Source organism: Ostrinia nubilalis, chromosome 9 (genome assembly GCF_963855985.1).
Source record: "Ostrinia nubilalis chromosome 9, ilOstNubi1.1, whole genome shotgun sequence".
NCBI lineage: Eukaryota > Metazoa > Arthropoda > Insecta > Lepidoptera > Crambidae > Ostrinia > Ostrinia nubilalis.
Genome location: NC_087096.1, coordinates 15571889 through 15643689, shown reverse-complemented (window position 1 = coordinate 15643689; position 71801 = coordinate 15571889). Strand labels below are relative to the sequence as shown.

Sequence of the window (71801 nt, the reverse complement as noted above, 5' to 3'; positions counted from 1 at the left end):
AAAAATAGCATTGTCACTAAATATTGTGAAGTGGTTTATGAGAAATGTTAAGCATCGAATTGAGAGAGCACCGAATTGAGAAATGAATCTCCAAATATAAAAATCGCTCCGCAAACTTAGAATTGATGACATTATGAAGAAATACCTAATGTATTTCAATAATCAATATAATAAATACTTAAAACGTTTTGATATCTGATTGCTGGTCTATTAGTTAGATTGTTCATTTTAGGTTTATGTGTCTGAAATACCAATGGAATAAAACAAAAATCCTAATCAATATGTTTAATTTTTTAATAAGGAACTAGGTATAATAAATTCTTAATTTTTATATATTATTTTAATTTTATTTAAATAAAACAAATAAATACATAACACAGGGTCTCTTTGTTTATTTATTCTTAACCTTAAACATAAAACAAATATTGCAAAACCCAAGAGCTAGATTGACCTGACACTATACCGAAGATATTATATCGGACGTCAGTTTGTACACGATTAAAATGGCACTCAAATAGCTGAAATACAACAAGGCACCAGGTGTTACGGCATTATAGCTGAGCTTCGCCGGTACTAAAGGCTCTACAGAAGCAGTTCAATTCTGTCATTCTCGAAGAAAAAACGCCTCCGGCATGGCACAGAAATGTGGTGATAGCATTATAGACTCATCTCACTTATGAGGCGTGTTTACAAGCTGTTTTCGAGAGTCCTTACGAATCATCTCGCTCGCAGATTAGACGACTTCCAGTCTCCCGAACAAGCTTGTTTCCGAAAAGGCTTTAGTATTATGGTACACACACAGGTACGCTACGGCAGATTATACAGAAGACCAAGGAGTCGCGATATCGGGGATGATATCGGAGTCATGGCCTCCGTAGAGCCTTTCAACAAGTGGTTCTCAAAATGAACATGGACAAGACAAAAATCATGTCAAATGTCCGTGTTGCACCCACTCCTCTGAAGGTTGGAGACTACACTCGAAGTTGTTGACAATTGTGTATACCTGGGACAACAAACTTGACCTTCATTGGTTGGGTTTTTGTGGCGGTCAAGCTGTAGATCCTGGCTACACAGGAGTTGCAGTGGTGGGAACGAGAGGTGGGAATAGTCCCGTTATACCTGGGACAAGAGTCCAGATAGGTCCAACTTTGAGAAAGAGGTCTATCGCTGAATTCAACTCAGCTAAGCATCGATCGGGAAGCTTCGCTATTACGTCTGAAATACCGCAGCGTCTTAAGACAAAAGTCTTCTACCAGTGTGTGTTGCCAGTGATTGGTGTATGGATGTGAAACTTGGTCGCTTACTATGAGCCTAATAAGAATCAGAAATGTGAATATCGGCAAGAGAACCAAAGTGACCGGCATAGCCCGTAAAATTGCATAAATCAAGTAGCAGTGGGCGGGGCTCATAGCTCGTACAGATAATGTCTGTTGGGACTGAAAAGTTGTCGAGTGGAAACCACGGACCAGTGAGCAGGCCCCCATTAGGTAGACCGACGATCTGGTGAAGGTCGAGGGAAGAACCTGAAAGAATTATTTTAATAAGATAGCAATAGCAGTGTATTTTTTTTAATGAAACCTCAAAAAAATAGTTTTATTGTCTTCTGTCCAATGACTGGTACGTTCCAATGATTGGTAGTTCACCCTTTTATTATGCTCTATTGATTTCATTATTATTTTAAGTTACACAAACAATTTATAGCACAATAAAAGTATCTATTTTCATTTAATATCAATTCGGTGTACGTGTTTTCTCAATTCGATGCCCCATATTCCGCGGAATTGAGATCCACGGAATTGAGGAAAAATCACATTTCATCAAATTACTCGAAAATATTATAAATTACAACGATTTCTACCAAACGTAATGGCAGATATCAGTTAAATACTTAATTAATTCAGCAGTAATCTCATTAAATACTTCATGAACATTATTAATGTCGCACACCGGTTTGAGAAATGACCAGTGACCAAACATTCTGAGTGATTTCAAACCTCTGAAAAATGCTCCTCAAAGCGACCGATCCCTCTTTTATACTACTCGACCACTCGAGTGCAACTGCTAGTTTATGGGAATCAAGCGTGGGTGTTCGTATTGTGCGTTGTTAGTGATATAGGAGCACAAAAGTAAAAATCACGGAATTGAGGCACACACGTCGGACAAAATTTAAATGTGTTACTGTATTAAAACTCAAGGACTTGCAATAAAGAAACTCATTTATATAGCTTTATTAACATCCCTTGTTCTGTGAATGTGGGTTTCATAATGGGGAAGTTATTATTTCAAAAGTTATGAAGCAAAAACGAGTATATTCTGGAAACCGGACACTCCATTTTAGGCCAAATTTCGCCCGTTTTTGAACTTTCAGATTTTTTCAAGGCGAGATGTAAAACCTGGCGGTCTTCTAAATATGCTCTCCATCAAGTCAAGAGTCCTATAAATACGTGTGATTTTTTTCAAGTCCGTACTTCAATTTTAAAGGTACTTTTTTCGCCCCAGTAGGTCGATCGGTCGTCCCCGTAGAAATGCCCCTATAATTAAGTTTGCATTTAACAAGTGTCATTTTTTATAGTTACATTTGTGAAGGAAGCCTCAATGTAACCTTGTTGGTGTTCAAATAAATAAATAAATCTTAGTGTTTATTGTTGAGCTCTAAAGTTTGGGATACACAGTCTAAATTTAATTAATGGTTAATAGAATAACACATGTCTTGATGATACGAGTAATTTCAGCCGAATGTACTTTGCACTGAATAAAATAATTTCCCATTTGAAACTTATACCAAAATAATACGATCAATTTGTCAATTTTACAATCTTTCAAGAAGAAAGCGTATTTACATCTTAAAGGCCGGCAACGCACCTGTAACACCCCCGGACCTAATGGATGGCGGTAATTTTACCGTCAGGTGATCCGTCTGTTCGTTTGCCTCCTGTCCCATAAATAAAACATTAATTAATAGCAAATAGGTTTAATTTTGGCAATGGGCAGGGCATATAGTACGCAGAACTGACGGCCGATGGTAGGAGTGGAGGCCACATACCGGAAAGCGCAGCGTAGGACGTCCACCCACAAGGTGGACCGACGACCACATAAAGGTAGTGAGAAGGCGCTGGATGCAGGCCGCCACCAACCGGCCATTGTGGAAATCATTGGTGAAGGTCTATGTTCAGCAGTGGATGTCCTATGGCTGAAATGATGATGATGATAGTGATGAGGTTTAATTTTTCCGTGGAATTGTCTTAAGTAAAGTATTAAGCTTAGTTCCAAGTACTTGTATTAAGCAATCCCAAACCAAATCCGTCCCTCAACTGTCTTTCAATCTGTTTTCGATCAAATATTTGTTTTATGCTACAGTCCTAAAAACAATATGAAAATGTAAAAACATCGAAAACCGTAGAACCAAAAACATTGAAATTTGACAGTTGATGGACGGATTTGGAATAAGATTGATAGCAACCCGGCGATATAATGTAACCCTGAATCCAATTAAATTCACAAAGCAGGATTGGTAGACGTTTCTGCTAAGGAGCTTATGTGGTCTAAGCCTAACTTACGTAAGCGTAGTAACAGGTGGTAAGATAGCTAAGCTCAATTTAATTATCTTAAAGGGCTATTTGTAACTTTTGGTTAGTGTGGATTGACTGAAATAACTTTTGATTTCCTCGTAGGCAGACGTCCGTGACCGACGACGGCGATGCGTACGAATATTTTGTGTAAGTAGGTAATAACAAATTACTAATAATATTTTTTTAAAAGATCGTAATTTCAGTATGACTTTTTCTTTATATTGAAAGTATTTCATTCAAACATCGGTAAGGTTTTGACTGTCAATGACGATACAAAACTATAAAAACGTCTCTCATAGACTCAGCTTAAGTCCTCGCCCAGCAGTGGGACATTCCGCGCCGTATTTCACAAGCCCATGTCAGTCGCATATTGCACGTCCACCGACGCGACGTTTGACGCTATATTGCAACAAAAACAAGCTGACGTAAGCTGCAACTACACCCGAGCGAACTATGCTGTGGCTGATGTATGAAATGATGGATGAGGTACCTACCATTCACGGTCTTTGAGTAACCTTAGGGCGTTTTCTGACTTGACACGCGTATTGAGTCTGAGCCGCGCCAATCAGAAACGCTCCACTGAAATACAGGGTGTCACAAAAACAATGGATAACCCTGTAACCATCGATAGGCCTCGCCATGGTCTCCCTAACGTCCAATTTTGACCTCAGTAAAAATATCACCGTTTTCAAGATTTTTAAGTTTTTGTGCATTTTTAGAAAAGTGCCACCTGCGATTACTTTTTCTCATGCCATTTCTACAAATGAGGATACTTTTCAATCTAGTTTTTTTCCTTAACACAAGGGATAGTTGGGCTATTCAAAGAAAAGATTAAAGGCAAAGTATAGGCGCTCGGTATGCTTTTGGTACCGCGTATGCCGAGCGTGTTGATGTCGTGCCGCTGCCGCGCCGACAAGTCAAGAAAACGGCCTTAGTCTACGGGAATATTCCCACCTCTCGTTCCCACCGCTGCAACTCCTGTGTAGCCAGGATCTACAGCTTGACCGCCAAAAAAAACCCAACCAGTGAAGGTCAAGTTTGTCCCGGGGAAAGTTAAACTGTCATTAGACCCGCAACAGCATGGGAGGAGTTTGTAATTTTGAAGTCCTCCTTCTACATTAATCTGTTGTCTGTCCACTTGGTTGAAAGGATGGAAGGTGCTGGATGCAGGCCAGTTCCAACTTCCAACCGGTCAATTTTAAAATCATTAGGGTAGGCTTATGTTTAGCAGTGGACTGAAATCATGATGGTGATGATAGAGAAGGTAGCGAGGGCATTTAATTATTACTGAGCTTTGTATGAAAAGACCCATACATCCTTGAATATTACCATGAAGAAAGTAAATGCGATAAAAATCAGAATGGTAACAGCACATCAGACGATACATTTTTGTTACAAAATAGCCTTTAATATAACGAGATAAGATGCCAGTGTTTAGTTTTGACATTGGTACGTCCTTCCAAATGGATTCTGTTACCTAAATGATAATGAAGGGCAAACCAGGATAGTGGTGAAAGCTCTGAATATCCATTACCCTCAGACTAATTAATTATTATAATCATTCTTGGAATTCAATCTCTACAAATATCGAACGCTAGATTAACTTTATCTGTTATAGGTTCACGCCTAAATTCCTTGAATAGAGACAGATCTGATCTTCTCTCATTGATTCATGATGGAGATAAAAAAATCACATTGATAATTTTGGTGTAAAATAAAGTATTTTTAATCATTGCTGAAGGTAGAATAGTACACAAAAAGCTGCAAAATCAAAACATAGCTGTTTACCTTCTCATAAACATGTTTTGGTTTTGACCAAGCTAGAAAAACCTTCCTGTTCTTCGCAAAAAAGTGGATCAGATAAAAATATCCTCCATATTTCGTAGATAAACCCAGACGGTCACCTTACCACTCCATAACACCTGATATAACGGCGCGAGTGTCGCATCAACATGACAAAAGACAAAGGCCCATTAAGGGAACACAAGTTTATCTCTTATGTCGCGGAAAAATTACCGCAATAACACTTAAAGGGGGCGAGTAAGGGTGACGCTACACAGCGGCGTCTACGAGGCCTTTTGTAGAACTTAACTGTGATGTAACCTTATCAAAAAGATAATTTGATAAGAAGTGAGACGTAAGAGAGAGATGATTCTGAAAGATGTCTGCTGAAGATTTGGGTACGTTTGGTATGGAGCAATTGTTAATGACATTCTTTACAAAATTAACGCCCGTATTCACAAACGATGTTTGCAAGTGAAGCAGCAAATCGAACGCACAGCTTTGAATAGAGCTCTGTGATTGGTTCGTGTGTCTCCCTGTGCGTCTACGCGCACTGTGAAACCTCATAGTAATGTTTGTGAATACGGGAGTATAATCATTCCCTAAAAAGAATAAAGCTATTACGTTAATGACAAGAAATGCAAGAAGAAAAAATAATTATTTTCTGATTTATATTAGGTATTACGTGCTAAAAAAAATGCTGTAATTTGCAACAGTTAATGGTTTAAATAAAGAGGGACGGAAAAAAGGTCGATCTTTATTATTCCATTGTAAAATTCGTCTCTATATTTAGGTGGTTAGAGAATCAGAAGCCACCATTTAGAAATAAAGCGAAAAAAAAGCTGGACTATTCGTTCGCGTGTGCTGCACTGTAGTTGAGCCTTTACTCGTTTTTGTTTACGATAATTCGCTTCTGGAGCCGGCTCAAAGGGAATTTTAAGCCGCATTCGTTAGTCCCTTTCGCAGAGTTCGGCGGCTGATTGCGTCGGTCAAACGTTCGGCGATTGTCGCGTTGTCTCCTAATCAAAGTGCGGACGGCACAAAATAAATATTGGGCCTCTTAGGTAGTTTAAATAGGGATGAAATTGCTACAAAAATGACTGGTCTACTGTCTACTGTACGTGAAATTGTGGCAGAATGAAGACATGCTTTTGTTGCCGCAAAAAGAAGAATATAGGTGTAATTAAATACTTTTGATGTGATTAATGATGATTAAAAGTCACATATTTTTCAATGAAGATGACGTGTGCTTGCAAGGTACCTATGCTATGTCATAGTTAAATACCTACACAGAAACCAGTAATGTCATGATGACTCGTCGTCAGCTGCCGCTGTGAGGAGTCGGCTAGGAACTTTCACATTTAAATAGCGTAACGATTCAGCACACCTTGTTATCTCACTATACCTATACAGGGTGTTAGGTAAATGGGTATATGAGCCGACACAGCCCATGTTAACATGGGCATATAAATGGTATGGTGAAGTCAGAAATTTGATATCATCATTTTTTATTTTTTATTTTCATACAAAATAAATTTTATAAAGTCCGATTTGTATGAAAATTAAAATAGTTAAAATGAAGATATCAATTTTCTGACTTCACCATACCATTTATATGACCATGTTAACATGGGCTAGTGTCGGCTCATATACCCATTTACCTAACACCCTGTATAATGGACAATTTAAAGAATAGCGTAACGATTCAGCACACCTTGTGATCTCACTGTACATATATTATGTAATGGACAATTTGTTAAAGCCTTGTAGAGTTGAACATCACATCCTTTTCCATTAGCACATCCACGTCGGCGGCCATATTTCAAATTTCGCTCCCGCTAGTGCCTATCTAACCCATTAATTATGGCCGACCGATATGCCGCAATTACACAGGCTTTACACTTAGCTATGCGCTTTGTAATGATCATTTTTGTTGGGATATTGTGATGGAAACAGTATTTGAATTTGCGATAATATCATCAACATCATCATTTTAGTCATAGGACGTCCACTGCTGATCATAGGCCTCCCCTAATGATTTCTACAATGGCCAGTTGGTAGCGGGCCGCTACTAGCGGCCTGCATCCAGCTCCTTCCTGCTACCTTTATGAGGTCGTTGGTCCACCTTGTGGTCCTACGCTGCGCTTTCCGGTACGTGGCCTTCACTCCGTAACCTTGCAGCCCCACCGGCCGTCAGTTCTGCGTATACTTTGATAAACGTCAAAAATCTGTCAAACTCCATACAAAAAGCACCGGTCATCGTTATAGTTACGGTCAAAGTTAGGTGGTGCAACTCTGCCTAAGTATATGTCTGATAATATGACTCAGTTCATTTAGTCTCTACTACAGGAACACTCCAATTTGCGAGTTACAAATGGAAGATTTTACATTCTCTACGCTGGCCGTCTGGCCAGCCAGCTGGCCAGTCTGGGTTGGAAATTGATGTTTATTACAAAGATTATTATTCATTTTGTATCATTTTATGTATATTATATGTTTGCTTGGATAATGCAAAATGCACTTTTTCACATATCAGGTAATTGTAGGTGGACATCTTCTCGAGAACTTTTCTGCTCCAATGGCCTTTTAAAACTTACATTCCTCAAAACAAAAAGTCTCAGAAGAAACCGGTTGGATTACGGGGAAAGCTTCCGAAAATTTCAGAGCATAGGCCACGTATCGTTTGAACCTACGTTTTTTACTCGCGTATCGCTCGGCGGCGCTAGACTTGATGAATTGGATGCTCCGAAACGAATTCGTGACCGAAAACGAATCCATTCGGTGTGTAAACAGAGCGCCTCGGGGCAGCGAAAAAAAATCGGTCAAGTGTGAGTCGATCGAACATAAATGAAGGGTTCCATACCTAAATCACCATCATTATTATCAGGTCATAGTCTCCTCTGCAGGAACACGGTTTAATTTAACAAAAGTAAATTGACTGGAAGACGTAGCGTGGGCAGGCCTCCTACTAGGTGGACCGACGATCTGGTAAAGTTCGCGGGAAGAGCCTGGATGTGGGCAGCGCAGGACCGTTCATTGTGGAAAACCTTGGGGGAGGCCTTTGTCCAGCAGTGGACGTCATTTGGCTGAAACGAAAATGGACGAATTGACCTACACTCTCCATGCTGATCAGAAAGGTTGAGGGGAATCCCTACCAATGATCACTTATTATTTTGTGAACCTGTTTATGCAATATTTTTCTTAAGATACATCCCGCCGGAAAGCAGAGGTATAATCCCAACTATAATATTATAAATGCGAAAGTAACTCTGTCTGTCTGTCTGTCTGTCTGTCTGTCTGTCTGTTACGCTTTCCCGCTTAAACCTCGCAACCGATTTTGATGAAATTTGGCATAGAGATAGTTTGAGTCCCGGGAAAGAACATAGGATAGTTTTTATCCCGGTTTTTGAAACAGGGACGCGCGCGATAAAGTTTTTCTGTGACAGACAAAATTCCACGCGGGCGAAGCCGCGGGCGGAAAGCTAGTTATTAATAAACTACTTTTATGTACGGAACCCTATAAAGAGAAAAATTATCGTTTCGCCGATCCCCGAAATGTCGAACAGACGTTTTGTTTGTAACTGTTGCGGGAAACTGCAATTCCTCTGATCAGAATACAGGAATTAAAATATGATAAAAAGAATAAGACAAGAAAATACTACATTTTTCTTTGCCTAGTATTCATTGTAACAACTATTAATGAGTGTGAACACCATGGTGGCAGACTATCATCATCATTTCAGCCACAGGACGTCCACTGCTGAACATAGGCCTCCCCCAATGACTTGCACATCGCACAGTTGGTAGCGGCCCGCATCCAGCGCCTTCCTGCTACCTTTATCAGGTCATCGGTCCACCTTGTGGCAGACTATAAGAGCAGGTAAAGTCATCTAGATAACATGATGGACGAGTATCATCCATCTGAAGTATGAAACCACTACATTTCGAACAAAAAGGCGGATTGAAAACTGCAAATGAGATTTTCTGGGAAAAAATAGTTTTCTAATTGAAGTTTCCCATCTGGCAATTGAATCCAGGCCTCCAGAGCCAGAGACTAGGGAGGCTTTAATATAAACATAATAATGAATAAATAATACGAATACAAGATACACAACAACTTTATGTTCAATTTTTCATTTCTCATTTTAGATAGAGTTTAGATAAGATTATATCTTCGCAATAACTTCTCTGCCCCCTTTACAGAAAAAGAAAATATCTGATTCAGCACGAATATGTTAAATAATTTTCACTAGCTTTTTCCCTTGACTTCGCCTTCATGAATTTCTTTCAGTCACATTAAACATGTCCTCATCTTCCAAAAAAAAAACATACGAAATGAGAACCTACTCCTTTTTTGAAGTCGGTTAAAAATCTCACAATGAAATATCTGATAATCTATCTACAATAAATTTCATCTAAATCGTATCAGTGTCCACACTAGGTGGACCGACGATCTGGTGAAGATCACGGGAGGTGCCTGGATGCGGGCAGCGCTGGACCGGTCGTTATGGAAATCCTTGGGGGAGGCCTTTGTCCAGCAGTGGGCTTCATGTGGCTGAAACGACGGCGTATCAGTGATATAATTTCAAAAAAGGGAATAAGTCAGACAGACTTCCTTCCACATTCACAATATTAGTACAGATTCTTCAAAACTTCCCCAAAATATAAACCTTATTTGCTCCTAATAAAGTGCCTCCATTGAACGCACATGAAATTCCTACCCCTTTGTCTGGGAGGTTTAAAAACGTTCTTCCCCATACAGTAACGGCAGCAGACTATCACGTAATAGGTGTACTAAAACAAGAACAAACAAGCTCATATTTACGTCGTCCACAATGGAAATAGATGCAGAAGTCTTTCGCCCGCATACACAAACATTACTATGAGGTCTCACAGTGCGCGTGGACACAGGGTGACACACGAACCAATCACAGAGCTCTCTCTATTTAACGCTTTGCGTTCGATATGCTGCTTCCCTTAAGCAAGCATCGTTTGTGAATATGGGCGTTTGTTAATTTTCTGAGGAGTTGATATCAGCCGTTTTTGGTTCATTAAGACTCAACTGAAGTCAGAATCCTCAGATTGCGACTTCAATCGTTACAACCCACACAATAGATTAAAAAAAAAATGGTTTAGAAGAATATAAATAAATTCATTCATAATAGTGGATATGATACTAATTTTCATTGTACGGAACTTACTGTGTAGATATTAATGATTTTCCTTATAATTATAAGCTGCTGTCTTTCTTGAACACTCCCGGATCTTAAAGGCGAGAGTGAATAGGCACTTACAGGGCAGATAAGTAACCTCCAAGACTGCATCTCACTTAACACCAGGTGCAATTGCGGTCAAATACTTGCCTCGTCTTGCATAAAAAATATATTTTTCAACTAGGAATCAAACTCGCAAAGTTAAGTCATCTCATAGCAATAAAGAATTGAATTGAATTACATCAATAGTGTTAGCAACCTAGAATACATCGAATTAGTATCGTTATGGAATTAAGAAAAAAAAACTGTTTAAACGACTCTACCGACCATTTTATACCTCTGTATTGTACCTACAACTTCACTTGGCTAAAAAGTAAGAAAACTCGAAATAGCCACAATAAAACTACACGAGGATCGTAATAAAAGGAATTGTGGACATAATACTATGATTTACAAGCTTTCCCCGGACAATTCCCGATTTGGCGCGATAAATGAAGAATTATCCCGGTTCCCGCCGGGATTATCATAAAAAAACAGTTAGGGTGTGTTATGAGGACATTTGTGAACATACATTCGGTTACGCATAACTTTTGGTTTGAGTTGAAGTTTCATCGATTGGGACAACAGTGGTCAGGGTTGCCGCACGTTTGTGATTTAGTATGTTTGATTCGAAGAAGCATATTTCAGAAAATTATGTAATGTTCGTTTTAAATAAAAATATTGAAGAGGTATCTGGTTTGTGTGTCAGTAACAGCTTTTAACTTCAGTTTTTTGATTCCTACGAGTACATTTACTTACTATTAGAGGCTGGTAGATCTATTCTCATAAATAAAATACTGGATACTTAACTTCCACAGTTGTATTGCCTCATTTTCAATACAATTCATACTTAGCTTAAATGCCCGCGCGCGTTCGTCTATTCTGACTTGTCTAGGCTGACATTGACATTACTTACGTCAATGTCACCCTAACAGCAGCTCATTGACTATATTGACTTTAACGATACTGATAACGTTAGATTTATTTTTCACAATTAAACAATAGGTACCTATCTGATTTATGTGACAGTAACAGCTTTCTGCTACAGTTTTTTTAACCTTCGAGTACATGTACCTCTACGTTTTGTTTTAAGGACCACAAAGAAATCTTGTAAAAAAGAAAACTGTAACAGAATATGTAATAAGTCTTAGACCACTTGGGGTCGTGCGTGACACCCAATTTCATGAAAGTCAAGTTTTAGGTATTTTTTTCATCCCAGAATAATACAGCTATGATAATATAAAGCAGAATTGACGCCGATGGGGCAGCAAGGTTCTGGAATGGAGGCCGCGTACCGGAAAACGCGGCGTTGGACGTCCAACCACAAGGTGAACCGACGACCTGATAAAGGTAGCAGGAAGGCGCTGGATGCAGGCCGCTACCAACCGTGCGATATGGAAGTCATTGGGGGAGGCCTATGTTCAGCAGTGGACGTCCTATAGCTGAAATGATGATGATGAATATACATATAAGAAAAATAATACAAATATTCTTAGATTAATAAAACCTAGATAGATAGTCAGTGCACGAAAGGTGAGGCAGATTTTAGTAAGCCAGAATGGCTTACTCGTAAACGTCACATGAACTGTCAAAGTGAAAAATTGGTAAACACGTCCGACGACTTTTAATTAATTAAGACGGTTTGTGCTGTGAAAGGGTGTCTAAATACATCAGAAAAACTAAAGAAAGTGACCAGTGTTACATTTCATAAGTAAGTACTACGATTCGACGCGTATTTTGCTTGAATTTGGCTTTCAAAAATTAAATACGGGAATGATACCAGTAACAAGAAAGGAGAACAACCACTTTCTATGAAGCGTTGGGCCCAGTACTAAGTTATTTGTACAGCTACAAATTTTATGTCGTTTTTATGCCTTCATAAACTAGTTTATTATTGTGTTTATTTGAGGTTGCTAACTAATGTCATTCTCGAGAAAACTAAATTAGAAAAAACTAGAAAAAATGTTACTTTTATACAAAATCCAGTCGTCAGTTACCCAAATCGCAAGCAGAATCCGTTAGAAATAGCATAAAATGTTATTAATCGATAGTTTTATTTCTTCTTCTTCTTTTAATTCGTTTTAATTCAATTCAACAAGCATTCGCAACAGTCTCATCCTTTAGATCCTTTAGACATACTCTATAATCTGTGGTCTCATCTGTGATTCGCAAGTGACATTGCTGCATTGACAGATGACAAAACGAATTATTTTCATTCAATAATTCATTCAATCATTTTAGTTTTGTCATCTGTCAGTACAAACCTTCTTAAAGATCAAATACACTGAATTGTCCCACCCGTGACATTGACAGGGGGCGCCACCGTCAATACCGGATCGCTGGTTCCGATTTTTGCCATGTTAGAAACTATATAGTTGAACGATGGTGGCGCCCCCCTGTCAATGAGTTTGGTGGGACACTATAGTGTATTGAGTCTTTAATCGATTGACTTTTAACGTACCATTTTACGTTATCTTAGATTAAATCATTAATTCGTTTTTATTATTGTATACGACTTACGACATCAGTTAAAATTATCATTTTTACCGTAAAATACTCCCTAATGTATGCGTAATATAATATCAAAAACCTACCAATGTACAACTCTGTACAAACTTGGGCCCAAAATGGTTGTTCTCCTTTATTTCCCAATTGTTCGCCGTACAAATACACTTCCTTTTTTATGAAATCGAGACTTTTCAGTCGATTTATCTTATTGTAATTATGTAGGTACTTTGAATTCAATAAATAAGTAAGTACATGATGCGTTTTGTTTTTGTTAGTTATAAAATAATTAAAAACGTATTAAAAATTTCCCTACTTTCGGGAAAATCGCCTTCACTGTCTACACTCCCCAACAAAATTGACACTAATGACATAAGATTTTTGCCTCACTCTTGACGAAGCGTTTGTATGAAGACTATCCATCTAGGTTTTATTAATCTAAGCAAATATTAAATTGTACTTTATAAAAGCTCTTTGAAGAAAGCTTTGCGTTTCTTCTGTAAGAAACTGTTGCGCAAAAACGACGATATGAAATTAATTTCATAGCTTACACTAATTGAAACTCTTGAGAAAATATGAAAGTGTTTACTTTGCGTAGTATTTAAGAGTCAAAAAATTTTACGTGATAAAAAACAAAGATTGATTTTTCAATATTCATTCCAGAGCTTAGAAATTAATATTTGCATAGACAGACTTTGATTTTGAGGGTCTGTTTTTCTATACTTTACATTCATACATAAAATTTACTAATTTCCATACTTACTTCTCTTTTTATTCGTTTAAATAATTTTTCACATCGTAATTTCTGCGATCTAAAGTATACATTCCTTTGTAAGAAGATTCTTAATCAAGATATTGTTTATGAAAATTGCGGAAATGCTATCAATAGGCACTTATCTAACATATAAGATTGCTTATTCCGATGTTTTTCAGTTACCCACGCCTTAAAAAGAAAATTATTTCCTATTTAGTATAAACCGTTTTATTAAAACATTCCCAGACAATGCTTACAAGATAATTTACTCACCACTTTACATACACATTCGGCACTGAAACGTAAAATTATGCAATTCTCGCGCGCCCATATTTCCTCCCCATAAAAATCTAAATAGGGTGGCAAACATCGCAGAGAAAATGCCATAAAGCACGAACAATACGCCGCACACATGTTTGCGTACACACACTTACGCAAATGAGCATCTCAAACTGCTACGAGTCTATTACACGAGGAATTCGCGAAGAAAAAAAAGTCAGACAACAGAAATGACATTTATCTAATTACGGGATCGAGATAAGGATGTGGGGGGAGGGGAGGGGATTCTGAAGCTGTGCTACCGCAGTCGGCTGGAGGCTGCTGCGCCGATCGGTTGGTCGAAACGCTCCGACCGCACTCGCCCGCGCAACTCGAAACTTTTGATGTGTGTGCAGTGTGCTGTGCAATGATAAGTGATTGTGTGACTAATACTTAGTTGCGGCAAAATGACCGTGCTACTCGTGTTCGGACTTTTTGTTGGTGAGTCTTTTTAATTTTAGATTATGTGAAATTTTAGAATCTTGCAAAAAAGTGCATTTTATGGCGCTAAGGATTGTAGCAGTGCTACGAAGTTTTGATACTACGGTTTTCTAAAATAATTTTTGAACAATTTCGGCCATTCAATCTGGTGATACGTCAATGGTAGTGCTACTAGCTGTTTTGTAGCAAGAGTACTTATAGAGATGACTACGAAATTATATTGCGTTAAACTAAATTGTATTATAACTATGAAAGCATTAGTTAGTACGTTTTGAATTATGGAGAAATCGTGTGATTAGTAGAAAAAAATCGGGTTAGAATTTTATAACACAGTGGGAGAATGAAAAGGAGTTTTATGGAATAATTGAAAATAAATAATCTTTTTCTTTAATTTATTTTATATCTTCGGTTAATTGTTTAATTTAGAATTGATGCACAATAGAAAATTCGTCACATCCAAATTATCTTTATTTATTGATTGCATTTAATGCACCACATAACAACTAACTACGTAATAAAGGATACGTTTATTCCATGCTAATTTTAGATTGAAAATATAAACATAAATTATTTGGAATAGTAATGAAAATTAGCTAAATAGATTTTCAGGTTTTCAGAGCGCCTAATATCACCATCCTTTTGAAGCATCTTTCAATTGCTGATCATAGATCCTCAGATCAACGGTTGTTTTCTGCTAACTGCTACCAACCACCGACCTCGTTGTTTCATCTTGCTAGAGAGCGTTTTAGATAGGTAGTTTAGAATAGTATCCTTTTATTTAGCATACACAAATAATAATTGTCTATTAACCCAAACATTTAAATGCAATAGTTGTGCAATTCTATTCCCTTCCATTTTATTCATTATGATAGAGTCATGCCACGACGCCAATTTTCAGCAGGTTGGCTTTAGACCAGAGCAATAGTTAGACAAATTTATTTGTTATCTACTGAGCTTGTGAAGACGCTGCTTGACTTTGTATTGTGTAGGTTTCAGTGCCGTAGAGTGTCTTTGGGTCCCGTATCAAAATTTGTTGGGGTCCCTTTTATCTCAGAAATGATATCTTTAAAAAGGCAATTTGAAATTGGTATTGGACGGGACCCTCTTTAACCTCAGTTCTAAAAAACCTAGGGCCCCTAGACAAGCTTACTCTGTCTAATGGGTCATCCGGCCAGGGGCATAACGCGGGGGCCCTGTATCATTTATACGGCTGATACGGCAGCTACGCCTCTGGTAGGGTTTATCATTATAAGCCATATGCATACTTCAAAGACGAATTAGCCTCAAACTAGTCATCATCATCATCATCATTAGCCATAGGACGTCCACTGCTGAACATAGGCCTCCCCAAATGCTTAAACTAGTTCATTCGTTCGTTTCAGCCGAAAGACGTCCACTGCTGGACAAAGGCCTTCCCCAATCTTAAACTAGTACTTAAAGATAATTATAATTAGATGAAGATACCTACCATGTTGTTCTCAAATTAGAATCGCATAAGATTTTCTAGTATTAAGGTCGTTATATTTTCCAGATAAATGGACTCTACTATATTTAATCTTCGGGTAATTCCATGTGGATTTAGATAAAAGTAGCCTAACGAACTGGGTAATTTGCTGTTACGTTTTAATTAAAAGTTTCATCAAAATCCGTTCAGTGCAGAAGTAACCAACTTCCATATCTTCACAAACTTTCGAGTCCCATAAACTACATATAATATTTATTGCTATTGAATTATAGAACAATAGCGAACGAAGAAGATATTTTTATGTAAAAGAAACTGGGACTCACTTCGACACAATACCGGCGAAATCACGAAACTAAAACAAAACAATTTCCTTAACTTTCGAAGGAAACAAAACTTTGCACTATTGAAAGAGAATAACTTTTTGCTTTCATCTTATTGTTAGTTTTATACGTCAATATGTACATTGCACTGCCATTGCCAACTAGTGTGTCTGTTTTTCTTTTCATGGTAGAAATTGTTTTAATTAAAATGGTAACTAATTTTAATTTTTCTCAAAATATAGGGCACGGATTACTTAATATGGCAACAATTACGTAATACATAATTAAACATTAATTACAACAGCGAATAAAATTAATACATACAACTTTCAAAAAATTGCTTATTGGATTAGAAGAAAATTTCCTGGAAGTCAACTTACGGTTTAAGGTTTCTTAATTGACGGATCTAATTAGGATTCTTATGCCCGTTTTCACCATCAATCCCTAATTTTTAAGTGACCCCTATGGCAACACATAGCAGGCATTTTGTTTTCATAGGGGTCACTTACAAATTAGGAATTGATGGTGAAAACGGGCATTAGAACCTCATTGACAAAGGACAAATGTTTAAACATGTTGGAGGAATGTCAGGTGTTGTGCAACGTTGCTTGACTTCTTGTGGTGTAATCACCTGGCTTTAATAATAGTTTATAGTGCAGAGGTCACTAGATAGACAACCTTTGTTAACCAGCCTTTAACCGTGGTTTTGCTTGCGTAGATTTCGGTCTATCATGGTTTTGGTGTCTTATTCAATAAGTAAAAGTTTTTTTTAAAGAATATTAGCAATTTGTAAATACGAACTACCAATCATCCCGTGAACCTCTCGTGGTAAGCTAAATTAGGTAAACAAGTTTAATTGGTGAGTGAGTTCACCGCAATAACTTGAAGTACATTTACGCTGACGATGTTACTAGGAAAAGCCTTTAGGCGTAAACAATTTAACAAAATTGCCAATAATTTTTGTCAAAAACTCCAAGCGAATTCCCTTCTGTATACCAACAGAAACTTGAGTAAATGAACTGGAACACAGCAGGAGTGACAAAGAACGAGGAAAAAACCCGTCAATTGATTAACAAGTGGGCCACGGTGAGGTCACTCCCTCCCCAATTATTGTTCTTTTTATACCCGCGATTACTGCCCAATCCAATAATCGGCTGCTTCAGCAGATGGGCCCCGAAATTTTCAGATCGTTTGTTGTTTTGCCCCAATTCCTCCCTAAAACTTGGGTAAACGCGTTGTCTTTTTATTGCATGACTAATAATTTTTCGCCGAACCACTGGCTTGCAAGAGCCTTGGGATTAGGTGTAATCGGATGCCGAAAAACCGTCTTTTATTTATGAGAACAATTATTCATACTTTTTATCTGAGGATTTTTTTGACATCTTTGGAATTCCTATACTTTGAAGTTCAGTTTCAGTTTTAAGAGCTTCAAAATTTTCTTGTAATACTTACTTGAAAATGTATCTTGCCAATCAAACGTATTATCTATTAATTGTGAAAATAATTATAAAACAAATGACAGATGGCATCTTGCTTCACAATTTGACCAGATCTAAAGAATAGAGGACAGAACTAGTACATAAAGGTATCTGAATCAATTTCTTTCCATTCAATGTCGCGTTGAGACCCGGTGTTTCTCTATTTATATTTTCTTCCGTCTGTAAAAGCTAGTTTTACTACGGTACGCTTAGGTAACTAATAATGCCTTGTAGCTTATTTTAAATCAATACAATTCTGACATCTGAAGTCAATAAGTCGCTGCCTAATGCCCGTTTTTACCATCAATCCCTATTTTTTAAGTGACCCCTATGGTAACACATAACAGGATTTTTGTTTACATAGGGGTCACATAAAATTAGGAATTGATGGTGAAAACGGGCACTAGTCTTTTAGACTAGGAATTAGGCGTTGTATTGATTTCAAAAATACAAGTACGTAGTTATTCTAAATCATCAAAGTTTTCTTTAATCCTTTTTTACTACATACAGTTTCCAACGCCATATTTCGCGTTATCAAACGACAATAACTTACGCCCCTCACACCATAAATTATTACAGCTATTATAAAGGACTGACCCTCGTGCAGTATGGCTACATTGCTGGCCGTGTAATTATATTGCGTACTTTTAGTTATGTTTTCCAGTGTACATTTATGTGAGAATTTATCGTTTGTTCAGTAAGAAAAGTACATTTTGGTATCGCAGCTTCACTATCACGATCTACATTTTATAAAACAAAGTCGGTTTAATTATAATTGTGTACTTTTAACTATGTTCTACACAACAGTGTACATTTATGTGAGAATTTATGGTTTGTTCAGTGAGAAAAGTACATTTTGCTATCGCAGCTTCACTATCACGATCACTACATTTAATAAACCAAAGTCGGTTTCATGTGTCTGTCCCTATGTATACTTATCTTTTACGCAACGGATTTTGATGCGGCTTTTTAATTAATAGATAGAGTGATTCAAGAGAAAGGTTTAAATGTATAAAATATGTATATTAAAGAAAAGAAAAACCGAAAAATTCCAATGCAACCGTGTGAAGCCGAAGTGTAAAATTAATCCAGTTTGTCAACAAATATAATGTACTATCGGCAACAGTGTTAACTGCCCATTGCCGGTCATGTCGTCTCGTTCTATCCCAAAAAAATACCATTTAATGAGAGCGAGAGCAAAAACGGTGTACCTTAGTTTGTTTTTTTACACTTTCGCGATAAATAAAATTTTAATTTAGTCAGTAAAAATGTCTTAAAAAACCCTTTTGAGAAAGCTTGGGGAGTAAAATAGTAGATAACTTTTCACCTGTTTGAATATTTATCGTGTGTTTATTTATCGACAATCTATGGTAAAAAAATACCTGCTTTGCTTATTTGTTACGTTGTCATTTTGTTGGATATTTAGTTATTAACAATATAGCACATAAACAAGTTTATAATGCTGGTCGGTTGGTTCTGCGTACAAAAGCCGGCTATTGTACAATGTCCCTTTTATACACTTTCAAGCAAAAGCCTATTTGAATTTGTATTTGTTCGTATGAAACGGCCCCCGGCTGTAGGCGACGGGATGAAAAGTTTCTCCAGTATCCAAAATCATTCAAAACTGACAACTTTAAAATGTCTACAACTAGTTGTTACCGCGACTTCGTACGCGTGAAAATAGTTGGAATAATATTTCCCGTTTTTGCAACATTTTTCTTACTGCTCCGATTCTATTGGCTGTAGAGTGATGTTATATAGCCTAAAGCCTTCGATAAATGGGCTATCCAACACAAAAATAATTGTTCATTGGACCAGTAGTTCCAGAGATAAGCGCGTTTAACCAAACAAACAAACTCTTCAGCTTTGTAATATTATAAATAATAGAACAATAATGTAGGTAAGTAGGATAGATAAATAGTAGTAGTACAGTTTTCGCTTGTTTGTGTAACAGTTTCTGAAAATGGTGATAAATAATTATGTTTATTTCTTTTTTGTTTAGACTACTGTTGATTAATTACTTACACATTCACACCAAAACAAATGCATAATTTTTTTGATAAGACAGTGCAAGGATCGAACCCGCAACCTCTATAACAATAACAGAGTCGTCTGGATAAGACTTGTTTACGTTGCGATATAATAAATAACCTAGGTCAGTTAAATTATACCTACCACAGAATAACTTACACACTCATAAGCGTCCGGTTTTTTTTTTTAAATAAAAAAAGTAATTCGTGTTGCACAAATTACTAATAGTTTCGTTAACCCCTCGTGGTAAATTTGACACCCATAAATACTTGTGTGACGAGTGGGTTGACCACAATAATTCAACAATACTTAGTTTTAATCTTGGTTGAATAAAGGATTTATTATTTATTATTAATAGTCCCATTGCGGCGGGGTCTAAACTAGCGTTCCTCTGATCTCGAGTCGGCCAGTCCGACACCTCTATTGTTGGACTGTTTATTTATTTAAAACTTTAATGCTAAATAAACTTGTACACGTACATAAGGCGAAATTAATGCACTAAAGCACTGTTGTCACCTTTCATTGATTATTTTTAAATAATAGTGTCCATTCACCGTAAAGGGTGCGCGCATGATTCTGTTTTGACATCTAAATGAAGGATTGACAGCTGTCATTCTAAAGCTAACAACCATGCGACGCTAATTACAATAATGTGGATTGGTTAATTAACGTAAAGCAATATGAATTATGCATTTAGTTGTACTAATAGCATTGTTAATTGCAGAAACAACATTTAACGCAAATTGTGAGTTTTTTTTAATTACAAACGAGAAAGCTCTTTATTTACATCTCATTTGATAGAAATTGATGATAATGTCGAAGGTGAAAACGATTTTCACCCGGAATCCGTAACCACAGAGGATAGTATACTTTTTTCACCAAAACATAGTGTTAAAATTAAGTAATATAAGCAATAGGACGTGCATTTCATTTAAGATTGAGTAGAAGAACGTGAGTTTCAAATTCTTATTGGTAGTTCTTAGGCATGACAATCAGCTGAATTGATAAATATCTGTGATATAATTATTTTAGGTACTTACCTCGTCTACCTCGAAATGAAACTGATACCCAACTTTTAATTTTAGAGCACATCTTCGGCTTCCATCAGATCATGTTCGCATTATCTCTTTTACAACCAATTTTCCGCAATTTAATATGCAACGCAAAGTATGCACCGCTCTACCTCTTGCATAATACCACATAAAAGGGGTAGCTGGTTCCTTTGTACCCATGATAAGGTTCCATTCTTTACACAGGTTTCGTAAGAACGTTACGGAACCTCGTAACTACATCCGATGTTCCTACGGATCATACTACGAGTATGTTCCTTTTACCAACCGATCTTTTTCTATCGCGGTTGCAACAACTGGAACCGCAACCTGTCCAGTAAAAAGATCGGAGAAAAAGGCATATTCTAGTACTTTACGCTTGTACTATCATAGATCAGGATTTATACTCCTTGATTAATCAATTAGCTCTGAACACAAAGCGTAGACTGCTCAGTCAATTTTTTTTATTAATGAGGGATATCGTATAGGAATAAAAATATTACAGGGTAGAGACCCCATTTGTGGTCATTTAAGGTTCAAAAATACTGTAAATTAAAAATTTTCTTTATAAATTAGACTTTCAGTTGTTACACATAACCAAATTACACGTGAGTCTAGGTGAAAATAGTAGGTATACTTAGCAAGATATAAATACAAATTGACCAGCCAACCAACTGTTTGGACATGGATTACCAATAAAATATATTTTTACGTAGGCATAGCTATTAGTTGTATTGTAAAGTCGAGGCTTCGCAAAAAATCGGTCAAATGTAAATAAATAGAATTGGTATTTTGTGTTCGATATAAATTAAAATTTTTTCGCGGAAACCAATTTTACTTTTAACTTTGATTTCGGAGCTAACAGGAACTTACAGCGCTGAGCTCATTTCAGTAAGTAACAAGTCGGTAAAATAATTGTTTTTGCAACAGTATTTCAGATTAATTCATGTTTCTGTACATGACCCAATTTTCTTTACACATGATAAAAAATAATGTTTAAAAACCCGAAAAGTCGTGAATATTCCGGAGTAAAACAACATTGAATTCTAAGAAATATGATGTGAATTTACCGCTTAAGGCTTTTTCGGTCAAGAGAAATTAAGCAAAAATTCTACGAATTGCTGGCTCAAATAATTTTTTAAACTTTTTTTCTTCCTAAATAATAAATAATTTGCTTACCTGTCCTGTCAAGTGCTCTTAATTCGTCGGTTCTATAAATAAGAAGCCTATTTGGTTATTTGATTGAAGTTTAATGTTTTAACCAAACACAGATTTTATTATTTGTTAAAAAGTAGCAAAAATAACATGTTTAAATAACCTTATCATAAAGGTTTTGTTAATCTGATGTTGATCCCTCACAAACCTTAAAATACGTAAATAATATATTCTTGGTCATATTTATTTCGAAATATAAAATAAAATATTGAAGAACATAATACTCAGGTTTCTTTCAACTTTTGTATAGGCAGGTCCGAGTAAATAAACAAGGTAAATAAAAGATAAGGTCTTTATAAGGAAACGTCAAAAGAGTTAATCGGTCAACCGATCGGTGGGTAAAAGGATTTATTTATTTGACCCTATTCGGCTTTGATTAACATCTTACCAACTAGTGATATAACTATAGAAAGTACGGGAACTTCAAGACATGATAGTATAAATTCAAGAAAAAAAAAGATAAAACATATTATTAGTTTTTGGTAAACATAAGATGGTCTAAGTCCTATCATATAATATACTAAGCAAAGTTTGGTATTTCAGGCTGTTAATCAGTATGGACGTATCAAACTGAGCACATTTGATCGGCCAATTCTTCATACAATTTAGAATCGGGCCCAACTATCGGCCGACTAAAAGCCTGTAGTCTGCAATGATACCATAAACTATTTATTTGAAAAACTCATTTTCAAACTCGGTAATCATTTATAAAAATACTGTAAACACTTCTTCTTCTTATAAATCGTCAGACTTAACAAACCGTCGTAGGGATATAGAGAGATGCCAAAAAATGCGCTGAGTTCGAAACTCAGCGTCGCATTAGAAATTCACGCTCACAAAGTAATCAAAATATGTGCTCATTATCCACAGCGGTATCAGTACTCCACGTTCGAATAATCTTTAGTACTACACAAGCAATGTAAACTGTTTACATTATGACGTCGCTGCTGTCATCATTGCTATCACGAGCAATGCGTTCTGTTTTTGGGCATATTGCTGCGACACCGGCCACGCCCCCTTTTCACATCTCCCTTTAGTTTCTGTGATCTGTGGGAACATACCTAGCTCTAAGATACAACCAGGCCTGTTCATCTCCGCGAGTTTACATCGAAAACAAAACAAGCAAGATGGCACCCTACAGGATTACTATTTGACAAGGCCTCACATACGAGCGAGCATTTACTCACACACGCGTATTCTTGTGTATGATGGAAAAAAATAAAGAAAATGGTGTACTAAATACTGTGCAGTATTTAACTGCCTAAATAATAATAAAATGACAGAATGTACTTTTTTAAGTTGCCTGAAGACACTGAGAGGTAAATTAAGTGGTTAATATTTCCTCCGCCATTTTCTGCAGTTTGGCACCTCACGTCATACATCATTTTACCGAAGTCAGCCCTATGGCTTCGGCGCAGTACCGATCACTGACGTTTGTCAGCAAAATGATGCTTGACTCTTGAGACAAGCTAAATTACACCATATTGTTAATGTCATTGAGCATACATTTTTTAAATACCTTCGCGAAGTAAACCTTCTGTACGTAGTACTTATTATTATTCTGTGATACAACTAACCAGTACCAAAACGATATCATATTGATGAAAACATTTCCATCTCGCTACAAAAAACACAGGAAAACGTTAGTCCAATAGACGCAGTGCTTAGTCATCAAATTAGCAATCCGGCTACTCCTTTTTGCACCATTAATAAGGATCGGGCGTAATTTACCGTGTCGTGATTACCGTTATCGTATCGTTGCGTTGGCGTAACGTTTCCGTTACAGTGGAGGTACAGTCAGTAGCTTAAGTCTGGGTTGCTCTATCGTACTTTAGATTCAACAAACGTCAAAAATCTATCCAACTCCATACAAAAAGCACCGGTTTCATTATAGTTACGGTTAAAGTTAGGTGGTGCAAGTCAGCCTAATTGTTTTTCAAAACAACTATGTGTTTTCATATTGTGTTTTATATTGTAAACTCCCTCGAACAATTAATTTGGTTTGAGTTGTATCGAAATTAGAGTCAGCCAGTTTATTAAATGTTATTAAACGCTACGGCTGAATTTAATTCAGGCCGCTATACTAGTTAAACGCTGTTTGATAAAGAGGCTAGGCTGTTAATTGAACGGTTAGTTGGCTGCGACATATCCATAAGGTTACTGCTGTTCACATATTATTATGTTATCATAAGTAACGTGATTCTGGAATCTGTGTGACTTTGCCCTCGAAAAATAATAATGCTTATTTAATTAAAGATGTCAGTGACTTTAGTTCGTTTACGGATCTCCTCATTTCTGATTCGATCTCGTAAAGAAACACCGAGCATAGCCCTCTCCATAGCACGCTGTGCAAGTTTGAGCTTTTGTATAAGGCCTATAGTGAGAGGCCACGACGGATTAGCAAGCTGAAGTGGCAGTGGGCAGGGCACATAGTACGCAGAACTGACGGCCGATGGGGCAGCAAGGTTCTGGAATGGAAGCCGCGTACCGGAAAACGCAGCGTGGGACGTCCACCCACAAGGTGGACCGACGACCTGATAAAGGTAGCAGGAAGGCGCTGGATGCAGGTCGCTACCAACCGTGCGATGTGGAAGTCATTGGGGTAGGCCTATGTTCAGCAGTGGACGTCCTGTGGCTGAAATGATGAATCAAAGATTACCACTTTAGTACACGTTTTTTCCTACTGAACCATATCCCGTTACATCTGTTATCGTTGCTTGGGCTTTAACGGTGTAGAACGGTCGTTTAGTTACCGGATTCACGGTTCACACTCCGTTGAAAACTTCAGGTTACAGTCGCTAGGTGTCGCCGTTTGATAAAGGACCCGGAATCTGCGCAGTTTGGATGTAGAGCATAGTTTGAAAGCTTGTGCGTGCTAAAGATAAACCACGTTGCGCAAAATAGTATGCCAAGATTATTTTTTGTACTACTTCATCAAGGTTGATGAGGACGTTTATCAGTAATTATAATGTATATTCCCGAAAGAACGCTATAGCTTCTCTGCTCATATTGGTTAACACAATACTGTCGTGATATCCAGCTACAGCCAGCTGATTTCTTGGTCGGTCCGTAGAGAAAATGGTCAGGAAAGTTCTTGAGTGGCGACCACGAGCCGGAAGACGTAGCGTGGGCAGGCCTCCCACTAGGTGGACCGACGATCTGGTGAGGGTCGCGTGAGGTGCCTGGATGCGAGCGGCGCAGGACCGGTCTTTGTGGAAATCCTTGGGGGAGGCCTTTGTCCAGCAGTGGACGTCTTTCGGCTGAAACAAACGAACGAATGAACCGTAGAGAAAATGGTCAAACTACATAAATTACCCTTAGCGATGTCTGGTAAGTTGTTAAGTATCCACTTTAACTTTTATCTATGGCTATAAACTTGCATTTTTATTGTAATCCATTAGTACAGAATTTACCCCTTATTATCCCATAATACTTTCATACGTGATGTGTTCCACAGGATGGAGTTCATAGACATTTCGCCCTAAAAGTCTACCTTCCATTCAGAAATAAATAAAAATAATTGTACGACGATCTTATAGCATTAATATTTTGTCTACCAAATCTCTTTATCAATGGAATATTTCTCTCATTCTATTAAGGCTTATTTGGCACAATAAATGGGGCGACGTCAGATGACGGGGCAAACTCGACTACCGCTCTCATCGTTACGAATTGTATTGATTTGAGCTTAATTTGTGATAGATAAAGCTCAATAATTCTTTTTTATCTTTCACTAGCTTTCCGCCCGTGCTTCGCCCGCGTGGAATTTTGTCTGTCACAGTAAAACTTTATAGCGCGCGTCCCTGTTTCAAAAACTGGGATAAAAACTATCCTATGTCATTTCCCGGGAGTCAAACTATCTCTATGCTAAATTTCATCAAAATCTGTTCAGCGGTTTAGGCGTGAAAGCAAGACAGACAGACAGAGTTACTTTCGCATTTATAAAATTAGTATAGAAGTATAGATAGTATAGATTGATTGATCTTTTGTTTCACATATAGCCGCTTCACCCGCGTGAAATTTAGTTTTTCACAGATCGTCATAATGCCTATCTGTTATTTTGGGTTATAAACAATAATACTGTAAAGTTTCATCAAAATCCATTTAGTAGTTTTTGCGTGAAAGAGTAACAAACATCCACACAAACTTTCGCATTTAAGTATAATATTAGTAAAATTCAGCGTCAAATAGTCCGTGAAACGCAAAGTGGGCAAAAAGTTGTAAACAAAATTATTCCAATGTAACAAAGATGTATTGCGAACTTTTTTGCTACTTTGGGTATACATAAGGCGAACTTAATGCCATAAGACATTCTCGACCAGTTTACTATCGACTATTGAAACGAAAACTGCCCTATTATCTCCAACGGAACTTAGTAAACCAAGAATTAAGTATAAAATGTTTTAAAAACTGGGAACGTACACTAAGGGATGTCAGTACCTATACTCGTAAATATAAAAGTGTACAACTTTCAACATAACGATGCCCTTTCAAATATGTATTAAGACCTCTCTTGTCGCATCGTAATAAATATAACAATCTTATACTATATTGTGTCCTATCTAGGAATCCAACTGGCAAAATCTTGGATCTAATATTTAAGTTTGTTTTTTGTTGTTAAGTTTTCCTTCGTTCTAATAAAAGCCCCTTTTGTTAATGCACACTATGACGATTTTGTCATAAGCTTGTAATTGTCTTGATGCTCTTTTTTGTATGATTTTGATGCACCATACAAAAAAAACATATCTTTCTATCGATATTGTTTACAACTCTACTCACCCTCAAAGGTCCTTTTCAGTCGCTCTGAAATACCCTCTTTTTAGTTATTACGGTTTCTCGATTATATTAAGCTACTTTATTTTATTTCAGGCCCCTCTATATAATTATTTTCGTTGACATAATGTTACTTAAAAAGATATTTGAGAGAGCTCAGAGCGTAGGTGGGCTAAGATGATTATTGTCTAGAAAAATGAAATGGAAAATTCAAATTAATATGTTGTAATAAGTAAGAGAAGGATAATGAGGTATACCAAGACATTATTACACTGAAACATTGTTACTTTATTGACACAGGCATATTCTCTTTCACTTTGTATTTTACGTACCTACATTAATTCGAAGTTAAAAAAATATTTACCATGGGTGAGTTAATACATACTTACATTGTTTAAAAAGATTCACATCTGCACCAAAACATAAAACTACATACTAGCATCATTTTAAGCATAACTAGTGGTTGCTTTTGGCACACACGAGACTACTTATATGTTTAAAAAATGAGGCCAAATGAAGGCATAAAAATTTAAATGAACACAATTGCAAACTTCACGCCGTTACGAATTCCACAAAATGGAATAAAGATTCCATTCCATTGCAACTCAGAACTTCGGAACTATGTCACGTACGAGTACTGCACTAGTTAAAACTAGTTATAACTTGTTCGGAAATGTCACATCCCATTCAGAACAAGCAAGTCTTAATAAAGAACCTTGTAAAACTCGCGCGCCGGTTAAAGGCAAACATGCATCTGGAAAATTAATTCCACAAGTTCCAGAACTTGGAATCTGGAGCCCATGTTCTGGATTCCAAATCTTGTGTCTGGAATGCACGGCGCATGCCTTCAGTTTTTGCGGCGAAACTTTTTTAATGCATTCTAAGTTGTTATGAGATCTGAATTTATTTGTTAGTTGGGTGAAAAGTTTGTTTTGTATTTATAACGTTAATTCAATTGGACTTTGAATAATTCTCCTCATTACCCTTTTCTAAGGGGCTTGTGGACGACAATCCTGTTCTTCAACATTACATTTTTCTGCTACCGTCGTCGGTTGTACTAACGATCATGACGTTATTATTTTTACTTAGCAAGAACCTGAAATAAAGTCAGTCGATCATAGCTCAGTTTTTGCATTTTTTGATCCACAACAAAGAAGCTCTTGGCCTGCAACTCACCTGATGGAAAGTTATGATCAGGCCGAGGATGGAAGCGAGCTTCCTTAACCTCGGAGGAATTGGCTACCTTACCTCCAACAGCCGAAACGCAATACTGTAAACATTGTTGTTATGCACATTAAGAGTAGGCGCACACCGTTGATTTTTAGTTGGCCGATAGTTGTGCCCGATTTTAAATTATATGAAGAATCGGCCACATCGAATCGGCGTAGTGTGCGCACTCCCATACATGCCCATACTGATCAACTGCCCGACTAAACTATCGGCTGACGAAAAATCAACGGTGTGCGCCTACTCTTAAATAGGATTTTTTGTTCGTAATGACATACCAAATTCCATACAAGCGAAGCCCCTAGCAAAAGCGTGTATGCCATAACTAACTCCGTCCTAAATCAACCGCATTCGCTATTCCACGTTTTATACAATAAGCGAGAAAATTATGGAAATAAAAAATACGTCAAGGCGAAACAAAAAGAAATGTTTCGGAGTATTCTTTGACTTATTTCACGTAATGTAAATGCGAACGTTTGATCTTGTACAAACAGTATTACAATGGCGATAACTAAGTACAGTAACTAGCAGAAAACCTAAGAATGTCAGGTCTAAAAGAATCATGATTTAGGCTTCAGTTGACTGAAAGAAAACAAAGTTTATGTAGGTATTTACATTTTTTACTAGCTTTCCGCCCGCGGCTTCGCCCGCGTGAAATTTTGTCTGTCACAGAAAAACAATATCGCGCGCGTATTTGCTCACCGTTTAGACCTACCCTGGACTACGACAAACATTTTAAAACCAAAATCAGCTCAATCGGCCCAGCCGTTCTCGAGTTTTAATCAGACTAACGAACATCAATTCATGTTTATTTATATAGATAGATAGATTTGGACCGGCGAGCTGGTGAAGGTCGCGGGAAATAGGTCGGTCCTGCATCCGGTTGTTATGGAAATCCTTAGGGGATGTCTTTGTCTAGCAGTGGACGTCATTTGACCTTCACTGGTTGAGTTTTTATTGACGGTCAAGCTGTAGATCCTGGCTACACAGGAGTTGCAGTGGTGGGAAAGAGAGGTGGGAATAGTCCCGTAGTGGACGTCATTTGGCTGAAACGGACTTGTCTTTATCCACAACGAGGAAGCTCTTGGATGAGATGCTAATCTCACTTGATAAAAAGTGTTGATCAGGCCGAAGGAATCCTCAACCACAAAGGCACTGGCTATCTTACCTCGTAACTGCCCGAAGATGGTTGTAACTATTCATCATTCATTCATCACTAGCCAATAGATTCACTGCTGCAACCAAAGCCTTCTCCAATGAAGCTGGTATTCAAACTTCTATCAGCAACATTACGTTGTGACATCAAGGTTTAATCAAAAATTTGAAAAGTTAGTAGCGTAATAATGATTTTGAATAAGTGTTACAGTAAGCGAAGATCGTGGAATCGAGACCCTCCTGAGGCAGTTTCATAATTAATCTTGTTTACATGTCGAACATCCTTTTACCGTGGTTCTGTATACGTTATGATTTGTCTCAAAATGTGTCGGGAACTGAGATATACTTACATGAAAATATGTTTCCCTCGGGGACTAACTATAACATGAGCAGTACCTAATTAGTAACTAGTTGAATATAAATCCTACCAGCTATTTGTGATGCCCTAATAACTAAATATTCCTAGGTAAACCAGTTAAATATAATATTCGAACCTTTATTTATACCTATACTAGCGGCCGCCCGCGACTTCGTACGCGTGGATCCCGTTTTACCACCTTAGGAGTGGAGTTTCGTAAAATCCGTTCTTAATTAATTTTACTCAAAATTTGAGACTCCTAGCACTTTCCTAGCACATTTCTGAGATTTCGTGATGAGTGAGTGAGTCAGTCAGTCAGTCAGTCAGTCAATCAGTGACCTTTTGCTTTTCTAAATATAGATAAGTAGATTATTTTAGGTGGTCTAAATACTATTGGGTCATCATCATTATCATTTCAGCCATAGGACGTCCACTGCTGAACATAGGCCTCCTTAAAAATGTCCACAAAATATTCAGCTTACATCTTTTATTTACAAGGATACTTATTAGTTAAATAAAGATTACCACTCGACATAATACAACCACTTTGCAAAACCTTCAATGTTTAATGGTCGAATCTAATAAATTACCTCAAAAATTCAAAGTGAAAAGGGATCTATCCCATACAATTCACAGGAAAAGGGTTTCGGAATTATTTATTGCGTTTCAACAGTCCACAAAAGGGCGACATCGACTTGTGATTTAAAACCTCTTGATTATTTTCCGGACAATGAGTCCAGGGATTTCGAAGACTAGACATTGCTTTTAGGGTTCCTTATTTCTTAAAACAATTCAAAACAAAACAAAAATTCTAAAAAAACTTTAGTGATTCGTTCTCAATAATTGAGACGGACAAACTGAGACTTAGGCCCGGTTTTCACCAAGACAGAGCGGAGCGGAGAAATCTATACTAATATTATAAAGCTGAAGAGTTTGTTTGTTTGTTTACTTGAACGCGTTAATCTCAGGAACTACCGGTCCGATTTGAAAAATTCTTTCAGTGTTAGATAGCCCATTTATTGAGGAAGGCTATAGGCTATATACCATCACGCTACGAGTAATAGGTGCAGAGTAAAAATTTACGTACGAACGTACAAAGTCACGGGCACAGCTAGTGTTTTGAATAAAAAATCAGATTTCATTCTGTCAATTTCATTTCACCTGGATGACATCTGATTGGTTGCTCAAAACATTTCTTCGCTCTTCTCCGCTCCGCTTCGCTTTGGTAGAAACCGGGTCTTACGTCTGTCTGCCAAGTCAAACCTGATTTGTCACATGTTATGGTATAAAGAAGTTTTATGAAAAGTCTTTGATCCTAGAAAATAACAATTCGTTTATAAGAGTGACGTTTTATTATTCGACTTGTAAGTCGATTCAATAATGTGTTTGATCTCAAACATACATAGATTCACGGTGACCCAGAATTATAAATGTAGGTAAGAACTACGCAAGTAAACAAGGTCGGCACAACAAAAGGGAAACCTGCAAAATGCAATAAAATACTTTGTTATATTTTTACTAAGTTATGTTTTATAGTTAAGAGAAATAGACTGTAAGATAAAAAGATTTTAGCTTACAATGTAAAATTCCCTTGATTCATAGATTTATGCCCGTTTTCACCATCAATCCTTAATTTTTAAGTGACCCCTATGGTAACACATAACAGTAATTTTGTTTTCATAGGGGTCACTTAAAAATTAGGGATTGATAGTGAAAACGGGCATTAGTCTCTGTAACTCAAATAGCTGAGGATAGCCACCTGGAAAGCGATTGTGAAACGAACCCACGATCTTTCGCTTGCCGGGTGACTGCAGCTCTTCGCGCCTTAGGCAGTTCGATTTTTTCAAGTTTTCAGAATTAATATACACAATTTTTCCAACAGTTTTTAAAGAATAATCAGTATGTGTTAATACAAGTAACTAATAGTCCAGATAACCCCTTGAGTTAAGCTAATTTATACTTGTCTAACGAGAGGGTTTCACACAATAATACAGCGGCGGGGTTTGAACCCGAGTTCCTTGGAACTTGATTCGGCCAGTCCGACCCCGACACTAATGCAGCTGAACTTTTTTCTGTGGACAGAAAATAAGATTCCAAAAGATGGTACGGAACCTCTGATTCTATTTAAAGTCCGGGAGGGAAATTGAAGGGACTAGAAAAGAAGTCTGATTGAAGCCAATGATTTGTGGAGCTTATAAGCTAAGGTAATCTAAGACGGTTTGGTAGTAAGTTTGGTAGGTTTCTTTCGTATCTCAGTGTTCGATATTTTCTCACATCATACTTTTAAAAAATATCATGTGGGATCATTTTGTTTTTTAACTTATTGTGCACACAGGTTTACTTATTATGCTATTTTGAAATTATTATTTATTAGGTATTTGAATTATAAATAACTTGAAAAAATCGAACTGCCTAAGGCGGGAAATGAAGCCACGACCTTCCGCTTGCCGGGCGACTCACACAGGTGAAATTTGTTCAAAAGTTGGCCAAAATTCCGTTAAGTGTGTTTATGCCTATATATTGCTGTAGTCTGTCTAAAATAATAGTTTAAAGGTGATTTAAAAAGAAAAACTAACAAATGTTTTCATTGATGTATTTAGTAATAATTTGTTAAAAATTTGATAAATTAAAAAAAATACAATTACGATGCAGAAGTTATTTTTGGTTCTTTTAAAAGTTTTATTACATCTTAAGGATAGGGAATACTAATGGAATGCTATTCTGGGAAGTGCCTGAAAACATATTAAGAGTATTTTTAAAATTCATAAAAATTGACAGTTTTGCAATATTTTGTTTAGGTGACGCAGTTTGACGCAGCTAATTTTGGTGTCATATGAAAGCCATAGATATGTTCTTTCGAAATATGTAAAAGAAACGGGTTGATCGCGCTTGATCATGAACTTTTTCACTGTTTAAAAAAATAAACTGTTAAAATATAGACTTCTATTCAAACCTATATATCTATAACATAGTAAGTAATGTAGACTGTTTAGTAATACAGAAATAATAAACTAACCTGGAAGTATAGAATCCATATGTTTTATACCAAATATCAACTAAATAAAAGTTAAACGTTGTTGTTAAACAAGAGCTAAAATTATAATAAATTACTCAACAAGAAAAACTGTTTAAATCAAATGTTGTGGGTATCTGGATAAAAAGTGTTAAACTTTTTAAATATCATTTATAGATGGCGCCATATGTCTTGTTCCTATATTAGGTTACTAATTTAGAATCGGAGTAACTTTGCTTTTTTTAATTTTGGCCACAAATTACGTAAATTTCACCTGTGTGCGACTGCTCTTCCAACTGAGTTACTTAGACACTGGATGAACCCGTCGAAAATTTCAAGTGTAATAAGTACGCTGTACGGCGTTTCAAATTAGTTTGAGATGCGACTCTTAACGCTAAAAATTGAATAATTTGTTTTGTTAAGCTATTACAATAAATAAAAAAAAAGTAATTACAAATTAAAATCCTAATGGTACCTATAATGTTGTCTTTCTTCGTGGCTTGCTTGTGTTTTTGATATTCCGAAGGCAAACATGTCTTGTTTATTTATTGCCCGCCTGTTAGTTTTCCTATAAATGTAAGTCTATACTTCTATTGATACATTTTATTTTTTTTCTTTTATGAAATCGTTGCGGGTTTCAATTCAAGTTCTTTGACTGAATTAATATCCGAAGATTCTTTGACTGGGTTTTATTAATGGCTGTATGTATATCTTGGCTAAGTATACGCCAATATTATTATTATTATGTTTATGTATCTAGGTGTATGTCTATTATATTAATATGTATTCTTATGTTATTTATTTTATCTCGTTCGTTCGTTCGTTCGTTTCAGCCGAAAGACGTCCACTGCTGGACAAAGGCCTCCCCCAAGGATTTCCACAAAGACCGGTCCTGCGCCGCTTGCATCCAGGTACTTCCCGCGACTTTCACCAGATCGTCGGTCCACCTAGTGGGAGGCCTGCCCACGCTACGTCTTCCAGCTCGTGGTCGCCACTCAAGAACTTTCCTGCCCCAGCGGCCATCAGCTCTACGAGCTATGTGCCCCGCGTGCCCCCGTGTTTGATTTTAGCGATTCTGCGGGCTATGTCAGTCACTCTGGTTCTCCTACGGATCTCCTCATTTCTGATTCGATCACGCAGGGAAACTCCGAGCATAGCACGCTCCATCGCTCTTTGGGTGACCTTGAGCCTTCTTATGAGGCCCATAGTAAGCGACCACGTCTCAGAGCCATACACCATCACTGGCAACACACACTGGTCAAATACTTTTGACTTGAGACACTGCGGTATTTCGGACGTGAGAATTTCGCGAAGCTTCCCGAACGCTGCCCAGCCGAGTTGGATTCGACGATTAACCTCTTTCTCGAAGTTGGACCTACCTAACTGGACTGCTTGTCCCAGGTATACATAATTGACAACAACTTCGAGTGTAGTGTCTCCAACTTTCAGAGGAGTGGGTACAACACGGACATTTATTTTATCTAATGCTATGTAAGTATATTAATTAAACGTCATATTTATTGCACCGCCTTAGTCTCTCTACTTGACTGGTTGACTGGCAGATAATGCCACCTGGCATTAAGTCCGCCACTGTACAGTTGTATGTGCAAAAGTGTAAATAAATAAAAAATAAATAAGTATGCAGGAGTTGCAGTAGTCGGAAGAGAGAGAAATATTACGAGTATTCAGTCTCCTTCATCTCTTGAAAGTTAAAGAATCTTTAAACCTTGCCATTGGCATATCGATTTTTTTTCCTGTGGCAACACTACCGCTAACAGCTGATTTGAACTTGTCCCAATTTATTTACTGATTTTTATTTAATTTAATATCATAAAAGGTCTCTAAACTCATCACTGTTACTGTTTTATGTATTTATAAGTGAAATAACGTTTAAATCTGTGTATTGCATTGTGTTTATGGTGCAAATTGTGCAAATACTTAGAACCGATTTGACAGTGCAATTACGAAAATATTACGTTGGATTTTGTTAACATTGTTCTATCTTTCGAAACAGGTACCTATTTGTTTTATATTTACAACAGTAGTGCATATTTTAGAAACGAAATACTATTATTGTGACCTTATACTGTCACCCGCGTAAGAGGTTATATTTACCTACATTTTTGTCAACCTCCAATTATTGATCAATTGATCCTTTGGCATTTACATTTTAATACTTTATTATTTACCAAAAGAAACAATGCTTACACGTAAAGCCTTTGCTCGCCGGGAGGAGTCCCAACTCCAACTGGCTTTGAGAGATTTGAAGGCAGCCAAAGACTTGATTGAGCAATTAAATAGGGAAAGAGAGGACAATGAGAGGGAGCTGATGGATGTGTGGGATAAAAACAAGCATTTAAAGAAAGAGATGGCTGAGCTGCACACCAACTATGAGACAATTGTAGAGGAACGGAATAGGCTACAATTAATCATTGACGGGTTTGGTGAGTGCAATGAAGAGTACGTACACAACCTCAGACGTATGACCATCATGAAACAAGACCTTTATGATGCTCACAGCCATATCGAATTAATGGAAGCTGAAAGAGAAGCCTGCACAGCCACCAAAACCCAAATCATGTTTGACGAGTTAGTCGGTAGTGCGCCCAGCCTGACCCAAACTGCATCTGACAAACAATTAATTACCATAGACCTAACTTGTGATAATACTTTAAACAATACTCCTGTATGTGGTAAGATTGTCAGATGCAGTAAAAATAAATTTAAAAAGTATGTAAAAATTAGTAATTATATTAAAAAAACAAATAAGTTGATTAAAAAACAAAAATGCTTATACAACAAAGTAAACTATAAATGAGAGACAGCGTCTAAAGAATGAGCTTGACATATGTTCCACAATGTTAGAGAATAGTGTACTGAAATATGAACATGATGTCGAAAACCTAGAATATAAATTATGTAATCTTAAGAAATCTTTGAACACAATGTCTGAACGGTATCAATGTACAAAAAAAGAGTGTGATGAACATTTCCAGGCTTTGAAAAAATTTATATCTAATTGCAACTGTCAAAATTCTATCCTATTGGATGAATCTTGTACAGATAGTTTTCAGTCTGGTTGTGAGTCACCACCTACTCTAAACACCCTAAACAAAGACTACTGTCCTAGGATATCACACACATTTACCAGCGGCTCCCCAACTAAAAATATTGAAAAAACCAACATAGTAATGTTCAGTGATGAGTTAGGCAAAAATATGGGCCAACTTATTAATAGTTACTTGGGACAAAGTGTAATCAACCATTGTTTACCGGGTGCTTCCTATTTACAAATTATGAGAAAAATAACAAATTATTCGTTCTCAATAAATTCCACATTAGTAATTTTAATAGGAAATAGGGGCAATGTAGGCAAAAAAGACCTACTAAATATTTTTGATAGCTTATGTTTACTTAATGTAGATAAAATAATTTTGTTCACATTCCCCTACAGTAGAAGCTTGCCACAGGAGGAAAATAATTTAAGATATAAATTGAATTTGACATTGAATACACTGACATATAATCAATGCAAATTCCATGTAATTGACATTAACAATTATTTAAAAAATAAATGTTTATTGACAATAGATAAATATAATTATCTAAATAAATATTGTAAAAGACGAATAGCGAATTCGCTATCATATTTTATTAAATATTTAGCCATTAATTTGGCTAGCCAAACTGCTTTTATTGAGCAGAACATGGATGTTCGACCCTTGGAATCTGTTCCAAATCATAATTTAAATTACATCGTAAGACAATAGAGGATAACTCTGGCATACAAAATTCGGGTACAAAGAAATTTAACGGTCTTAATTTAGTGCATCAAAATGTACAAGGCTTCTCCGGCAAAGACTTGGAAATTGAGTTATTTATCCAAGAATTGAATATTCATGTCTTATGTTTAACGGAACATTGGCTCAGGCAATATGAACTAATGCTGAGCATTAATAATTATAAGCTTATTAGTTCATTCACTAGAGAGTTAGCTATTCGTGGAGGGTCACTAATATTAATCAATGATAAATTAAAATGTAAAGAGCGTAAAGATATTGTATCTCTCTCTGTTGAGCGAACTATTGAGCTGTCATGTGCAGAACTGGACGACTATGTTATTGTATGTGTATATAGACCCCCATCTAGTAACTATGAATTATTTGAAACCACAATGGAAGAGGTACTTAGAAGAGTGTGTAACAGTTCAAAGAAAGTAGTTGTATGTGGAGACTTTAATATTAATATAATAGAAGATTCCTCTCTTTCAATACGGTTTTTAAATTTATTCAAATCTTTTAACTTGTTAAATCTTTTCTCTGAACCAACTAGGGTGACTCCAACATCAGCTACTTGCTTAGACAATATATTCTGTAACTGCTTAGTGCTAGAGAAATCAATAATAAATTTTGTTAATTCTGATCATTGCGGTCAAATAGTGTCATTTCAACACCATTTTGTGCCATCGAGCAAGGAAATAGAATATAGACCAGTCACTGCATCCCAGAAAGACAAATTTAAATCTCAAATATCAAATAAGGTCCCACTTTTGCATTATTTTAACTGTAGTATAAATATTTTATATGAGCAATTATTTGAATTAATTAAAAATGAGTTCAATAAAACTTTTCCTAAGAAAACAATTATTATTAAAAACAATAAAACTAAATTCAGTGACTGGGCTACAGTAGGTATTTATATTAGTAGGAAAAAAATGTTTGAATTATATGGTAGAAAAGCCTATAGTAGCGACCCGGACTTTATAGAATATGTAAAAAAATACTCAAAAGTTTTTAAACAAGTTTGTACCATGGCAAAATCTATTTACATACGTGACAAAATTAAAAACTCTGGCAACAAAATTAAAGCTACTTGGAATTGTATTAATAAAGAAACTTGTAGAATTATATCTCGGGATGACACATTCGCATTAAAAATTGATAATAAGTATATTAAATGCAATGATAAGGTAGCAAACGCATTCGAAGGTTACTTCTCAAATGTACCAATCATAACAACAAGCAATCTTAATTCATGTTCATATCAGGCAATGTCTCTTCTCGAGGGTTGTGTTGATGTTTGCAATAGCCCATTAAAATTTAGACAAATAGACCCCATAGTTATTATAAAAACTTTCAAAGAACTAAATATAAAAAAGACAGAGGATATATGGGGCATATCAACAGACATAATAAAACCCATCATTCCTCTTATAGCTCCCCATTTAGCTCATATCTTTAATGAATGTATTAACGAAGGTCAGTTCCCTACCCTGATGAAACATAGTAAAATCATACCATTATTTAAAGCAGGAGACAAAAGTGACCCATCCAACTTTAGACCTATATCGATACTACCTGCGCTCAGTAAAATATTTGAAAAAAATATTTTCAATCAACTACTGTCTCATTTTAACTTAAATAAACTGTTTCATGAAAAACAATATGGGTTCACAAAAGGGAAAAGTACGACCGATGCAGGGGTTGCTCTTATCAAACACATTTTCGATGCTTGGCAGGAGAAAAAGGATGCTATTGGTGTATTTTGTGACTTATCGAAGGCGTTTGACTGTGTTGATCATCAAACTCTGTTATTTAAGCTAGAACATTATGGCGTATCAGGCAAGGCCTTAAGCCTATTACACTCTTACCTCTCAGACAGATTACAAAAAGTAAATATTCACGGAACTAACTCTTCGGGCGCCCCCCTAAAAATGGGAGTGCCCCAAGGCTCAATACTGGGACCATTGCTCTTTCTGATTTATATAAATGATCTACCTTTTTATTCAAAGGACCTTTGTGAGATAGTATTATTTGCTGATGACACTTCTTTAATTTTTAAAACTGACAGGCGTCAGGAAATATTTGACGACGTGAATAATGCTCTTTCCAAAGTATTAGACTGGTTTACAACTAATAATTTGCTATTAAACGCAAAAAAAACTAAATGTTTAAAATTCACTATGCCTAATGTCAAACAAGTTAATACTAATATTACAGTAAATAATGAACGCATTGAACTGATAAACTCTACTGTCTTTCTAGGTATTACCCTAGACTGTAAATTACAATGGGGCCCCCATATTGCTGCCTTGGCGGGAAGACTTAGTTCAGCTGCCTTTGCGGTGAGAAAGATCAGAAACTTGACTGATGTTGAAACAGCAAGGCTTGTATATTTTAGTTATTTTCATAGTATTATGTCTTATGGTCTTTTACTGTGGGGCTCAGCAGCAGACATAGAATCAATTTTCATTTTACAGAAAAGAGCTGTTCGGGCAATATACGGTCTTAAACCACGTGACTCGCTTAGAGAAGTTTTTAAAGAAATCAATATATTGACTGTGGCTTCGCAATACATATTTGATAACATTATGTATGTCCGTAAACATATACATTTATTTACTAAGAAAAGTGACGTCCACTCATTTAACACGAGACATAAGAATAAACTTGCTGTTCCATCATTCAGGTTGCATAAGATAGGTAATTCATTCTTGGGGAAATGTATTACCATATTTAACAAAATACCACACAACCTTGTCGAATTGCCAATAAACAAATTTAAGATACATATAAAAAATACCCTTATGTCCAAAGGGTACTACAAGGTTCGAGACTATATTGATGACAAGGATGCGTGGTCAGTTCAGTCTGCACATATTTGATGTACTTAAATTTGACTATTCTTACCGTTAGATAATTCCTGGCAATAAGTGGTGACTGAGTTTGTTCCGGCGTTTCTTCTCAGCACTTGCCATATGTTTGTCTCGAAGCGCTGGTAGGGCCCAAAAGATAAGGAGACATGTAAAGTGCCCCATAAGGGCTACCTTTTCTTTTTTTATTATTTTCTATTGACGTTCATAAGTGCCACTTGTGGTCTAAACTGAATAAATATTTTTTGATTTTGATTTTGATTTTGATTTTGATTTATACTTGCGATAGTAAACAAAATCCAGACCACAAACCAGTGCTTTCCTTTTAAAATATTTATTTCATACTTTTAATGTAAAGCCGTGAGTTTGCCCACTTGATGCAAAGTTCCTGGGTTGAGAGGAACCTCGCTCTGTAGCGTAAATAAACATAAATAAATTGGATGTTGATGTTTATGTAGCGTGGGAGCGACGAAATGAATCGTTGCATTTAAGAGCTGTGGGTTTAGTTTAAGATGCACCATGTTTAAGGGTTAATAATTGTTTGTGATAACCTAGATATTTAATTTTTAGCGTTAAGAGTTGCATCTCAAACTAATTTGAAAATTATAAATACCTAACTTAAAAAATCAAACTGCCTAAACATGGGTTCGATTCCCGCCTTAGGCGGTTGGATTTTTTTGTCTTTTTTGGTCTTATAAGGCTTTTAAAAGCCTATCCTGTCCGCGCTTCCTGACTGCTTCCTAATAATAACTGGGTTACTGAGTTCATGACCGTATCTGTGAAATCTTAACTTGAAATTCATTGTAGCAAGCATGACGTGCAAATCAGTTATAATTCACGTCCCATAAACACCCTATCACTGCTTTCGAACAATAACAAGGGTTATTGCCGAGACCAAGCAGCTCAAGACCAAAAAGCTCAGTCACTTTTGTTAGCCTCTCTTTCAATATTTGTTCAGAAGCAAGGCCTCGTAATTTTATTTAACTTGAATTTTCTTGGCATATGAGAACTTTCTGATACCGTAATCACCCTAAAAGGCACGGCGATATATTTTCCTTCTTTTATGGAGAATAGCTTTCCGCCCGCGGCTTCGCCCGCGTGGAATTTTGTCTGTCACAGAAAAACTTTATCGCGCGCGTCCCTGTTTCAAAAACCGGGATAAAAACTATCCTATGTTCTTTCCCGGGACTCAAACTATCTCTATGCCAAATTTCATCAAAATCGGTTGCGAGGTTTAAGCGGGAAAGCGTAACAGACAGACAGACAGACAGAGTTACTTTCGCATTTATAATATTAGTTGGGATTAGTTGGGATTCTGTAGAAATTCATGCTATTCAAAAAGACACTTTTCTACACACTATTTTTATTAACCCTTCCTCGCCCGTTGGATCGTAAAGCTTAACTTTTTTACTCGTTGCAAAGTTTCTGCTTTTATCACTGCTCGTATGGGGGGTTGGAATAAAAATAAAAGAGGGGCTGAGTGTTCCATATAACCCGAAGGATGGGGCAGGTTTACTTTGCAGATAGTATTTGACAAAGATCAAGCTATATTATTAGAGCAAACGCCTTGAATTAGGAAGGTTTCAAGAAATATTAGTGGGTTGCAGACCAACCAAATTACCAAACTAATTTGAAAACGCTGGCCGTACAGCGTATTACACTTGAAAATTTCGACGGGTTCATCCAGTGTCTTTGTCTCTCAATTACCGCCTTAGGCAGTTCGATTTTTTCAAGTTATTTATAATTGATAAAGCATTCTCAAAGCCCCAAAGTTTTCATGTCTCTCCATATTTCATAACGACGAATGTGTGACGAATTTTGGCATAGAGATGGATTGAATTTCGGAGAAGTAAGAACCTTAAAAATAACTTGAGGGGAAGTTGTTTCCAGGAAATGTGCGATAAATAAATAGATAACCACGCGGGAAAAGCCGTAGGAGGAAACTGGTAGAATAAACATAAAAATATAGAAAACATTCGTTCGTTCGTTCGAAATATAGAAAACATTATGTTAAAATTATTGTGGCTATACAGGGTGTTAGGTAAATGGGTATATGAGCCGAAACTAGCCCATGTTAACATGGGCATATAAATGGTATGGTGAAGTCAGAAATTTGATATCATCATTTTAATTTTTTTAATTTTCATACAAAATAAATTTTATAAAATCCGATTTGTATAAAAAATAAAATAATTAAAATGAAGATATCAATTTTCTGACTTCACCATACCATTTACATAACCATGTTAACATGGGCTAGTGTCGACTCATATACCCATTTACCAAACACCCTGTATTGCACTCAACATGGAAAGCATTGGGGGAGGCCAATGTTCAGCAGTGGACGTCATATGACTGAGATGATGATAATGATTATTGCACTCAGTTTAAAACTTATATCGCTGCGAATATTTACAAGGGGCGACGGCGGCATCCATACTCAAGTTCCTTTTTCTCCTTGAGAGTTTTATTTTTACTGTATCGATTATTTGCTAAAATACGTCATATCACATGCTCGTTTTAATCAATCGGACCAACGCCTATCGGTTCATTAGTTTTAAATTACTATAAGTGTCCCCGCAGATAGACTTTTTATCATCCGGTAAGTTGGTTAGCTTCTAATTTGTATGAGGAATCGGTAATGTACTGTCATACATGTTCATAGCGATTAACAGCCCGACCAAAAATCGGCTGACAAAAAACCTGTAGATTTTGGTCTGCGGGCTCTAATGAAACGCGAAAGCTTAAAATCATTAACTGAAATACACTTTATAAATCCACTACGCGTGTTAAATAGTTCTTGTTCGAAAGCATTACAGTAATCTTCGCCAAAACGAAGCCGCATCGCAGCTAAAACTAAAACTAAGTTCGGAGCCACTGTTGTTCTTAGACGATCCCGGCGCTGGCGATGCTTGTGTTGGCACTATGAATTACTGTCAGTTATGGTACATGTATTCTGAAAATTTGTTCCAAACTAGTACTTATTACAACGGCTTAAGAAAGCAAGGTTTGGCTCCGGTGTGAGGGACTGTACTTTGTCGCTGATGGAAGTGGAAGGCTGAAACTTAAGCAGATTTGAACTTAGGTAACACCCACGTGCTTAAATTTGGTTCGTTTGTGCTGTAACAAAGATTAGATAGATACTTTTGACTGTAAATAAGTAAATAAGGCTAGAACGTAACCCTGTCCAGATAACTAGGTATCTTAATAAGACAATGAAGGGGAAAATTCATCACTTACAATGACTGCTAGGGCACATACTTAAGGTGAAAAAATTTTTACACAATTAATATCATTTTGTAGAAAAATATACCTAATTTTAAAAAAACGCGAATGCTACAAATCTTAGGCTGAATTGCACCATCTAACTTTATCGGTAACTATGACGATAACCGGCGCTTTTTGTATGGAGTTTGACAGATTTTGACGTTTGTCAAAGTTAAAGTAAGATGGTGATAGCAACCCAGCCATAGTATTGAATTGTTTCCGAGACACATCTACACCGTGTCCTTTATCAAATTGGTCAAAATCAAAATCAATTACTCAATCATTATAGAAAAAAAGTTTCAAATTACCTTCATGAAAACGCCCTATCAAAGGCGCTCTTTACGGCTCATAATCAAAATTTTAATACCATAAAATAGGCGCTAAAGTGCGGAAGGGCGTGATAAAGTGAATTTCCACAGCATGTCCTATTAAAAACCGTATTGGCACGTAACGTAAGGTAGTATTACAACAGTGTTGTAAAGCAGTAAGTCCTCTTCTTTTACAATGCAGTTGCAAAAGACTTAAGAAATACTTGAACCATCTAGGAACATGTAATGTACTTCTACTTTTTAGCAACTAAAAGCTTTTGTTATAACTAAAACTTATTACAAAATTTTATTAGTGTTTAAGTTTTATGAGTCTTCGTACCTACAAATTAACACTAAGCATCGTTCGTTCGTTCGTTCGTTTCAGTCAAATGACGTCCACTGCTGGACAAAGGCCTCCCCCAAGGTTTTCCACAATGAACGGTCCTGCGCTGCCCGCATCCAGGCTCTTCCCGAGACCTTTACCAGATCGTCGGTCCACCTAGTAGGAGGCCTGCCCACGCTACGTCTTCCAGCTCGTGGTCGCCACTCAAGAACTTTCCTTCCCCAGAGGCCATCAGCTCTTCGAGCTATGTGCCCCGCCCACTGCCACTTGATTTTAGCGATTCTGCGGGCTATGTCAGTCACTCTGGTTCTCCTACGGATCTCCTCATTTCTGATTCGATCACGCAGGGAAACTCCGAGCATAGCACGCTCCATCGCTCTTTGGGTGACCTTGAGCCTTCTTATGAGGCCCATAGTAAGCGAACTACTACTAAGCATACTAAGCATCACTCTGTATTATGTGATTCACATTATTTGACTTTACACAAAATGAATTTTGATTCAAGAATAAACGCAGATACTAAAAGGACATAACGCTACCACTATTTTCTGAAATAAATATAAAATTAATAAATTTAATGGGTCTAGTGCTTAACTCAGTCAGTGCCTGAGATACGGGAGCGGCACGAGGAGGGTGACATTGACATTATTATGACGTGACGTAAATACATAGAAAAAACTTACTGTTACCTTATTCAACTGTGTTACTTCGGACAAAATGCTCGTAAACCGCTTTGGCTGTAAAAAGAAATTCCCTTTTAGAAGTTCAAACTTTAATCTATAACAGTATATTAAAGTGAAAAACGACGGACAAAAGTTAGCTCCTTGTGTGACGCTACGTTTAAAACGTATTTGAGTAGCGATGAAAGGAATTTTTTGACTTTACTTCGTGCAATTATTCTTTTCATTTTATTTTTGTATAGCGGAGCCTTTTGCTCGATTTCAGAGGAAAAGATGCTGTTTTTAATTAGTTTAATGTAGGTTTAAATGTAAGTATTTTTGTTTTCATAACATTGAAATATGTCCTTGTGAATTTTGCGTAGGGGGTATACGTATTTCATTAACTTTGAGTAATAATGTAAGTAATTATTTTATATTAAACAGTTTCATTACTTTCTTGTTAAACTTTACATTGTACTTTTGAAACAAACGGGTTATTGTCAATTTGCCTCAAAGTAATTTCATCATTTTAAAATTCGTTGTGAAAAATATATAAATATGATTTTGTTACGATTGAGCTCACCACAGCAAGCGGCGGGGTTCAAAACCATAGAACACGCAGTAAAAACAATCCCTGTGGATTTTACAAAAACGAGCAAACAATACAGTATTATGCTCACCTGTTTTTGCCCACTTCCCAAATATAAATTACCGCGAGTTCGCAAATTGTTGTGCAACATTTCGCCCGTCACAACAGTTGCTAACGGTAACAATATGCAATCCGTAACTGCATATTAATGGCAACTATAAACTAGTTCGTTTTTGCGCGAAGTTCTGATTAAAAAGTTGCCAAACACCGAGTTTGGGTTGAATCGAATTGGTTTGGAACAGTGGGGAAATTTTAAATTATAAATAGTAAGTCAGAAAAATATTGCTAGCCGTGTGGTTCCGGCAGAGTAGAAAAAGGACCATTCTCCCTGTGGATGTCATAAGAGCTCGTCTATGGGAGAAATGAGGAGGTAGAAATATGCGAGCATATCAGGCTTCTCCAATACGTTTGGCAAGCACAGGATGTTTAGGCCAAATTCTCTGGTGAATTAAACAGTAAATGTTCTGTAACTGAGACTAAACTGATAAGTTATAGTGGTGAGGTAGATACCGTGAGAATAGGATAAACTAATACTTTAGTTTTATTCTTATTAGTTACATACTATACAACGACACATTTGTGTGCTTACCATGAGTTTTCATTAGGTGTGCTCGCTAGTTATTGCGTAAAAATGACATTAAAAATGTATAATAATATGGCAGATTGTACAGCGCTTTTAGAACTACTTACTTTCAAGAACGAAGGTTTTACTTCGTACATTTTTTTACGCACTCGCTAACGAGCACACCTAACGTAAACTCATGGTGAGCACACTGAATAGCATATGCGCATTAATTAGGGCACCATTTCCTCGCAGTCTAAATCGCAGGATAAAACTATAGTCTCCTAAAACCATCCCTTTGTCCACAGTGATAGCAACAGCCCACAACATTACGTCACTGGACGTTCCTCGATACGGCGATCCTCAGAAGGAGGCGCGCCTCGTCTGCCACTACGTGAGCGAGAGAGACGACCCCGCGCTGCACTCCGTCAAGTGGTACCGCGGGAACCATGAGATATTCCGGTTCACGCCTGAGCAGACGGTGAATGGTTCATTATTCTATCCCATTGCAGCCAAAAGACGTCTACTACTGGACAAAAGCTTCCCCAAGGATCCGGTCCTGTGCTTTGCGATACCTTCACCAGATCGTTGGTCTACCTAGTGGAAGGCCTGCCTACTCCACATCACCACTCGAGAACTTTTCTGCCCCAGCGGTCATCAGCTCTCCGAGCTACGTGCCCCGGCTACTGCCACTAAGTTTGGCAATTTTGGGGGCTATGTCAGCCACTTTGGTTTTCCTGTGGATTTTCTCATTTCTGATTCGATCACGCAGGGAAACTCCGAACATAGCACGCTCCATTACCCTTTGGGTGACCTTGAGCCTTCTTATGCGACCCATAGTATGTTTGTGAACTTTTTTCTTCCCTCTAGTTAGATTTGTAGAAGGAGTAGACTCCTTGGCAGTCCATTTAAATAAACGAGTACTCTTATTAAGCCAGCAAACTCTCTTAACAGTGGTTTATATTTTAAGTTACTCAGGTATACTTATTAACCCAATTTTTTTTCCCATAGCCCCCGACCCGTACCTTTAACACGACCCTGGGCGAGGTAACCAAGGGCTCCTGCAACCTGCACAGCTGCGCCATCACCGTGGTCCTGCCGAAGACGTACAACACGAGGATATCCTTCACCTGCGAGGTCTCCACGGAGGGCCCGAGGTTCGCTGTCGTGAAGCAGACGAAGAATCTGACTGTGGCTGGTGAGTTGATGGTCCTTTTGATCTTGATTTTGAGAAATATTGGTTTTGACTATTTATTTTTAAGGAACTGGTTTATAAGCGGCGTACAATGACAGTCAAGCTAAGGACGGTGCTATGTAATGTAGTTGTGATAGGTGGACAGTTGTTGTTTGAATCATAATCTTCTGATATCTAACGCGCCGTTCGTCTATTTCTAGCAGGCGTGCTTTGCTCTCAATTTATGAATACATTTCTTGCCTTGTGTTTTTTCTTGTTATTTTTTCCACCAAGGTCGAGCTGAGCAAGGCTAGAGAAACAATAGTGAAGTTTACTTCATAATCAGCTTAGTTGTTTTCATAGCCTAGATTTCTTAGATTATTAGAGTTAAAGATCCTTTTTTGTTAAACATTTTGTGCTTCTACAATGTTAGTTTTTTCGAAACAGTGATCCTCAAAGAAGATCCAGTCATATCAGGCGTGCCGAGCAGCGTACAGTTTGGTGAAGACGTTATTATGAACTGTACCACAGTCCCGGCCATGCCGCCTGCGAACATCGTGTGGTACATCGATGGGAAGCAAGAGAAGGTGAGAATTTTCTATGGCTTTCCCTACTAATATAGATATGCAACTGTATAGGCTATACACCGGCAAAAAGAGTATAGGACGTCCACCTAAAAGGTGGATATATGACTTCATAAAAGTTCTTACTTTTACGCTACCAACCAGGCTGATCTGGAAATCATTGGAGGAGGTTTATTTTTAGCAGTGGACATGATGAAATGATGATAATGATAATCATAATTATAATGGGTGTGTCACTGCATCCACAAGTGTGCTATAGTAGCTAAGCGAACAAATAGAAGCAGTCACAAGTTAGGGTTGACATTTGAACCCATTTTTCTGTTGCTGAAATAGTTAGATACTCCACCCTCAGTGCGTAAATACATCAGTAGCAAAAAAAAAAGAGCCAAGTTGTTACAGTTTACATACGAATACAAAAGTCACACGCCGTAAAGCGGCTGTAAATGAAAATATTCCTTTTCACGCATCGCTTTGACAAACATTTGTGGGACTACACAAACATTGGTGAATGCTTAACAGGGTTCACATCGAAATACTTGTAGATGAAATTTGAACTTCTAACGAAATGTTTGTCCCCATCTTGATATGCAGGCCTTGGCCAGCGGAAAAATGCTCTGTGTGTGATTTAGAATAAGGAAGTGTTGGTGATCGTTATATTATTCATGTGGTGAGGGGTCCAGGGACATTTTATGAGGGTTATTTATGCATCTTGAGTTAGTAGCTACGTTTGTGTGTGAAGTGAGGATTAGATTGTATTATGGCGTGGTTTTCGCCACATACAGTCGTAATTTTATTAATCATCAGTGACATAAAAGTAGGATATAATCATTATTATGAGCTCGACCCTTTTTAATTTACCTTAAGCAACTAGAGGCCAAATTTTACAGATCTCCCTAATGTACGATGAAAAGAGATTCTGCTATGAGACGAAGCGACAGATTAATTAATAATTTATTAAGTACATTAACAGCAATGTGTGTCTAAATATATCCACAAATAATAGTGAGCGTGAAGTACCTACTATACACATTTGTGATATAGATGTAAAATGTAACTTCGCACAAATGAGTGCGTTAAGAATATCAATACTCAAACCCTAGCGTTCCCACAGGTGGAGCCATGGTCGATTAACTACACCCGCGTGTCAGCGCCGGATGAGTGGGGTCTCCGGAGCACCTGGCGGTACCTCCGCCTCAGAGTGAACACCACCAGGGGCTCCGTGGCGATCCGATGCGACGCCATGCAGCCAACATGGCCCCCCTATATAAGGTCCACCAACGCTAGCCTGGTGGTGGCTAGATCACCCCATCTGTCTATGTTCACTGCTTCTGGTGAGTGACAAATTATCTTCAGATTCCTCGCAGACTACAGTTTAGTCGGCAGATGGTTTGGACAGTTTCCAATTTGTTATGACGAAACGGTCATGTTCATATTGATTATCCGACTAAACTATTGGCCGACAAAAAGCCTGTAGTCGGTGGGGTGCGTAATTTATGATTTTTGTTGCTTTTTATTTTGTTTTTGTTAACACATTGGTTTATTCAATAGAGAGGATGAGGATTAGGAATCCTGACCAGGCCTCGAAGCAGATTGAGGTATCACAGCATCAAGAAGGCACTCTAAAGGGAGCCATAAACATAACTGAAGGCCGTTAGCATCGTGCTATCCCGACCTTAAATTTTCCGGTTTCTGGTAAGCAAAAGCCTAGTTGTAAGGGTGAAATAGAGGGTGAACCGACTCATAAAGATAGCAGGAAGGTGCCTGGATGGACCAACCGGGCGATGTGGAAATCATTGGGGGAGGCAGTGGACGTCCTGTGGCTGAAATGATGATGATGATGAGGAGGTGAAACTTGTTTTCTCTCAAATTAAAGTGAATCCACCAAGAGGATCCGTGAACGAACATTTTGGTTGGTGGATAAACTGGTATAGGTATTCGCTCTGCTCGTATTTCATACTTTTTTGCATGAGCTTATACGATTTTTCTCATGGTAATACGATACTGTAGGTATCATACTTTACGCTCAAAGTCTTGAGTAAATAAACTAAAAAAAATTCTTTGTTGCAGGTTCGTGTCCAACCATCACGGAGTCAGTTATGGTAATAGCGGCGTGCTTGTCGTCAGTACATATATTTTCTAAATACAGTGCCTTGAGTGAAGTCTAATCGGTACAGCCGATGAAAGTAGAGCATAGTTAGGTAATAATTGTCACCCTTGATGCTAGCTCACCATGGTTAAGTTTATTATCCCCACTAATCCACCGTTGGATTTCCCTTAACTCCTTTTACAGTTCTATAACCCCCTAAGCAATATTCCCCGACTCTTGTAAAGATTGTCTTCTCGTCCATGTCAGAGATCTCAACATTATTTCTCTTTGTAATTTAAGGAGGTTCGCAGAATTGCTGACTTCTATTGACGTTGCTTTTTAATATTCCAGTAATGGCAAGAACCTATTTACAAGTCATTATTCTTATTTAAACAATACTATATTAACAAGGATGAGGTCTAGGGAAACGAATTTTTTTCCTAATAAATTCTATTTTCAACTTCCAGTTTTTTTACCCTTTATCCTACAGCCAGAGATCTCCTCTTAAATTAATTTAGCATTCCATTAGGTACGCCAAAACTCAAACAGACTGTTAAATAAAGCTCGTCAATCCAAATAAACTGATTATGTTAATAACTAAGTGCTCTACATAATGTAAAATGCCAAGAAAAATATTCCGCGCGACGCGAAACGGTAACAAAAATATAACATTCGTATTCGTGCCTAAGTTTCATCGTACATTTTCCGTATAAAATTTTGTCTTTACAGAAACTCTGGAAGGTAAACAAAAGATGAAGGTTGATTTATTACCAGGCTCGTTCGAGCCAGAAGTAGGGTAATCAGTGCACGTTGTCGATGGTTTTGGTATCGATAATGTTGCTACGATAGACGAAAATTTAAATATGAGGAAACTTATAGCTCTATTAATAATTACTTGAAAACCCATAATGTATCTTGTGAATTTGGTGTTACTTAACAATACGGATATAAAAGATCATTTAAACAAAAGCTCTCTACACTTAGTTTTTCTGTTAACACACACAAATTTTTACTAAATGTGTTTCATCGTAACGTCGAGTAAAAATCTTTCTACGAATTACTAAGCGAGTATGTAACTGTACATCCATTAATGCTATTAATGCTATTACGCACTCAGCGCAAATTGACGATAAAGCCCAATCATATTGACAAGGGTTCGCAGGCAATTTGCTTTAAGGCATTGCTAAACAGAATGAGTTCCTAGCTACGTACAAAGCGCTATATCGCTGAGTGGTGTTGTACAGCGATGGTACAGCACATTGTGAAACATAGCGCGGACCCTTGACGTTTGGCGAAGCCTGGTTTCTGTAACTATACGGTTATGGTTTGATCTGCCCAGAAAATGCGCGGTTATCGTGAGTGTCTAAACCAGGCTTTAAAGAGCTTCCTCGTTGTGGATAAAAAAAAACTGTCCACAAAAATATCAAAGATTTTTTCTTGTTTAGAACTTATCTTTTGTCTCAGTTCAATCGGTTACCAATCAACCTGGTTAAGGTTTTATTTCTATCGATATTTCACAGGTCCATCACTAATACTATTCACGTATGTCCCCCTATCGAATGAAACAAATAAGATATTGTTACACGCGCGTCAGAGTGCACAGCCTCGGCACTATGTCAGGGGAATCCATTAACATGAAGATATCAATTTTACGATCAAATTCTATTTTCGATGCTTTACAGCTGCCGTTTTATTACGTGAAAAATAACGACCTTCGGAGATGAAATAATAAAATGTAATAACACTTTCATAGCTGTTATGTCGGGGGCGTATGTTGTACATAAAATGAACTAGTTCCTACCCCTAAATTTTAACCACGCAGCACGCACATTTCTAATATAGAAGCGAAAGGTCACTGATTGACTGACTGCCTCACTCACTCATCACGAAATCTCAGAAACTACAAGTGCTAGGAATATCAAATTTTGCATGGGGGTTCCTTTTAGAACTTAGGTGCTAACAAAGACGGGATTTTGCAAAATTCAACCCCTAAGGGGGTAAAACGGGGTCCACGCGTACGAAGTCGCGGGCGGTCGCTAGTATTTTATTTCTATAACTAGTGGCCACCCGCGACTTCGTACACGTAGATCCCGTTTTACCCCCTTGGGGGTGGAGTTTCGTAAAATCCTTTCTTAGCGGATGCCTACGTCATAACATCTACCTGCATGCCAAATTTCAGCCCGATCCGTCCAGTGCAGTGGTTTGGGCTGTGCGTTGATAGATCACTATGTTGTCAGTCAGTCAGTCACTTTTGTGTTATTATATGTATTTAGATTCCACTCTCCTTCTCAGACCAGCCTGTATTAATAACTTGTCTAAAAGTGGTGATAGATAGAGCTTTTGGGATGTGTAATAGGTTCTGAAAAGGGTTTAAATTTACAATAATAATTCGAATTTGAATTTAAAGTATGACGTGGTGTTCCTCACTACAAGTTCGCGAGCACGTCTGTATATTTACATACAAAGTTAGTATTGACATAGCAAGTTAGAACATTACTCAATCCACGTATTACGAGTTCCAAGACTTTTGTGTCTTTTGGAGCCATAATACACATAATGAGTTTACAAATTTCAGCAAAGAGAACTTCGCTACTGAATTATATTCGTTTTCGTTAGGGCGCGTCTACTTCACATTAAATATTTACGTTTTTTTTTTTCAGAAAGTAGCTCAGTTGGTAGTTAGATCACGTCAATTGCTGGATTATTTATTTATTTAAACTTTTTGCATATAATCACTGTACAGTGCCGGACTTAATGCCGGTTGGCATTTTCTACCAGTCAACCACAGGTCAAGCCGAGAAAGAAAGGCGGTGCAAATTATAACAGTATTGTGGTGAACGTACTCCTAAATCAAGTAATATTTGTACCTGGACCCCTCCAGTTAGCCTAACAAGTCACCTAGTTCGTTCCTTCGTTTCAGCCAAATGACGTACACTGCTGGACAAAGGCCTCCCTTAATAATCTATTAAAATTTAGACCGACGACCTCAAAAAGTAGCAGAAGTCGCTGAATGCAGACCGCTACCAACCGGGCAATATGGAAATCATTGGAGGAGGACTATGTTCAGCAGTGTACGTCCTGTAGCTGAAATGATGAATATGAATCTATCAAAAAACAATATAAAGGTCAATCCACAAATATAAGCGCACCCTTACAATAAGTTTCAATATCATTACATTTGAAACATGGCGACCAGCTGAGTACAGATTAAATATTTGTGTTCAGAAGTTGCTTATATTATTAGAGTAAGCTTTAGGTCTCTAGAGTTTTCTTTACAAACTGATTTAGGAAATTTCGAAGTTTATTTCAATGGTCTGAGAATTAACAGTTATTTTGTGCTGTTTATATTTTTACAAAATGTAGCTTTGATGATGTAAATGTCGCAGACGGATTGTATAATCCGCCGTTTTACATTACAGCTAGCCAATTTAAAAAACAGCGCCGTTATAAAAAACAGCACCGTCTTGTAGTACGGCGGCCGGACTGTCATTGCGATACGTTCTTCAATAAGGCGGCTTGGTGCTCTGCCAGTGGAAGCTAAATAAATTCCCTACTGATTATGATGATATTCTCTCCACTTATCACATCGCTATAATATGTATAAAGTTTACATAACTTAGAACTTGGTGATTGTAGAATTTGCCACATGGATGCATTCTGCGGTCTGCGATCAGGGAAAAGTGAACGCAGCGCACATCATGTATAAACAACATTGTTAATCTCTAAATCATTTTGTATCCATGTGATCTAACAGTGCGGGCATGAGCAAAGAACGCAAACTGACTGGTGCGGGCTGTGTTGATTCTTGCAATAATGTATACATACCACTGGCCCATTTATTGTCCCGAAGCAGTGGTAGGGTTAATACTGGGACGTGTAAAAGTGATCCCATCAAAAACAATACTTCTCAAAAAAACCAAGTCTCGCAACTCAGTTGTTCTACGGTAAATACATTGGTTCACTGTTAACAACTTATTGTTAAATGCAAACAAAACTAAGTGCATTAAATTTAACTTACCTAATGTGAGGCAGGTTTCCACGCAATTAATGGTGAAGAATGAACCATTAAATAGCATAAATTCCACAACATTCCTGGGAATCACTTTAGATGCTAAACTTCAATGGGGTCCTCATATTGAAACTTTGTCAAAAAGGCTCAGTTCGGCTGCTTTTGCAGTGAGAAAGATAAGGCAATTAACTGACATTGAAACGGCAAGGCTAGTATATTTTAGCTATTTTCATAGTATAATGTCATACGGCATATTGTTGTGGGGCTCAGCCGCGGACATTGAAACTGTGTTTGTTCTGCAGAAGAGAGCAGTGCGGGCCATTTATAACCTTGGACCCCGATTTTCCTTGAAAGATTTTTTTAAGGAAATAAACATACTGACAGTAGCTTCACAGTTCATTTATGAAAACCTTTTATATGTCCGCAAAAATATAGAGCAATTCACGAAAAAGAGCGATTTGCATAACTTTAATACAAGAAACAAAAATAAACTTGCCGTTCCAAATTTCAGATTGCATAAGATTGGTAATTCATTTATGGGAAAATGTATTAAATTCTTTAATAAATTACCACAAACTGTTGTAGAACTACCCATTCATAAATTCAAAGCACATATTAAAAGTACCTTAATGAAAAAGGGCTACTATAAAGTCGATGATTATTTAAAAGATAAAAATGTTTGGGATACGTTACTGCCTAGCTCGCATAAATATTTATAACTTTGTACATTTTAAAGCATGTAAACCTTTGAAAAAGAGGCTGACAATGGTGACTGAGTTTCTTGCGCTGCTTCTTCTCAGCACTGGCCCATTTATTGTCCTGAAGCAGTGGTAGGGTTAATACTGGGACGTGTAAAAGTGCTTTTTTTAAGCCTATTTACAGAAATAAATGAGTTTTAATGAGTTTTTAAAAAGTTGTGAGATCCATGTAATACCAAGTCCAGGCCAGGAAATCTTTAACGTTTTACATAAATATATTGACTTGGCCATCGCATGAAAACACGTGTAAATTAAATTATTTAGTGCGATGGCCAAGTCAATAATTTATATAAAACGTTAAAGATTTCCTGGCCTGGACTTGGTATTACATGGATCTCACAACTTTTTACCGTAGAACAACTGAGTTGCGAGACTTGGTTTTTTTGACAAGTATTGTTTTTGATGGGATCTCATTTCTTTTTGTATTTTGTAGACAGCAGTTATGTATCTAGAAAACTGGACCGAAATTGAAAAATTTTACTCGACTTGGCGGTGGCACTACCGTGCCCCCAAATATTTTAGTTTTTCCTTGATTCATACACCAAACACTACTTATATTCCAAATTTGAAGCTTCTAGGTCTGCTAGAAGTGCCTTAGAATTTTGATGATCGGTGAGTCAGTCAGTCAGTGAGTGACAAAATTAAGAAACTTTGACCCGTTATAATTCTTAAACTACTGGTTCAAATTGAATGAAATTTGAAATATACCGTGTCTTTACAATGCCTGCATTGCTAATGAAATTTCAGCCTTCTAGTTTTATCCACAACGAAGTTACAGGCGGTCGAAAATGGCCTGAATTGCTTCGAGAAAAGGATGGTACGGCCGTGCCGCTTTTTTGCTCGACTTGGTGGGGGCACTGCCGTGCCCCCAGATTTTTAAAAGCCTATTTGCAAAAATAAATGAGTTTTACGAGTTTTATTTTAGTTGGAAACTGAATCCTATCCTGTCGGTGGCATTGGCCTCCGATATGCACTTGTTTATATTGTTTATGTTCAAAGAAAGCAGTCGCTTTGTGCACGTCACACCGTCTCCAGAGGCAGCGAGAGCTTTGTGTTGTATATTTATGGTCGAACAAAAGAAATATTGACGTACTAAAAGTATATTGTTATTTCTTTCGAAATTTCACGTGTCTCAGACTCTTTGAGAAACCTGTTGAAAATTATGAAGACTTTGTACGAAAGTTGGGTACATATTTTCTAGTCTACTATTATTGGCAATTTACCACAGTCCCTGGATTTAGAGAAGAAGATTTAATTTGAAAACCATATTTTTCCTATGACTTCGTCGTTGCTATTCATAATATTCAATAATTTTCACTTCATAATACTATTTATTATTTTTGGCGGTGCAATGTGAAAATTATAATCATAGCAAGCAAGGGTGATCAATTAATAATAATAATAATAATTAATGACAGAATTATTATAATAAATAGCAAGCACTGAATTTCGATGTTTTATGTCACGAAAATTTGTAATTATATTTACAATGTTGAGTGGGAGCTAAAGCAAAATTATGGGGATTACTAATAGATAAAATAAAATCAATTGTATATGCATTAGCCTTAAAAGACATATTGAAGTAAAAATAAGCGAATAATAACTTTTAGTTACGTGCTCAAATTAAAAAATATATTAATAATCCCCATATATCATAAAAACAACGTATATAAAGTCTAAACAGGTAATTAAATCGTTGTTAATAAAATTCATGTTACATAATAATTATTATTAATAATTTAAGTTTTTTAGTTTATGCAACGAAATTGACAGGATCGCGGCATTTTCATATTATTGATATAATTTCTGTGATGATATTGATAATATTTGGGAATTTAGACTTTGAAAATTAAGTACAGTCGTCAGCATATTCAATTATTGCAAAATAGCTTTGTTAACAGCTATACATGAGATGTCACAATGTTAACCTTAATGTGCGTTCGTCTGTACTTTTTTCATGAAATAAAACCTCCATTTATTAATTTCTCTATGAACAGTTTCATGTAATGAATATCTGCAAAATCGATTAACTGGTATAATAAAAAAATGATTCTTTCAACAAATAACACTCATATTTGTTCATATTAGTGGTTGTAACGCTATTTAAGTTAGTATCTGTTCCAAAATATTGTTGTTATAATAACTATTTAATAACTGTGAAAAGTAAAATATTTGATATAAAATATAAATTAATATGAATCAATATCATCATTTCAAGAGAGCTGCTTGGAGTCCTATGACAAACCTTTGTAAAGTATATTTTTGTATCACTTCCATTTAGCATAGCGATCTCATTTGTATATTGTCATTCAGTTGGATTCAATATACGTTTCATCGTGCTAGTGTTAAACCTCTTATAGCATAACTCACCTATTAGAACAGTCTATGCGTTTCAAATGATAATACTGAAACTGAAAACATTATTTTTCTACATTAAAAAATATTTTTTCTTGCTGCTAGCATTCTCTACCAACATACCAAGAGAAAACTTAACTAAAGGTGGATTGCACCATGTTACTTTTACTTTAACAAACGTCCTATTCTGTCAAACTCCATACAAAAACACTGGTTATCGTTATAGTTACGGTCAAAGTTATGTGGTGCAACTCAGCCTTAATGTTTATCTTGAGAACTTAAGTTTGAATAAGCTCTTGACTTTCTACTACTAAATATTATAATTGACTTCAGTAACTATGAAAGGAACAAGTTGTGGTAACATCAATATATTGAGCTTGTAAAATAATAATGTAATTTTTGACAAGTAATAGTAATGACAATTATATTTTACTACCTGTGCCCCGCGGTGTCACTCGCGGTAAAACGTAGCCTATGTGTTAATCCAGGGTGTCAGCTAACTCTATATCAAATCGCTCCAGCCGTTTAGACGTGAAGAAGTAACAAACTAAATTGTAATTTTTTACACATGTTCGCTCTGACGGAAACCACTCTTACTTTCAGGAATCATCAACTGTTTGATATTCCGTGGGTCCTCCATAAAATAAACCAACGACTTGTTCGGGAAAAGACACAATATCAATGGTCCACTGATTTTTCCGAATAAGCATAGATATTATGTATACGTAATTGATATAAGGTTGGCGAATACAGGGTGTTCAAAGTCATAGGCCTGTACTATGAAATCAAATTTAAGTATGAATTCATACTCGCGGATAGAAACTTGTGATTGGTTCACTTGAAATCGAACTAGTCACAGAGTTTACATGTCATTGTGACGCTAATAAATCCGGGTGTCATAATATGTATTCCTACGTTTCAACACATACGAGTGATCTGCTTCTATGCCCATTATACTGACTGCAACAAAATCACTCTTTCTAAATCTCTATCTTTCTGCAATCTTTACAATTCGACTGCCTTTAATAAATTGAATGCATATTTTCTGAATAAAGTGTGTCAAGATTTGACCACTTTTCATGGAGATTGAGGTCAAAAATAGAAACAGTAGGAAATAAAACGTAATTCCTGAAATTGTGGTAAATATTCAAGTATTTATTTTGCCTCGTGAGTGCAAATTGATCACTACTGAAAATTATTTTATTGCTGTACTATCGTACTTTCAAAGGTTGCTCCCCTTTCTCATTCACCCTGTATATGACCCCATTTGGTCGAGCGTTAATAGGGTATATGGAAGGGTTGCGTTGTACAGACAGTACATCAGGCACATTTTTGTTGAAATCTAGCTCTTATTGCGTCTCCATAAGATACCATGTGATGTTCCTGATGAAGTGACGTTACATGGTGATAGTTCGCCATTGATATTGGCTTTATCGAACCAACTACAAAGGATACTTTATACGCATTAAGTCACTACTATTATTATGATATGAACGATTGTTGTCCATCTTTTTCTGCTGTGTGAGTTGATTTTATAAGTTTTGTGGAAGAAAATTGGTCAGCTGTATGTAAATTGATATTACAGACGGTCAGCGAATCTTTTTATTTGTTGTCGTACCTAGTTTTTTTTGTATCATCTTAATATTTTGAGAAGTGGCATAGCCTGAAATAGTGAAGAAAATACTGATAGACTTTTTACTACTGTCAATGAAAAAAATTGAGTCTTCATTACTTTTAGCTTCTGAAAATATTTATCTATATGAAATTATGAGTATAACTATAATTTGAAATGCATAGACTGTATTTTCTTAAGTCACTTCTGTCGTGCCAAATTCTAAGATTTACTATACTTATGTGTATATTGTATATAAAGTTATGCAAGCTAGTTAGTCGAACATCTAAATTGTAACTAAAATCTATCACCTAAAATAATTTTTTTTTGGTAATAGGGAGATAAACTATAGATAATAATAATATTTACTTTTATAAACGGGAGAAGAAATAAGAAAAAGCTATTTTGTAAAAAGTAATTGAAATATTACTTATGTCGGACGAAACTAATGATACAATCACTAAGCCTATTTATGTTGAGTACTTTCGGAATTGAAGAGAAGATATCTTACATGATGGAACTTTTGGTGTGTTGGAAAAATATTTGGAGTTTGAAAACTAAACACCTAAAAGAAAAAAATAAAAGAAAATTTCATATTTCAAATAGACTGACAGATGAAAAATACGCTTTACTTTCTCGGGTTCCGTGCCCCAAAATAAATAAAGGAACCTATAAAGCTTCAACTTTGTTGACCGTTTTTTATCTTTTCTCTTTTCGACTTGGCTTATTAATTTCCGAGAAATTGAAAAAGCAGATGATACGGAATCCTCAGTGTGCAAGTGACAGTAAAATCAAAGGTTTTCATTTTCCGAGATATGGAAAAATCTATCTTGATTTGCTATTAACTTGCAATTATCAACATGACAGTTATTTTTTCATTAAATACGCAAAATAGTTTTCATGAATTATCTGAAAAATGTGTTCAAATTATTGCTAACACCCTATATTGTAACTCTGTACAGAATTTCTTTCTATTCCGTAACAAACTCTCTGTATTAATAGTCTACGTCTTATTTTCGGACACAAATATTAGTCAAACGAAGATGTATTTACTTTTGAGATCATTAGGCTGTGAATATTGTTAATAAGAATTCTTTTTGTAAAAATAACTGGTATTGTATTACGAGTATTTTGGAAGTAGAAAATAAACTACCTTTTATTTGGAGTTCATTGTCTTAGATTATATCGGAGTTTTGTGGTTATAATGTCTCTTTGCCATTAAACTGAGAGAGAGAGAACGCATTCATACGATTGCTGAAATAGAGCACACCTGAGATTCTCAAACTGTAAAGAACCCCCACATATAGGGTGAAAATATTCTAAAATAAATAAATATAATGATTCTGAATTATGTTTACAATATTGTCTCCCTATTGACCTTTAATCGTATTTCTGTGTCCTATCTTTAATTTTAGTGTTCGTCCACACTTCTAAACAAAAATGGTCAATTTCAAGCACTATCAAATTGTTCTGTGATACATGTGTTTATTAGTTCGTATTGCATTATATAAATTATATGTAATATAAGATTGTCATTGGGTGTCACGTTCTTAAAGGCGATAATAAACGTATTTAAAGAAAGAGTTTGTTTTACTTAGCTTTTATGTCAGATTATGAACTGCCAAGAAGAATCTTCAAGAGGGCATTGCTTGTGAAATTTCATAAAATCCCACTTTGCCAGTATTTGACGGTTTATACTCATAACAAAATCTTGTAAACACTTAAATTCATTTGCTGTTGTAAGGAGGGTGGTAGGTATATTATAAACAAGATTATCTCCAAAATATCCTCCGTTATGTACCTATGTATAATACGGTTAAAAAAACTGACCTAAGTATTCTAAAAATCTTTCAAAAGAAATGTCTTAGATACAATTTAGAATTATTTCAAAGTCAAGAGTTACCTAAACAACTTGTCGTTGTTGTACTCACTTTTAGAACTGATTTATAAATAAATTGAGTTTAAAATACACTTTCTTATTTCGGCTAAAATCTCAGCCACTAAACAAAGCCAACAACAGCGAATATAACGATCCCTTAGAATTGCAAATTAGATGTTTCCCAAATCCTCAGCTTCTCAATCTATTTCGAAATCTTTTAAAGTAAAGAAATAAAGCTTCACCTATTTCTGTTTTAGTATATCAACGCAACGACCATTTTGTTCCACACACAATAGAACAAATAAAAAAGCAATATTAAATCATCATCATAATCATCATCATTTCAGCCACAGGACGTCCACTGCTGAACATAGGCTTCCCCCAACGACTTCCACATCGCACGGTTGGTAGCGGCCTGCATCCAGCACCTTCCTGCTACCTTTATCAGGTCGTCGGTCCACCTTGTGGGTGGAAGTCCCACGCTGCGTATCATCATAATATTATTATTAAAACAAACAAAATTGTTACGTATTACTTTGAAACTTATTGTTGGTTAAAATCTTAAGTTTAACTTCTTTATAAATAGACATATTTCACCTTAAAGTAAACCTTATGTGCCGTGAAACCTATTAATTTTGTCTGAACATAATAAATCTTTTTAGCCCTGTGAAGTTTACCATTTTAAGTTTGAGAAACAAAGTCCTAGATTAATCCTAAATTGGTCTGGTAATGAGCTCCAACAGACCAATAAATCATTGTATGCTTATGCCATGACATGACATGACGTATTAGACATACGAGTAGACTTACGGTTGTGTTTTAGTTGCTACAACTCATAAAATGGAGAAAAAATATCAAAACGTAACTTTTATACAAGCTGACGTATAATCAGTAATACAATGCCTAGCGCTGGAAGCAGACCGCTACCAACCCGGCAACATGGAAAGCATTGGGGGAAGCCTATGTTCAGCAGTGGACGTCCTATGGCTGAGATTATGATAATGATAGACCAATTCAAATTCAAATTCAATAATTTCGAGAGTTGAACTCCCTCTCTCTCTTCTGACGAAAGTCTAGTATTTACATTCTAAATAAGACACCTATCAACCTGATTATCTAAAAGGCATAACGGTACACTGATCATTTGGGAAAAGAAAACATTGTCCTTTTAAGCCGTGAGCACTCATATAAAACAAGATCCAATAAACAAAGAGGAATTCTTCAAACGTGTTTATTTTACTCAGTGAGCATTATACTCGTATCATTTCTGAACATTGTATTAGCGCAACGTGGAAGAGTGCAGAAGACTTGATTTTTATACAAAGAAGATAATGTAGGTAGATTAAATTGTATTTTTTTCGGGGAAAAAATGCATTGAATTGCATACCTACCCTGCGGAGACAGGGTAGGTTATGTGGGGCTCACCAAGTCAGAAGGACAAAGGCATACCCACTAAAAAGACCCCGGTGCTCCGTCATTCGCCTTAAGTATGAAGGAACTGTGAGATTCCGGACAAAGCCTTCTCTACCACAGTCCCTCCCGGCGATTGTCCGCCTACATGGCGGGCCCTATAGGCCCCCCAGGACGGGTGGCGACGGGAACAGGTAGGAGCACACAGCTGTTCCCGGCCGAAGGTGGTGGTGGCCTATGTATATTGATGTAAAACTGATTAAAATAAGTAAGGGAACTCAGTTCTTAATAGTAAGAAATTCCTAACTTAAACAACGAAATAGATATTAATATCGGGTAGTAATTTATTTAAACTGGTACCATCTTCCCTTACTAATAAAAAGTTACACAAGCTTTGAACGGTTGTTCAAAATGACTTTTCCATATTATAAAACTTCACTTTATATTAGAGTGCAAGAGGCGTATAACTTTTATTAGGGGTATCAGTTTATTCAGATAGTGTTCATATTTTTTTCTTTTTGAAACTACCCACTTATTTTCTAATTTATCTTGCTGGCATTCACGGAGTTCTTCATTAGTTTACGATTCATCGTTGTTCACTCCGGACGTCGCCGTGTCACCGGAGTCTCCGCTATTATATTATTATTTTATTTTTTTGGAAAATTTTACCGTAAAAGTTTCCATGTCGCGATATAATAGACCTAACGTATTTTGAACTAATATTGTGGAGTGTGTGTTTGTAAGGTGCGCTTAGCTTTGGTCTCCTACTTAATTTTAGCTGGTGATTCAACAATTTCTTGAACAATAACTACATCTCGAGGAACCCTGGAAACCGTAGCGCTGGTGGACTGTATAGAACAGGTGAGTGTTTTGATTACTTGTAGCAGTATAAAGCAGAAGTTTCCTAATACTTTTATCATCATCATCATCATCATCATCTCAGCCATAGGACGTCCACTGCAGAACATAGGCCTTCCATGTTGCCCGGTTGGTAGCGGCCTGCGTCCAGTAGGTACTTAATATAACGTCCGTACTTACTTATACTTTCATCGCTCTTCTGTATTATTAACACTTCATAATCTAAATTAGTAATTAGCCCGTTTATGTGGAGTTACGTGTGAATAGAACTTACAAACCTAGAATTGATTAATTCAACATCGATAACTTAGAGACGTAGTGTGGGCAGGCTCCCACTAGGTGGACCGACGATCTGGTGAAGGTTGCGAGAGATGCCTGGATGAGGGCGGCGCAGGACCGGTCGTTGTGCAAATCCTTGAGGGAGGCTCTTGTCCAGCAGTGGACGTCATTTAGCTGAAACGAACGAACGAAAAAGGATTAAAATTCAATATGATATTATCTTGGAATGGATAATTAAATTAGGTAATATTATATCACTCATATGACAATACCCATTAAAAAGAAGAAAGAAAAAGAAAATAGTCTATTTCTGTCCAACACTGTGCACAAAAGTGCTACTGTACCACAACCCACTGTGTTGTGGTATTACCGTTCATTGAACCAATCATAAAGGATTGCAATTGCAGTGCTTTGTGAATATTCCATACACAGTTAAAGCGTGATGGAATGGTCCTGCATTACGGAGGTTCAACGAGGGATATACGTTTTGAGTGTTCTACTTATGCTGATGGGTATTTGAAAAATAACGGTCAAGTGCGAGTCGGGATCACTCACGAAGAGTTCCGTATCGTAAGATTTTAAATTTTGTTCATCATCATCATCATCTCAACCATAGGACGTCCACTGCTGAACATAAGCCTCCCCCAATGCTTTCCATGCTGCCCGGTTGGTAGCGGCCTGTTAAATTTTGTTGCCATTAATAAAATTATTTCGTAAACAACCATTTCACCAAAAGGACGTTCACTGCTGAAAAGCATTGAAATCCGTTCCATTAATGAGTTTAATTAAAGGGGATAAATAATATTTATGCTCGTTAAAATGTACACATCATTTACTTACATGAGAAAATAATTTCACATCCAAATTATTATTGGCAATTAAGCATGGGTAAACAAACAATAATAGACAGATCGTAAAAACTCTGGAAAAGTCAGCGTCAAATAGTTAGTTACTGGTGACACCTAAAATGGCCAAAAATTGACAACACAACCTCGTGTTGCAAACATTTTGACTTTTTTGGGTGTGAGGAAGTATTTGAAGCTGACTGTATTACATAGTAAGGCTGGCTGGGTTGCAATATCTTTCTTTAACTTTGACAAACGTCAAAAATCTGTCAAACTCCATACAAAACGCACCGGTTATCGTTATAGTTACCGTTAGAGTTACCGTTAGAGTTAGGTGGTGCAACTCAGCCTAAGTATCCAAAGGTTAATTAATATCAGTATAGCCATTGATTTCGCGTTAAATACTGGATTTATCAATACGTTCATACGGTCTACATTTTTTTTCACAAAGTAAATCGTACCTACCTACGTCACTGTTTCGTGGCAGGTGTTATTTTGTGCTAAACGTCATACTCGTATTTTAAATGATCAATGGAGCTTACAAAGCGTTTCGTAAACGACTAGTAACCCTTCTGAATACACATAGATGGTATTATAACATTAGTATTCGTTTTAATGTCTAAATTCATATCATTCGGTAAGTACAGCAATAAAACACCGCATCATCCATCGAAGATGACATGGACAAGGCACGTACATACTTTGGGGCCCATAAAAATTATACGAGCACAATTTCCTTTCGAATATGTTTCGTGTTTATGCATAATATTTTAAAGCGTGTATGTAGTGTATTAGTAATGTCATAATGTCCAGGTTTAGAAGAAAAGAGACATAAAAAAATCACTCTTTTGGACCTTGAAATATTTTTTATAGATGATAGAGTAATTTAGGGAAGTCATGCTTCTGCAGAACTGATGGCCAATTGGGCAGCAAGGTTCTGGAATGGAGGCCACGTAACCGGAAAACGCAGCGTGAGACGTCCACCTACAAGGTGGACTGACGACACCATAAAGGTAGCGGGAAGGCGCTGGATGCAGGCCGCTACCAACTGTGCGATGTGGAAGTCATTGGGGGAACCCTATGTCCTGCAGTGGACGTCCTGGGCTGAAATGATGATGATGATGCTTCTGCAGCGTTTTTAGTAGGTATAACATGATGATATTGATGATGAAAGTTGATTGAAAAATGCCTGTTTTACTAGACTTGTCCCTGTGTGCCACGTTACTAGAAATCTAAATTGCAATATTACCTACATTATGTTCTACGTACAGTAATATTACTTCAATGGAAATCTACAGAAGTTTTCCGCTATCTACTTATCAATTCGAATTGCAAGAAATACAACAATTGCTATTTCACTCACATCTGAATGCCTTCCAGTAATTTTCCACTAAAGGACGAACCTTCGATGAACTTTGAACTTCTTTTCTTCTTTCTATCTTTGTGGCCTATTACTAAAGCAATATGTCTGGTTCCTTCCAAGAACTCGATTGATCCCGCTGGATACCAATCAACGGTGCTCATTCATTTTCGGCTTTTCTCCTTATAGTCGTAGTAATAAGTAACTAATCTTACCAATTTTTTTAACCAATTTTACCCATAAAATGTTTCGTATAATACAATTTTGGTCAAAGATTGTGAATTAATAATTTAAGGTGTTAAATATTTATAGCTTTTGACACTTTATTTATAGAATATTCATATCTGCCAATTGCTTTGACCGTGTTTCCAAAAAAAATACTTTTTAGACGGAATTTTAAACGCTTTCCTTTTTAAAGATTTTAAGTCCACCAACAGTTGATACTTGAAACTTTTATAATTAAAAAATTGGAAGAGAGTACGTAGGTAGGTAGTAGTAGGTTTTAAGAGTCATTTTCAGGGATCAGTTGGCAACTGAAAGTGCTTGAATTTCTTAGATTTAACGTAAATTATGTAGTGAAATTTTGACGTTACCAAATACAGCTTAAAGTAAAGCCTTTGAAGTGCGTCTAAACCAATTGTCCATTCTACAACTTTGTTACCAGCGTCTTGACAGCACCAACTCTTGGCCACAGCCATGAAAGAACCACAAACCCATTCACCACATCATCATCAACAGCCCTTTACAGTCCACTGCTGGACTATGAGCCTCCTCCAATATAGTGGAGGGTTTTGCCATAATCCCCACGCTTGGCAGGCGGGTTGGAGATCGCAGTTTAAAAGGTATTCACCACATAAACCACATTAATTTTAACTTCTTTTGACGTCTTTTTTAATATCATCATTTCAGCCATAGGACGTCCACTGCTGAACATAGGCCTCCCCCAATGACTTCCACATCGCACGGTGGTAGCGGCCGGCATCCAGCGCCTTCCTGCTACTTTTATCAGGTTGTCGGTCCTCGATTTTTTTTATTTTAATATTATAAACGATTTATTTTAATATTATAATATTACAAAGCATAGTAAGCAGTAAAAATCTAGTCAGCGTGACATACCATCAGGTGATCCGTCTGCTCATTTGCCTTCTGTCACATAAAAAACAAAAAATACCTACTGGATTTTTTTCCCAACGAATTATAGTGTTACCGGTTACAGTGTGACTCGTTGGGCATTATCGCTATTTAAAGAAGTGAACTCTGATTGTTTTTTTACACTTACTTATAATAGTTTCTAATAATATTTAGGCTGGCTGTTGTGTTTAGTCTATTAACAAAACCCTTGAATATGAACCAAGACTTGTCCATAATTAAATAAACAGTTAGTTGGGAACATCTAACGCGTTTAATGTCAAAGCTAACGATATTTGCTTGAGATAAAGACGTTTTATTTTCCTGACATACATATTAATTTTGTTATTAAGTAGTAGTCACTTTGGTAATATTATACGTGAAACGTTAGTAGAGTCAATAATATGTGAATACCTACTGTTTTGCAAAACATTTAATGAGTGTTTACGCAGTGCCCTACTTTTTACTTTTGCTCAAGTAACTTACATGACTTGTAAACGTGACTTTTGAATGCTTGCTTGTGACCACGGCTGCTGCATAGCAACCCGTCAAGCCGTGAATACATTTATCGTCAGCGAAAAGGAAAAAATATATAGGCCAAAGTTGCGCTTTAGCATTTTTTCCTTTCCACTGACGATATGTAGGCATAGGGAAGGCGCTGGATGCAGGCCGCCACCAACCGACCATTGTGAACCATTGTGGAGGCCCATATTCAGCAGTGGACGTCCGATGGCTGAAAATGATTATGATGATGATGACGATATGTAACTTATTTAAAAATGTCGCGTTCAGACCCGTGTTTCTCTATTTTAGTTGAAATGGAACACGAAAGTTTAAAATCTTATAGATCAATTTCAATTCAAAATCAAAATCCATACCATTTATTGCATAATGTAGGTACATACAGGTCACATAAAAATATATTGTTCAGCTACATCATACCATATCGGCATGCAACAGAATCAATTTTTCGTGATTCAAATTAAATTAATGTCACAATAATAATAACAATGTCAAATTTAATAGATAAAATTTAATATTAAGTCAATTTGTCACATAGATTTGATAAAAACAAGGTCAAACAAATTCGAAATTGCTTCCCAAGTCTTGCTTCATTCTTCATAAACCACCTGCATAATAAAAACGGTGGAACGTATATCTTGCACAATATCTCTTACGACCATAATCTCTTGTTTTTCTTCTAAAAACTTGGGCCGCTAAGAGAATTATAAGAAAATGGATTCCCCCACAGGTAGGAGAGCTCACAAAATATTTGTTTAAAATTTGCGCCGACCTCAAACGTAAGCTGTGGATGTAGGAAGAATGTGGCGATTTGATGTTCCCAAATATTGAAAAAGAACTGAAAACTCTTTTAGCTCTACCGTTTTTAAATAAAAATCAATGTCATTTATGCAGAAGTAAGTAAACTCTAGCTCTTGCCTATGTTACATACCTAAACTTAAAGGATAAAAACGTTATAATACATTGTTGCAAAAATGAATCTAAACAGTTAAAAGGTCAAATAGTCATTCCCTGTTGTCAAGTTTTTATGACTTGTAAAAAACTTGGATGCGGGCAGCGCAGGACCGTTCATTGTGGAAAACCTTGGGGGAGGCCTTTGTCCAGCAGTGGACGTCATTTGGCTGAAACGAAACAACGAAAGAAAGCAATCTGAAAATTCATAATGTAATAATTTAGTATGAAATAGGTAGTGTTACAGAATACAGTCTGTGTTTTAGAGGATCATTGTATTTCTAATAAGAGAAGCATCACTTCATGTTACATTTAATGCATTTTTAAACGTATTTCCTCATTAAAAACCAACATCAACGAAAGGCAATATGCCACGTCGCATTATTTCCTATTCAGTAGTCCGGTGCAGGAGGAAAACCTTCCGATGTGGAGGACACAAACCTAATCTGACCGGCACTCAAGGCTATACAGACAAGCTACTTTTAGCAGGGACGATTACTGGCTCTGTGGATTTTTGGAAGTTCATTACAGCTACCGAAGAAGATTCTTAACTGAAAATGCTAGTCGCAATATCGATGCTACCTTTACGATGTCGTCGGTCCACCTTGAAGGTGGACGTCCCACGCTGCGTTTTCCGGTACGCGGCTTCCAGAAGGTAGCAAGGAAGCGCTGGACGCAGGCCGCTACCAATCGATAAACGTGGAAAGTATTGGGGGAGGCCTATGTTCAGCAGTGGACGTCCTATGGCTGAAATGATGATGATGATGATGAATATCGATTAAAGTAGCCAAAATGCATATCGATACATGATTTTGGTACATGGAGTCACCAAAATGTGTGTACAATACATTATTTCCATATCTCTAGTTGCAAAAATAAATGCACATCGATACACTCGCTAAACTTTTAAATACTTCGATACTTTACTTAGGCTGAGTTGCACCACCTAACTTTGTCCGTAACTATAACGATAACCGGTGCTTTTTGTATGGTGTTTGACAGATTTTTGACGTTTGTCACAGTTTAAGTAAGATGGTGCAACCCAGCCTTAGACAATTGCTAAAACGTATTACAGCACGGTGTAGTTCAACACATGCTTTGGATATCGCAAAGACTACCCAAATTGAGAGTTAGACGCTTGATATCGTCAAAATGCGATAGAATTCTACATGTAAGAATTGCTTTAAAAACGGTTGATAAATAAATCGCAATAAATCTCTATCAATGTTACAGTAGCAAGTCTGCCTACATTTACTCAGTGTTTTTCTAGGCTCGTAGTACGCACATAGCTTTGCGGAAAACGTCAACACCCGATGATGTGACTTTTTATGGAAGCAGGTCAAGTGTGAAAAATATTGGTCGACTTTAACGTTAATTTTAATAAAGTTTAGAGACTGTTTTGATATTAGTAAGACTCAATTTTGCAGCTGGTTTTCGCAGCGTAGAACGGATATTAAAAATTCATAACACCACGGTATGTTTTATTACTAGAATGTAGTCGGAATCTTCTATTTTTAAAATCACATCTAGCCCCAAACGAATCGGAGCATTACACATTGGTTACTGGACTACAATGTCTAAGTATACTTAAAAATACTCATGTTCGTTCGTTCGTTTCAGCCAAATGATGTCCACCCAAGGATTTTCACAACGGCCGATCCTGTGCATGCAGGTAGATGTTACGACGTAGGCATCCGCTAAGAAAGGATTTTACGAAACTCCACCCCCTAGGGGGTAAAACGGGATCCACGCGTACGAAGTCGCGAGCGGCCGCTAGTCGACTATAAAATGCTGGTATTCTTATTCATATTTGCCCCCTGCGGGGTTCAAACCTGCACCTGCACCCACAGCTGTTGTTTTAGTATGATACTTGTTACCTCTGAAAAGTCAAAGCGTTGCCCATATTTGGGTAGCATCGCCATAGAAAAATGACCATTATTTATTTTTGTTAAGACGATCACCAAAATGCAAAGGAATTTCTTAACCATTTCGCGGGCCCCAGCTGAGACTCGTAACTCCAACAATGCCCTTATTAATTTAGACATAAAGACTACAATCCCAATCCCAACTAATATTATAAATGCGAAAGTAACTCTGTCTGTCTGTCTGTCTGTCTGTCTGTCTGTCTGTCTGTTACGCTTTCCCGCTTAAACCTCGCAACCGATTTTGATGAAATTTGGCATAGAGATAGTTTGAGTCCCGGGAAAGAACATAGGATAGTTTTTATCCCGGTTTTTGAAACAGGGATGTGCGCGATAAAGTTTTTCTGTGACAGACAAAATTCCACGCGGGCGAAGCCGCGGGCGGAAAGCTAGTATACAATAATTCGCGAACCTTTGCCCAGATCGTGATAATTTTAACCAAACGCGGGAATGAAATGTTTTATCATCAAATAAATTTAATGATTTGGCGAAATATAATAGACCATTATAAAACATTACAGTGAATTTCCACGGATTATCATTTACATTCTGTTTCTCGGGAACCGTCTGTATGGATGTCATCCTCATTTTGAATTTCAGTGTATTAATCATTCAATTTTAATATTAACTTTTCGTACTTTACATTTAAAAAACAATTTTGGCACATTTTAATTTACCTTTAATTTGGTAGTTGATTATTGGAATATTCTTCAGTAAACTAAGTATGAATTTTTCAATTAATTTTATGTGTTTACTTTGACGTGAATGAAATTCTTAGAAACACCTAGTAGCTAACTGCCTACTTCAACTGAATGGAAGTAGGTACTTTGGTAATTAAAAAGGACGACTTAAAGGCAAACTCACTTTATAATAAACTGCAAACAATTTTCTTTAGTGCAAAACATAATGAAATATTAATTATTGTTTTCTACTTAGTTCGTAACAACCGCAGACCGAGAAAAACTCCCAGGTTCGTTTAATAAGCACGAATTTTCTTACCAAAGTAGGTTAAATTACAAGTATATTTCCTTTCACGAAAAACCTAATTAACGTCGCCTTTCATCTATTTCAAAACGCGAACTAATTCCCAAAATTTTAAATCCGTGACATTCCATCGCCATATTCAAACGAATTAATCCCATAAGAAGCCTGACCCGTTCCGCATAGACGGAATACTCCAAAATTCGGGTGCTTCAAACAAAAAGCGGGTGATTCCCCAACTTTTTACCCTTAAAACATGTTGGTGGGTAAATGCCGGGCGTGCTGGCATGAAAACTTCGGATACATGTCATGCCGCTGTCTGAAGTTGGGATATACTGCCGTATCGCGTATGCTTAGTTGTTTAAACGCTCAACTTGGGACGATTTATGGCCTGTCTTGAGTTTGATTTGGTGCTGTAGTTTTAATTAAAATACGTGATTAGTTTGTTCTATTGCTTTGACACCTTATGTAGAATAGACCATTCAGAGGTGGAATTGTGTAAGGCAATCGTTATCATTTGACAGACCGTACGATTATTCTGTCAAACGCTTTGTCAGTCAGTTAATGACTTTATCGTACATTATGAACTGTGAAATGATTACGATTGCTTTACACAATTCCAACTCAGGTTTAAATTGAAATTTAGAAGTAACCGCCGGCGACTTCGTACGTGTGAATTCCCTTAAACCCCCTTAGGGGTGGAGTTTCATAGGTAGGTAATCCGTTCTTAGCGGATGTCTATACCCTACCTGCTAAATTTCAAATAGGTGTTATTATTTCTTAGATTTTGTAACGACTCAGTGACCTTTAGTAGATAGATTCGAGTATAATTTAAGATTTTAAACTTTCGCGCGCCGCGAGCCGCCAGTCTGCTTGTGACCACGGCTGCAGCGTAGCAGCCGAAACGTCAAGCCGTGAGTACATAATGTAACTCATTAATAAACGTCGCGTTAAGACCCATGTCTTACTATTTTAGATATAATTTGCTAACTTGACAGCTAGAAATTCGAACCATGAAATCAATAATGTCCTATACGACCCAGTCGTATAGAGCCATTAACGTGTCACTAATGTATGAGTAGGAGGAATTCTATGCTTTTTGATCAGAATGCATAAAAACTTAACATGGAAATCCTTCCCATCCCATGCACGCCCAAGCACCATCAATCAGTATCCCCACCCCCATAGATACTTGTAAATCTTGGAAGATTCAAACGACTCCGAAGACCTTAAACCCACTCGAGTTAACGGAACATCACACAACATCAACTTGCAAGATTATATGCGTTAAATTGTATCAAGGAAGTTGAGGGTAACTCAACCGTGTCAAAGTCACAGCACAGGGAAACCGGCTTAACTAAGATTTTTTAAATAAAAAAAGCTTTTGTTTTTTGTTTACAATTTCACATAAAAACATTTAAATAGATTTTGAGCTGGTATTGAGCTTATAGCTGTTCACCGTAGTTATTAACTATCTTTCATGGCACGGGTAACAATCTCACAGGAAATTTTCAGAATGTTCATCCACACATTATGCTAGTTATTGTATTTCTAAAAAAATCTAACTTCATAAATCAGTTGTTTGTCCTACAAACCTCTTTATATTCTTGACTGGAAGAGATCTCTTTATCGGGATTATAACAAGTACTTTCTATTTCTTGACTATCTTACTGTGTACGAACAGACTAATTGTTAAATAAATTAACGTCGTTGATGTCAGTTCAAGCAGTGGCTAATGTAACTAAAAACACTTTCAGGACAAATCTGGATTAGCTTCAGTTTTATTACTAAGCATAATAACGAAGTTGTTTTTTTTTGGTTTTATTTATTAACCCTCCGTGTACGAGGTGACTAAAAGTTACGTCCCGTACTAGGTGGGGTATGACACACCCCAATATACAAAGTGATAAAATTTTCATTCAACATTTTTTTAGGTGGAATTT

The 71801-nt window shown here is 36.8% G+C and overlaps 1 protein-coding gene across 2 annotated transcripts; it reads left to right on the top strand.

Annotated features, from left to right (window-relative positions):
* Positions 1 to 14483: 14483 nt before the first annotated feature.
* LOC135074727 (uncharacterized) lies at positions 14484 to 49459 on the top strand. Of its 2 annotated transcripts, XM_063969098.1 has the most exons (7): positions 14484 to 14621; positions 45454 to 45626; positions 46157 to 46343; positions 46767 to 46906; positions 48015 to 48234; positions 48452 to 48595; positions 48971 to 49054. In XM_063969098.1, exons 1-6 carry the CDS (start codon positions 14588 to 14590, stop codon positions 48556 to 48558), a joined length of 861 nt encoding a protein of 286 aa, XP_063825168.1. In that variant the 5' UTR covers positions 14484 to 14587; the 3' UTR covers positions 48559 to 48595; positions 48971 to 49054. The 2 variants fall into 2 exon arrangements, with proteins under 2 accessions (XP_063825168.1, XP_063825169.1); XM_063969099.1 differs by lacking the exon at positions 48452 to 48595 and having other exon boundaries at positions 48971 to 49459.
* Positions 49460 to 71801: the final 22342 nt, after the last annotated feature.

Coding starts and splice junctions, on each gene's coding strand:
- LOC135074727 (XM_063969098.1), top strand. CDS start 14,588: ATGACCGTGCTACTCGTGTTCGGACTTTTTGTTG. Junction 14,622..45,453: donor CGTGTTCGGACTTTTTGTTG/GTGAGTCTTTTT, acceptor CTTTGTCCACAG/TGATAGCAACAGCCCACAAC. Junction 46,907..48,014: donor TCGATGGGAAGCAAGAGAAG/GTGAGAATTTTC, acceptor GCGTTCCCACAG/GTGGAGCCATGGTCGATTAA.